At 39.2% G+C, this 72,089-nt stretch overlaps 1 long non-coding RNA gene and 1 other non-coding gene across 2 annotated transcripts; both read right to left on the reverse strand.

The window, feature by feature from the left end:
• Window positions 1–12,352: 12,352 nt before the first annotated feature.
• LOC126266921 (uncharacterized) lies at window positions 12,353–52,489 on the reverse strand. Its single transcript, XR_007548945.1, has 3 exons — window positions 52,364–52,489; window positions 24,298–24,491; window positions 12,353–12,476 (listed from the first exon to the last, which is right to left on the reverse strand). It is a non-coding gene; the product is annotated as an uncharacterized LOC126266921 (long non-coding RNA).
• Trnaa-cgc (transfer RNA alanine (anticodon CGC)) lies at window positions 43,587–43,659 on the reverse strand. The gene has a single exon. It is a non-coding gene; the product is annotated as a tRNA-Ala (tRNA).
• Window positions 52,490–72,089: the final 19,600 nt, after the last annotated feature.

Below are 72,089 nucleotides of genomic sequence, written 5' to 3' on the forward strand. Positions count from 1 at the left end.
CCGAATTGCTCAACACGTGGGGCGTGAGGTCTCCACAGTACATCGATGTTGTCGCCAGTGGTCGGCGGAAGGTGCACGTGCCCGTTGACCTGGGACCGGACCGCAGCGACGCACGGATGCACGCCAAGACCGTAGGATCCTACGCAGTGCCGTAGCGGACCGCACCGCCACTTCCCAGCAAATTAGGGACACTGTTGCTCCTGGGGTATCGGCGAGGACCATTCGCAACCGTCTCCACGAAGCTGGGCTACGGTCCCGCACACCGTTAGGCCGTCTTCCGCTCACGCCCCAAGTGGTGTCGCTACAGGCGCGAATGGAGGGACGAATGGAGACGTGTCGTCTTCAGCGATGAGAGTCGCTTCTGCCTTGGTGCCAATGATGATCGTATGCGTGTTTGGCGCCGTGCAGGTGAGCGCCACAATCAGGACTGCATACGACCGAGGCACACAGGACCAACACCCGGCATCATGGTGTGGGGAGCGATCTCCTACAGTGGCCGTACACCTCTGGTAATCGTCGAGGGGACACTGAATAGTGCACGGTACATCCAAACCGTCATCGAACCCATCGTTCTACCATTCCTAGACCGGCAAGGGAACTTGCTGTTCCAACAGGACAATGCACGTCCGCATGTATCCCGTGCCACCCAACGTGCTCTAGAAGGTGTAAGTCAACTACCCTGGCCAGCAAGATCTCCGGATCTGTCCCCCATTGAGCATGCTTGGGACTGGATGAAGCGTCGTCTCACGCGGTCTGCACGTCCAGCACGAACGCTGGTCCAACTGAGGCGCCAGGTGGAAATGGCATGGCAAGCCGTTCCACAGGACTACATCCAGCATCTCTACGATCGTTTCCATGGGAGAATAGCAGCCTGCATTGCTGCGAAAGGTGGATATACACTGTACTAGTGCCAACATTGTGCATGCTCTGTTGCCTGTGTCTATGTGCCTGTGGTTCTGTCAGTGTGATCATGTGATGTATCTGACCCCAGAAATGTGTCAATAAAGTTTCCCCTTCCTGGGACAATGAATTCAAGGTGTTCTTATTTCAATATCCAGGAGTGTAGATCAACATAAACATCATTTCCGCCCTTTGTACTGCTCATGAAAACCACACCTTGCATATTGTACCACCATACAGTGAGACTTTCAGAGATTGTCACCGAAATTGCTGTACGCACTGGTACCTCTAATACCTACTAGTACGTCCTCTTGCAATGATGCATGCCTGTATTCGTCGTGGCACATTATCCACAAGTTCATCAAGGCACTGTTGGTCCAGATTGTCCCACTCCTCAACGGCGATTCGGCGTAGATCCCTCAATCCCTCAGAGCGGTTGGTGGGTCACATCGTCCAGCCCTCCGAGCTGCTGAAAACGTCGTCGAACTGTTCGTGCAGATGGTTGTTGTCTTGCAAACGTCCCCATCTGTTGACTCAGGGATCGAGACGTGGCTGCACGATCCGTTACAGCCATGCGGATAAGATGAGTGTCATCTCGACTGCTAGTGATACGAAACCGTTGGGATCCAGCACGGCATTCTGTATTACCCTCCTGAACCCATCGATTCCATATTCTGCTAACTGTCATTCGATCTCGACCAACGCGAGCAGCAATGTCGCGTTACGATATACCGCAATCGCGATAGGCTGCAATCTGACCTTTATCAAAGTCGGAAACGTGACGGTACGCATTTCCCCTCCTTACACGAGGCGTCACAACCTCATTTCACCATGAAACGCCGGTTAACTGCTGTTTGTGTATGAGAAATCGGTTGGAAACTTTATTCATGTCAGCACGTTGTAGGTATCGCCAACCTTTTGTGAATGCTCTTAAAAGCTAACCATTTGCATATCCCAGCATCTTATTCCTGTCGGTTAAATTTCGCCTCTGTAGCACGTCATCTTCGTGGCGTAGCAATTTTAATGGCCAGTAGTGTATGTTCACTTTCATAACATCTTTCACAGACAACTTGTTTCCTAGTGTGCTGCTTACAAACAAAGTTGTTAATCTATAATGCTTAATTGATGACGTCCACAAAGGATACACGCCCAGCGTTTTTTCGCTGGAGACTCTGGGTGGCAACCTTCGGTTGTCGCTCCTTCTGCACGTAACTGCATAATAAATACGGTGAGATCGGTTGGCAATGATTTCAGCTGAGCTCTAAGAGTTGTTCTTTCGTAAGATCTCTTGCGGTAAATAAGTCATCGCAAAGTTATTTCTCGGTTTGTGAAGGAAAACAATATTTGTGAATTAATTCCAGCAATGTCAAAAAAAAGAGAAATGTTGCCAATGGCCATCACCTTGTAATTCTTGAAACTGTGTAGCAGGCATACATTTCATCTACGTCAGTCCCACCTTTTTTCACATTGTAGTCAGCTATGATTTCAGGTTCGTATGTTTCTTCAACTGTCGCTGTGTTATGCATAATACATCAAAGTATGACAGCACGGTTTTTACGAGGAACGTATGGTCTTACTACGCTAAAATCCAAACACCGCCCATCCAGTTTCTCTTGTCTTGTTTGGGAAAATTTCTGAAGGATTGTCATGTCTCTTCTTCCTTACTGTGCAAATGCAAGTCATTTCTTTCTGCAGAAAGTATTGAGAAGTATTGAGAAAGGAGGCAGCTTGTGTAACAATTGTCAGTTATGAAGTTCCTGATAGAGTTTTCTATAAGCACCACATGTCTCTTCACTATATCTTCAGAAGTATTAGATACCCGATATTAGCTATCTCTTCAAGATCATTACCCTTTTTCATCTTCATGTTCATATTCATAGCCTTAGTACTCATATTCAAATTAACTTCTCTGTCCTCCGGGTGTGAAAAGTCTGGCTAGACTTCATCGTCAGTCTCTTCAAGTAGTCTGCGAATTTTCTCGTTTGAAAACATCAAAATAAATTAAATGAATAAATAAATTCAGATGTCAGTATAACCAAATTACCGTTTAATGCACATCGGAATAAAATAAAAACAACGAATAAGTGCAGTTAACTTTCTATTACACTTACCTCTGCATACTGGCTGCTGGAACAAAGCTTGCAGCCGGCCGTGGTGGCCGAGCGGTTCTAGGCGCTACAGTCTGAAACTGCGCGACCGCTACCGTCGCAGGTTCGAATCCTGCCTCGGGCTTGGATGTATGTGATGTCCTTAGGTTAGCTAGGTTTAAGTAGTTCTAAGTTCTAGGGGACTGATGACCTCAGAAGTTAAGTCCCATAGTGCTCATAGCCATTTGAACCATTTGAACAAAGCTTGCAACTGTCACACCAGCAGGCGCGCGTTGTACTTTTTACAACATTCGGCAACTCGTTGCTTATAATTCAGAAAACAAACTGAGAAAGCTAATCAAAGAAACAGGAGCCGCGTTGAGAAAGCATCAGCAGTGGAATAAATGGATACGGTGGCGCAATAGCTCATCGATTAGGCACCGATTAGGCATAAAAACCGCTGCTGCTGTACTTTTTACAACAGCGCGCTCGCTCGAAGGCAGAATCACACTTGACGGAACGCTACCGTCACGTGAAAAGATTCTCCTTTGTAGTTCGAATTGTGGCATTCACACACGCCGTCAACGGAACGTCATCGACACGTCACGTAACGTCAGCGTCGCGTCAGGGTTTCTCGGAAAGAATGTTTCGACGGGCCGTATTGTAGTCTACTTGGAGAGAAACTGCTACATTAAGAACGCAGTGTGAAATAATTCGAAAGCAGTCCCCACCGAATGCTTAATGTGTACTGGAAGACAATACTGAGTGTTTTATTTTATACCCTGAAGAAACACATTGCAAAATAAATGGTACATAACGTGTCCAACATGCTTTACACACGATTTTTCCAGTGGAATACCGGAAAGAAAAACTGGGGGGAACGCTGATGCGATATCCAGACGTTTAAAGTACGATTTGTAATAAATTAACTACGAATAACAGGTAACAGAAATATATGTAAACATAGCTGAAATATACAGAGCGGCCCACCTAGAAGAGATACCATAGGCAAACTGTCTGCTGCTGTCGAGATGATACTGAACGCCTAAATCTTGAATTTCTCTTCGTAATTATTATTTGTATCTTGCTTAACAGGTAAAAACAAAACTGTTGTTTAGACATTCTGAAATATTTATAGAACGATGAATCCTCCTCTTCCAACTCCTTGTAAAGAGTGTGGAACTCTTCTTCGCTCTCGATTTTTTAAATTTTTTCTAACCCAGACTCTGCTCTCTGTTCCTCATCATCAAGTGCAACGGCAATCATTGCAAACTAAATTAAATTTCGGTATTTTATGACGATGTACCGTGAATTGAGAAATAGCGCCTCTGGTGAGTATTTCATGAACCAGCTGTAACGTCATGACGTTCTTTCGGCGTTGACATGTCGCGTAATGCGAATGCTCAGGAATTCCGACAAGTGTGAATCCACCTTCAATACGGCAGAGACGGGGCATGCGCGGTCTATGGTCAACACTCAAAGAAACTAGTACACCTGCCTATTATCGTGTAGGGTCCCCACGAGCACGCAGAGGTGCCACAACACGACGTGGGATGGCCGCTGAATGAGTTGACAACATGAATCCTACAGGGCTGTCCATAAATCCGTAAGAGTACCACGGGGTTGAGATCTCTTCTGTCAGCACGTTGTAAGGCATGTCTGTCAGCACGTTGTAAGGCATCCCAGATATGCTCAATAATGCTTATGTCTGGGGAGTTTGGTGGCCAGCGACAGTGTTTAAACTTAGAAGAGTGTTCCTGAAGCCATCTGTAGCAATTCTGCGGGGCATTGTTGCCGAGCGGTTCTAGGCCTTTCATCTGCAACCGCGCTGCTGCTACGGTCGCAGGTTCGAGTCCTGCCTCGGGCATGGGTGTGTGTGATATCCTTAGGTTAGTCAGGTTTAAGTAGTTCTAGGTCTAGGGGACTGATGACCTCAGATTTTAAGTCCCATAGTGTTTAGAGCCATTTGAACCATTTTTTGTAACAATTCTGGACGTGTGGGATGTCGCATTGTCCTGCTGGAATTGCCCAAGTCTGACGGAATGCACAATGGACGTGAATGGCGTAGGTGATTAGAAACGATGCTTACGTATGTGTCACCCGTCAGAGTCCATCAACGTATCAGGGGTCCCATATCACTCCAACTGCACACGCAGCGCACCATTACATAGCAACCATCAGCTTGAACAGTCTCCTGCAGACATGCAGGGTCCATGGATTCATGAGGTTTTCTCCGTACCTGTACATGCAGATCGGCTCGATACAGTTTGAAACGACAGTCGTCCAACCAGGCAACATGTTTCCAGTCGTCAACAGTCCAATGTCGGGTTTGACAGTCCCAGGCGAGGCTTTGTGTCGTGCACAAGGGTGAACCATCGTCTCCGAAAGCTCATATCGATGATGCGGTGATTTTTCTTTGAATTGTTTGTTCGCTGAAACTAGTTGATGGCCCAGTGTTGAAATCTACGGCAATTTGAGGAAGGGTTGCCCTTCTGTCACTCTGAACGATTTTCTTCAGTCGTCTTTGGCCCCGTTCTTGCAGCATCGTTTCCCTGTGGCAGCGATGTCGGTGATTTTATGTTTTACCGGATTCTCGACATGCGCGGTACATTCGTGAAATAGTCGTACGGAAAATCCCCACTTTATCGCTACCTCGGAGATGCTGTGTCCCATCGCTCGTGCATCGACTATGACACGACATTAGAACTCACTCAAATCTTGATAACCTGCCATTCTAGCAGCAGCAACCGATCTAACAACTGCGCCAGGCACTTGTCTTATACAAGCTTTGCCGATCGCAGCGCTGTATTCTGCCTATTTACGTATCTCCGTATTCGAGTACGTATGCCTAAAGCAGATTCTTTGGCGCTTCACTGTATATGGTCTACGTTTAAGAAGAAGGCAGTGAAGTATTTTATCAAAGTTTAACGACGCTAAGTTTATTATTACGTAATTTATGGGGACGTAATATTGAAGTTACAGTAAAAAATATTTTAGTAGACAATTATAAGCCAATATGCAAATGTTTAATTATGAAAGAAATCTGATTTCGTACAAAGGTCTGTATTTAAATTTATTAGCAGAGGTATCACTAATCAGAGAGTATAACTATTGATTTCCATCATGATTTCCATAGTAACAAATACATCTATGGCCTGAGACGTCAACTGCTTTATAAAAATAATTAAATGCAGAATGCTGTAATTAAGAATTGGGATTACTATCTGTGTAAAGAGTTAAGAGGTGTCAACGTTATGTGGAGAGTACAATTGTCAAGCATAATTTTCATTTATAGTAATTTGAACAGTACACTCGTTTGTGATGTGTTAATGATCTAATTATTTATGAGCTTAACTCAAAAAGATCCTTGGGCTCGTAATCATATTATAGTGTTGGAAAGCTTATTTACCAGTTCGATTAGGTACACGAGTGGTGACTTTTCAGAATTGCTCATACAGTGTTTGAAAGAACCTGTATCTTCTGACAGATTAGATTGAGATCTATTGCGTCTCTCCATGAATTATTAGCAATTTATTGCATCTGTTTTTTTTCTAGTTTTGCTCTTGTACTGGGTTGAGGTGACGCCAGAACGTTTTATCAGGGCTAGGTACTTGGACACTCGCAGGCAGCAACTCCGGCACAATGCAGTGTCTTCCACATGTAGCGAGCACTTACAATGCAACAATGCACACGTTAACCAACTTAAATCCATATGAAATTGAATTCGGAAGAAGGATGCATTCACCCTTGGTCTTTGCACGATCGACTTCTGGAATCAGCAGTGAACACGCAAAGGAATTAGCGCAAAAGCTAATTGAGACATGGAAGGGAACGAAACGGCGGAATCATCAATCTTTTCTGCAACAAGTGAAATAATACGAACGCCAAGCAAAGGCGCCACAATATTGAGTCGGAGATCTTGTCTTCCTGAACAACGTAATGTTAAAGAAGAGTCAGATCGAAAAGTTTTGGAAAGGACTGTATTCGATCTTGGAGGTGTTGTCGCCAATAACTCTTGACCTCCTACTGCCTTTTCGTTCGATTGTCGTTCATATCAATCGTACAAAGCCATTTCAGGGTAGCATCGCGAGACGACGACGAGGACAGACCGAGGGGGCCGACAAGCTGTTCATAAATCCAGGACACGAGTAGCGCGAGGTTGCAGTCCAGACTTAAAGACCGAGACGCCGCCAACACCGTGCGATCCAATCCCAGACACCCCTACATCTTCGTAGATCTGTCTACTGTCAGTGGGTGTAAAAAGTGTGTTTATTTCTCAGCCACGAGCATTTGTGAATGTGTTGTGCAATAGACTGCATCTATTACTAAAAGTGCGCAAGTGTAACTAAATCTTATTCCACAGGTTATCACAAGAGACGCATTTGTATTATATTCATTGTTTAACTCTAGTGTTTAGAACTAATTAACCATGTTTACTGTAATTCTAAGTTTTACTATGACAATGTGTTCGACTACCGGTAACGCTGTAGTAGTACAACAGACAACAGGTGTTTTGTTTGAACCACGATCGGACGTGGTAGTTTCAACAAATAATGCTATACTTGTACTTAAAATACAATTTAAGCGAGGTTCGACAACAGTTCAATTCTGTTAAAAAACAAATCGATTTGATTCGTTCTGTTAAACATAACGACACAGTTCTGGAAATGAGACTGTCTTGGTATAACAACTGGATTACCGCCAAAAAGCAGGTAGACTCCACATTTGCTAATTATGAAAAATTGTTTGTTATACATTTTTCCACGCAAAATCTTGATTAGGCGTAAACGTGCGTGGTTCGAATTTGGAGGAAGTGTGCTTCGTGCTGTATTTGGTACTTTAACAAGCCGAGATCTGTTGGACATTAAAGACCAAATTTTGGCCCTTGAGCAACAGTGTGGTGTGAATTCAGTTAACATATCTGATGAAATAATTGTATAAGGAAAATGTAGAGAACCATTACTAATCACACAGTTTTCATTGAACAAATGGTAAACCAATTTTTTACTGATTTCAACATGATTTGTCGTGATATGTATGAAACCATCCATCAGCTGTTTGCTGGATTAAATACTATGAGTGCTCACTTGAATTTAAACACTCTGCTTTTAAAAATTACTAACAGTCTATTGAATTCTAGAATTGATGCTCTTAATTTAACACCAGCTCTAGAAAGCAGTTAAAATGATTGCTTAAACAGTTTACTATTGCATCAAGACCAATTCTCACAGACGTTGCTATTAATTGAAAATAAGTTAGATGTAACATCTGCAATGATTTACCCTCTTAACTCATATAACTTTTATGCTTATTACAAGTTAACTACAACACTCCATTTAATGATTAAAGCTGAATTAACTGTCAGTTTTTATATCCATTGCTACATCAAAGCATAAATTTGAAATGTTTAAAATTTATGCTTATCCTGTCATGTTGCAACAAACACCTTCATGTCATCTATCAGCTAAGGGATTATTTGAAGGTATTTTCTATCTCTGAATGAGCAAGTATACATGTGAACATAGTCATAAAAATTGATTTTTCCAGAATTGGCAGTATAGTGGAGTGGATAACTACAAGAAAGAATTGTTTATGAATAATCCTTCGAGAGATGATTGCCCAAGAAAGTTAATGCATCTGTATCAGCCATTTCTTAAACTATGTTCTCAAGATAATTTACTCTTTCAATTGAGCTTTCGATGTTACATTTAAATGTACAGCTTCTAGTACACCAGATCAACCTTTCGCGCTCAAGTTAACTGTTAGTGCGTTGAATTTAAATGTTGCCACTGTGATTTATCATGTGGTCGGTTTGATATGCCTTTTGTTTTGCCAACTACTTTTCGTGGAGTTGGAAAGCTCCCATTAAAGAGAATGCTTTCAGTTTCTCATAACAAATCATACATACTAACATACGCAAACTGTCCCTGTCCAGTTTTCCCAAGGATAATTGTTTGATTACGGATATCCAATAAAATTTAAAGACTTAATAACAATGAGTTAAATTTCATTCCAACAGCAAATAGGATTAAGTCTTTTGAATCTATAAGCAATGTTAATCCATACTTAATTGTCAGTATTGTGTTGTTCTTACTTTTATTGTCTTGTGTCTACAGCATATGCCATGTACCAAGTTGTGATTTTAAAAGCCCACTCATCAGTATCAATCGTTACACTTTCTGCAAATGAGATAAATGTTGCAATGCCTTCTGATGCCACAACTGGCAAAACAGATTCATGATGCTCAGGTGGTCGTCTTCAGCCACATTTGGTAGCTCATCTTCTTCGGGGGTTGTATGTGATGTAAGGGTCACAGGCTTGGACGCAGCCACCACATGTGAGTATGAGTGCGAGCTGGCATTATAATGGAATGCTGATGAACTGCGGTGTTAGTATATGCCGCAGAGCACCTCCACGCATACAGAAGTAATGTCATTCTGCAGGCCACTTGCACGGGCAGAACTGTTTCCTAAATGTGGTTTTGACATGGAATTTATGTCTTTTTCAGCTCACATTGGAGTCTTGAGAAATCCTTATTTGTTCATGCTTGGACTTCAGTTATGATGGGTTGGTGTAGCAGGTACATTAATGAAACTGCCCTTATAAGGTCATGACCATTGATGACTTGTTTGTGTATTTCTGCACCTCATTGGGCCCATTGCCCACAATAGTCCTGACAAATACTGGGGGAGGCCCTCAGCTGAGGACACAAACCTCATAACTGTCATATACCTAACAGATTTAGTAGAAAAAAGAAAATTGGTAGGTTAATATTTCTATCGATACTTAATGAATAAGCACCTAGAGCTGTCTCAAAGAAAGCCTCAGTTCAAAAGTTTAATGTGTTTGGTCACGTTCATTCGACCACAAATTTCAAAGTTTTCAACCAACAGTTTTTCGTTATCTTGTACTTTTCATATAAACAGATTTTAAGGTTTTATGCAGTTGTATCTTATTTCACAACAAAATCAGTATACCATTTTTAGCTAATGATCCATGCTACAGTTGAATCAGCATTAAGTTCATTCCTGACTGTTGAAGTGGGTGTGGCAGCTTCATGGGCCTACCTCAACCAGTTTTGTAATGTGATTTTCTAACATCTCTACAGCAAACCATCAGTGTTGTCAAAGTTCAGTAGACAGCAACTTTCTTCGCCTGCAACTGTTAGTGCTTCACAGTTGAAAGCTGAAAACAGCACTGCAAGTTATCAGGGGATCTTCTGCCATCTGGGCTGTAACCACCATACCCCAATAGCTCCATACTTACTCAGTTTCTTCTTTTGATCAACTCAAAGTGACTAGACATATTTGTTGGTTCAACAGTTAATAGCATATTTACTGTCATCTATTCGCAGCCTGCTCTTTGCTGTTGACCTTAAAATTTTCTTACTTTGTGGCTTTTGCTGCTAATTCTTCAGTTTGTGTGCCCTTGTTGTGTGTGCTGCCTTTTACATTGTCATTTTGCATAGAATTCTTTTCCGAACATTAAAGGATTTTTTTGTACCATAGCTATTATTTGGTTTCATGACTCAAATTTAATGGTACCAAGAGTGATGAGTGAATGCTGTTTTTGTATTACATAATTTATTTACATTATTATTTATTTATATTACAATACATTATCTGCATATCCTTCAACAATTTTTCTCAGCTGCATTCTCTCACTTATTTTCACAATGAATTTTGTTAACATGTATACTGAGTTATATCCTGATTCTAATTCAGTTTCCAAGGTATAACAGGCTATACTTTACAAGCAGCAGGCCAGACACTGCACGTGTTAAATAATTAAATATTTGTTCTACAATCAAAATGAATACATCTCACTGGCTATACAAATATGCTGTTACATCAACTTCTGTGAGCACTTGACAGGCATTACTGACACTTATCAAGGTTGAAGTGCGGATGGGCCCTCGCAAGTCCTGGGAGCCCAGTTATTGCCATGTTCCCATATAATTTAAAGAAAAATGAGCACCTTTTTGTGCATCTTTCAAAAATTTCCTGACAGTCCCGTAAATGTATTTTAGTCTGTGCTATGAAACTCTGCTGAAGACTTTAAAGCAATTCATGAAGTACATGCTATGTTTCCATAAACCATATTGTCTTTATTGGTTTGTTCCTGGTGCTACCTCCATACCATGCTTGGTCTCTTGACAACTCTATTCTTGAATGAATTCAATTTATTCTTATTTATTTTTGTATTGTGCTGGTTTATGGACTTATCAAACCTTTCAAATATGAAATTACATAGGTATTAAACAGCTGGCGTATTGTGATGTATCAGTGCAAAGTGACTGGTGGAATGTTATGTTTACAACAAACAGAATTTTATGAGTGGTAATTCTGTAATAGGCTATATTGTCAAGAGCATCCTCTTAATGAAAAATGTAGGGAAATTGTGATGATGTGTACATCCCATTAATTTCTTGAGATATTACTCCAAGGACATTACTTAAGGCAGACCATCTACAGTGCCACATCATATTGTAAAATGAATTATTCAGCCAACATTTCTACAGTTTTGCAATGCTCCACTATAGGACAGTGAAGCAGTCTGGCACATTGTTGTACCCAGAACAACTTGATTGTAGGTGGCATACATGAGGGTGTGTGTTCTTAATATATTGTAGCTAATTCGCAGAGATCCTACTGTCCGCTGTAAGAGACTCACACAATTTCATTCCTGATACCGAGAGGAAGTTTGATCACTTCTATGATTTCATTTTATAATTTCTTCAACAGCAGGATATGTCTGCTATAGCAATTGATGCTAACAGTTAGAGCACAAGAATCAGTGTTTGTTGGTGCGGAATTACTCCTTCCGCTCAGTTTACATGATAAAGATAATTAATTATTTGGATACCAGATGTGGACTTAAATCTCCTCCCGAGGACCTGTACCAGCCATACAGTATATAGAAAAAGGATAGCCTACCTAGGATGGGCGTGCTGTATGCTGTAATCAGCAATAAAGCAAAATTGACAGGTCGAATTACTTTAACCTAGTGCATTAAAATTCAGTCTTCCTCTAATGACACCACTATAGATAAGATGTAAGCATGTAATCCTTCCTTTCTTCTTATTTTATTAAAGGTACCTGCAAAGACTTTGCCCATTGTGTCTTACTGACAACCCCAGTACATTGATAACATATGCAAACAGTTGCAGATTTTCATGTTAACAATGTAACTCTGTGAGAATCGGTAAAATTTATGTTGCCTTTTCTTACTACATTTTCAGATTGTTTTCTCAGATCACCCGTACAGTGAATATGAAAAATACTAAACTATTATTGACTATGATGTTTCTTCAACTAAGACAAGGTATTTGCAGGTGGTTTTAAAATTGGAAAATGAAACAGATATTAATGGGTAAGCAGTTTATTTTGATTTACAGGTGCATCTTGCTTTTCCGTATGTGCTGCTGCGAGATAATACAGCCACTGCCTGCTCCATAGAGAACATTCGTTGTGGTGCCACCAAATTTACCTGAAAAAAGATGAAAAATGCTATTTTGAGGAATTTCCCACAGTCAGTAGTGTGCCGGTATACTGTGTATTCACACATATGCCAGTTTTCAGATTTCTTGCCAGAGATTTCCTGCAAGACGTAATTAATGATATCATACATTTTTCAGGCTACCGGTAGAATGTGTGCAACAATACTATACAGGGTATCTCTCTGAAGAGTTGTCAGGCACTTTTTCTGTGGTGTTTCAGCAGTTATATGCAATTTTGTTTTTGTTATTTGTAGCTAGGGGCATCCAAAGTAACTACTGCTAATCACATCTTTCATGCAACTCCCAGTGTTGTCAGAAGTGTCAAGTTTGTTTCCTGTTACAAACAAAATTATTTTTAAAATGAAGTTTTATGTGTCCATTTGATAGAATGGTCCCAAATTAGCCTACCGTGTGATACTCGTTTATCAGTATGTGTTAAGAGGGACAGTAAACCATTAAGCATAACCAGTACTCCAGAGCAACAAAACCACTCTGACTTGTTGACTGCTACCACCATGCAGTTGCGGTGCTGCTGCCATGCTGCATACTCAGTTGCTGCTGGAGTAATGGTTATTCTTCCATGTTTTAGCGTCCCTGTTAATACAGATCAATAACAAGTATATCGCAGTAGACTAATTTGGAAATGCTCTATCGAATGTAAAATTCTGCTTTGAAAATAAGATTATTCCTAACGGGGAACAAACTGATGCTTTCTGTCCACATTGGGCGACACATGAAAGACATGATGATCAGTGTTTGTTTGGGCTAGCTAAGGATTGAAAAAACAAAATTGCAAACATCTGTCGAAACACCAGAGAAAATGCGCATGAAGACATGTAGGAGAGACACACTATTTAAATGTATAGTAAACTGATTTTTGATATGACAAGCTATTAAAACGGAATAACTATTGCACTTTAGTGTCTTTGAGAATGCTTAACTATTGTAGAAAAGATAAGTGAATTAGAATAGAAGTACTTTTCGAGGATTCGATATTTAAACTACATAAGCTACGGCATCTAATTTTTAATAGGTAGTTAATAATTATACAGATGCTAATAATCTCAGTGGCATAGGCTCTTAAGTTGTTCTCAAAACAGGGGGGTAATGCCTGTTGCAAAGCTGGTTCACTCATTTGACATGTTCCTCTGGATGTATCACAGAAGACCTTGTTAATAATAAATGCATTAAAAACTATTGGAGAAGGAACCACTGATAAATTTCATTCACACATGATAGACTGTAACAAATAGCTAGTATCAATAATTTTAGCTTTAACTGTAAGTTCTAGTATTATTTCCATCTCTTGGTGCTACAGCAAAAGGTTTTTCATTTCATTCCCATCATGTTTAGCAGAAATCTGCAATCTATCAACAAAGAAAAGAAACATTGTATTAGTTGAATGTGATGGTTTACTATGATGAGATATATGATACCAAATATAGAGAAATTTGTCGTACATGTATCTCTTTCACTAAGACTGATTTTTAGTAATATAGTCAATGGCCTTGTTGCAGTGGTAATACCAGTTCCCATCAAATCATTGATGTTGTGCATTGCTGGGCTGGCTAACACTTCAATGAGTGACAGTCTGGGTCTGCCTAGTGCAGTTGGCAAGCAGGGTGCACACAGCCTTTCTGAGGCCAATTGAGTAGCTACTCGATTGACAAGTAGCAGCTGTGGTCATGAAAGTGACTACAACCAGGAGACCAGTGTGATGACCACATGCCCCTTCATATCTGCATCCTGTGACTATAGGTGAAAGATGTTACGGCAGTTGATCGGTAACATTGGACCTTCTGAGGCCTGTTCAGATGGAGTTAGTTTTAGTAATATACACTGACAGAAAAAAATTGCAACACCAAGAAAGACTTGTGTTACATGAAAAAAGATTGGTAGGCATGTTTCTACATCTGAAATATTATGTCTATTGAAATTTTGCACCAATCACATGGAGAGTCATGCTAGTAGCGCCACTACAAGGATGCTAATCAGGTTTGCTTTAAATACATGCTGTAATGGTCATGAACATCAGTTATCTCTGAGACTGGTTGTGGTGAATTGAAGTTAGCCAAGAATGCCTGTAATGCAACAGACATGCCATTATCAACACCTCCACGAGTATGAATGAGGTCACATTATAGGGCTACAAGAAGGTGGCTTTTCCTTCTGCAATATTGCAGAAAGACTAACAACTGTGCACGATTGCTCGCAGTACTGATCATGGGAATATACAATCGCTAGAGACTGGGCTCTGGATGGCCATGAGGCACTACCAGGAGGGAAGAGTATCAGGTTCAGTGGTGCATTGTAATGCATATGCAGCAACAACCTGAGGAGCAGTTGGCACTACAGTGCCCCAACAAACTGTTACAAAACGGTTACTTGGAGGATAGCTCTGAGCCAGATGCTCTGTAGCGTGTGTCCCACTGGCCCCAAACCACTGGCATTTGCGACTTCATTGGTGTAAAGAGAGCCCATTGGAGGGCAAGGTGGATGACTGTTGTGATTGCTGATGAAAGCTGGTTCTGCCTTGGTGTGCCAGTGATGATTGTGTGTTGGTTAGGGGGAGGCCATATGGGGGCCTGCAACCAACCTCTCTGCATGCTAGACACACCAGACATACACCTGGAGTTGTGGTCTAGGGTGTGAGTTCATATGAGCCCTCTTGTGGTTACCACAAGCATCCTGACTGCAAAACTTTTGTGTGAGTCTGGTGATTCAACCTGTTATGTTATCATTCATGTACAGTGTTGCAGGGGGTGTTAGGCAACAGGATAACACTCACATACATACCGCTGTTGTAATCCAACATGCTCTGTGTGTTGGCCTGCTCGACCAGCAATTTGTCTCAAATTGAGCAATTATGCTACCTTGACAAATGTTTTCCCAAAATTTCATTACTCTTCATTAAGTATTTTTTGGTATTGTGATTTGTTCCCCATCAGTGTATATTTGGTTATCAAACTTTGACCATTACAGCAGCATTGTTAGAGACTCCTAATAAATTATGTTTTTAAAAACCTTTCCCTTTTCAGTATATAATTTCATATACTTCACTTAAGAGGGCACCACTGCTTCACTGTTTGATAAATGATGTTGATTAGGATTTAAAGTTAATTGTCATCTCCATAACATAAGATTGTACAAAAAGGAAAATTATATACTTAAAAACAGTGATAAAATTAGTACTTTGTGCCAGTGAAGATGGCAACAGCTGTACATTCCCTGTTACTAGTACCAGAACTGAGAGGTACTATTTGATAAAGTGGGTCATAACAAGTGAGAATTGGACAACTATAGGTAACACCATTGATTTAAAGAATGGAGGAATAGGGGCACTGAGTAATCTTTTGATGTAGTCTTACAGGCTTTCCCAACGATTCATTGTCATTTCATTGAAGTCCTGTGTTATACCAGTGGTCAGCGTATTCCCAACATCATGTTTCGACAGCATAACTTCATGTCTTCATCAGGTGTCCCCCAAGACTGGCTGCCTAGCTGAGTGGGTCCCACATTTGTGCCTGAGTGGTACCTTGAGTTCTGTCTGAGATCCATTCCAGACTGGGTGTTCCATCTTCAGTCTACCCTGCATGGTATGCTTCCACATTGCTGGAGGCGCTTCCCATTGTGTCCAAGCCCAGTGTGGCAGTCTCCTATGGCAGTCACCTCATCGTGGTGTTCCATATTCAGTCCACACCTGAGATATGTGATCCCTGCAATCTTGCACTGCTGCTGGAATTCCCTATTACATACATGTCCACTGCGGCAACCTCTTGCTGTTCCATATTAGATATGCTCCCATGAGGAGTGATTGGGTTGCTGATGTTGGTCCATATCTTGTCTGCGCTCGCTGTGGCCATCGATCAAGGTGGGGGTCACCTTGATGGATCCATCCATAAAGTTCGATCTCTGAGGTCTCAGGTTGTTGATGTTGGTTCATATCTTGTCCACATTTGCCATGGCTAACTCCTGTGATGGTGGCCACCACCTGGTTCTTCAAACATGGTCTGATCCTATCATTTAAGCCTGCAACTGTGCAAGGCTCATTACTGGATGCAGTGTGGAGTTGGCTTCCTGCTCCCCAGTTGATTAGGTTTTCCACCATCTTGAACTCAATTTATTCATTGATGACACTATCCCAGAATATGGGGGTCTGGGCCAGGATCCTGGTGCTATCACAATACACATGCATTCAAGCTCCAGGCAGTGTTGTGCCATTGCTGATTTTGTGATCTGCCCTAGCCTGCAACACGGTGATTATAAATAAAGTTAAACTTTCAAACTGCTGTAGAAATAACACCACTGGTCAGAATTACGTCAAATTGCAATGGAATATTATTGCAGAAGGGGGGGGGGGGGGGGAGGAACCGTATGGCAGAAGAAAAACAAGTAGTTACAAATAGTAGTAATAGATGGTGGCTGATAATTCTAGTGTTTCTGAAATGGCGCTTCAGCAGCTGCTTAATTGGATTTTCTATGTGCAGAGGTGTGCCATCTTGCAAAAAATGATCCCATTTACACATCCACACTGTTTGAGAGCTGGAATAACATGGTTGTGCAAAAGACACTCATCACACTTACCAGTGACAGTGCAGGTAACAGGACCAGAAGCACCTGTCTCTCCGAAAAAATATGGCCCTATGATAAATGATGCGATAAACCCGCACCACATAGTGACCTTTTCAGGATTTGCGTGTAGATTTTCCATGCCAATATTTGACAATTCTGTGTATTGACATATCCTGTCAGATGGAAGTGAGTGTCATCTGCCCACAAAATCTTCTACGGCAAATCGTTGTCCAGTCCCATGTGAGCAAGAAATTCTAAAGCAAAGATCTTTCTTGCTGGCAGGTCAACAGGAAAGAACTTGTGCACGTGGGTAATTTTGAATGAATAGCAAAGAAGGATGTTTTGTAGGATTTTACGCACTGTGCTCATGGGTATGTCCAATGTTCGGGCAATTATCTGTGCATTACACATTTGCACACCACCAATCATCCCCTCCTGCATTGCTGTGGCCATTGCCTCCACTTATGTCGAATCAATTTGTTTCCTCCCTTCACCAGGCTGCACAGCAGAAGAACCATCTTTTCAAATTTCCAAATAATTTTCTCCAGACCCATGGCAGTCATTGGACCAATGCCTTTTTTTCAAACCCTTCAGTGTGTGAAACTTCTGCAGAGTGACATGTGCACAGTACTCATCCTTGTAATACAGCTTTACAAGCAGAGCATCATGCTGCATTGAGATAGTCTTGGCGAACATCGCAGATGTGAAGGGAGGAAAAGTCGCGTACCCAGCATGTTTATACCAACTTCAATGGGCCGTGCACATGACAGGTGTTTTCATTTATGTATTCTTACACATACAGTGCCATCTATTGATCAATTTCCACACTATGTTTTTCTTTTGCAATGCATTTGCTCCCTGCTCCGATAATATTCCATTGCAATATGATGTCATTTTGACCAGTGGTGTTATTTCTACAGCGTTTTGAAAGGTTGATTTTAATTACAGTCACGATGTATGTCTTTGATATTTCTTACAGCTTATGTCTCAAATGTTCTGGTAGTTTGACTGATATTAAGACATACCGTATTCACGAGGTATGTGGTAAATACTGAGTTTTCTTAACCTCAGATCCTGACCGTTCCAAGATGAACTCTGATTTCACTGGGCAGGTAGAGCAAATTTTTGATTTCACTGTTCCTCAGGGTTTTGCTGATCTTGGCAGAGATAGTCCCTGTATACACTAGAAAAGCTACCATACTAGTCTCTTCTTGTTCCTCTTCTGGTGTACAGGTTATCTGGAAGATATAACACTTTGTCGATGTCTCTGGTCAATAAACACTCTGATTCTGTGCTGCATGATAGTAGCTGTTGGCCTGTAGATATAAGTCAGTGTGTGTTGGTTTTCAATACAGATTGTGGCCAAAGGTGGCATTGCCTTCCTCTTCACCAGGACATCCAGGAACATAAACTGATCACCTTTCTCTTTGTTCATGATGAACTTGTTGGGATGTCATAAGTCCAGTTTTTCCAGGCTGTGGGACCAGGTAATGAACGTGTCAAACACACATCTAAAGATGTACACATTGGTTGTAAGGGCCTCATCCTCAAACTTCTCCATTAACAGACTGGCCATTATTGGAGACGAGGGACTATGAATCACCACTCCTTCAGTCTGCTCACAGAACTGGTCTCTGAAAAGGAAGTCAATATTAAAATATGCTTGAAGAGATCCAGCAAAACTCCGCCAAACCTCTCACCAATCAAATCGAGTGTCTCCTGGAGTAGTACCCTTGTAAACAGGGACACCAAGCTAAAACTGGCCATGATGTCTGCATCTGATATATATATATATATATATATTTCTTATATGTTTCACGAAGTTTGATGAATTGCAGATGTGATGGACACATTTTTCCACATATGGTGCTAACTTCTTCTTAAGGAAAGTAGCTTTCAGGGAGGTGGCTGCACCCATATTGCTCATGATGGGGTATAGTGGTAACTTTCTTTGTAATGGGCATCACTGGATGTCCTGGCAAACATTGCTAAATAACATCTCTACATCTACATCCATACTCCGCAAGCCATCTGACGGTGTGTGGCGGAGGGTACTTTGAGTACCTCTATCAGTTCTCCCTTCTATTCCAGTTTTGTATTGTTTGTGAAAAGAAAGATAGTCAGTATGCCTCTGTGTGGGCTCTAATCTTCCTGATTTTATCCTCATGGTCTTTTTGCGAGATATACGTAGGAGGAAGCAATATAATGCTTGACTCCTCGGTGAAGGTATGTTCTCTAAAAACTAACATATACATGCATAGTAAAACAACTGATGATAGAAAGTATCCTATATCATATACAGTCACGGCAAAGAAACTTCTAAAGAAACAGAGACTACTGCATAACCATTGTAAAACAAAGCATGGGGCCATAAAGTGAGTTTGGCTGCCAAAGGGATATTTTGGCTGTCAAGAGGGCAATTCATGAAGACTCAATGACTACTCGTGTGCAATGTTATCAAAAGAGCTCCCACAAAACCAAAAGAAATTCTGGACATGTGTAAAGCCATTAGGGGTGTCAACCTTGGTGTACAGACTTTCATGGACAAGACAAAGTGATACAGAGGTTAGCAAAACTTAAGCAGAAATGCTGAACTAAGTTTTCAAATAATCCGTACAAAGGAAAATTCAGAAGCACTGCCCCAGTTTAATTCTTGCACCACTGCAAAGATGAATGATATGGACATTAGCATCAGTAGTGTTGAGAAAAGCTGAAATTGCCAAAACTGCACAAAGCTCCAGGCCCTGATGGAATCCATATCAGATTCTATACTGAACATTAAACAAAAAACTATGCCCAGTGGTTGGAAGAAATCATAGGTCATATCTGTCTACAAGAATGGTAGCAGAAGTCCTCCACAATATTACTATCCAATATGCTTGATATCACTTTGTCGTAGAGTCTTAACATATTCTGGGCCAAGTGTATCTCAAACAGAATGATCTCCTGCACACCAACCACCACGGATTCTGAAAATATCTACCATGTGAAATGCAACTCATTATGACATGACATTCTAGAAGCCATAGGCAAAGGCGGTCATAAAGATGCAGTGTTTCTTGATTTCTGAAACACTTTTGGCTCAGTATCAGACCAACGTATATTATTGAATGCACCGTCTGTTGCAGTATGAAGAAAAATTTGCTGACGGGCAGAGAATTTCTTGGCAGGGAACATTATGTTATCTTGGATGGAGTCATAGACAAATACAGAAGTAACTTCCGTGTGCCCCAGGGGAAATGTGTGGGGACTTTAGCTCCTCATGTTGTATATTAATGATCTTGCAGACAATACTAATAGTAATCTTAGACTTTTTGCTGTTTCATAAATGATTTATATTACATAATAATTTATAATGAAGTACTAATAGAAAAAGGGCACAAATATTGTTGCATTTGACAGAGCTACCAAAGTTGAGCAAAATTGGAAACGTGCTTTAAATATTCATAAATGTAAAATTGTGCACTTCACAAAATGAAAAATGTATCATCTTATGACTACAGTATCAATGAGTCACAAATACTTGAATGTTTGAAGGTATATGAAATGGAATGATCACAAAGGCCCAGTAATAGGTAAAGTTAAGTGCCAAACCTTGGCTCATTGGTCAAATAATAGGGAACTGCAATCAGTCAACAAATGTGACTGCTTGTATAACACTTGTGCAATGTATCCTAAAATATTGCTCAAGTATGTGTGTCCTATACCATATAGTACTAAGTGGGAATATTAAATGTATATGAGAAGGGCAGCAAGAGTGGTCACAAGTTTGTTTGATCCATGGGAGAGTCACAGTGATGCAGAAGATACTAAACTGGCAGATGCTTCAAGACAGATGTAAACTATCCAAGAAAACCTACTTACAAAGTTTCAAGAAACAGCTTTAAATGACAAACCTTGAAATGTACTGCAGCCCCCTTCCTATCACTCCTGTAGGAATTGCAAGAACAAGATTAGACCGCACGGAGGCGCCAAGACAGAGGCTGCAGCAAGGGGGTGAAGACTATATCGAGCCAGCATCAATAAGAGATCAATCAGACTCCAGGAACACCTGAAGATGGCAAGAAGTTACCTTGCCGAAATATCACACCTTTTGTACAGTGCCATCTCGCTGAATATCCAAGAAGATCAGACCAATTACAGCAGGAACAGAGTTGTTTTAACAATCACAGGTTCCATATGTCTGTTGTACATTACAAGCTATAATAAGTACATTTGGAACTACCCTCTGCAAAGCACTTCACAATGGTTTGTGGACCATGGACATAGCACAGATTAATGTTGGTTAATAGGTGGTACCTTTAGTACACTACTATCCTGCTCATTCTAATTTGTCTCAATACCTGAGATCATGGTAAAGTAGGATGGACAGCTCAAAAACTGAGACTTTGTTGCATTTGGTTAACAAGAAGAATAGATCAGTATGGGCGAGGACCTAAATGCACATCACAAAGAAGGAATTTTCCACTTCTAGCATTAACTTTCGAAAAATCATTATTTGGTTTCATGTCTATATGCCTGGGAATAGGGTCTCAACAATTAAAAAATAAAAGCCAACAAGAGGAATGTAGAAAAATTAAAAAAAAATCAGTACCTCCTCTGTAAAATTAGTCCACGGGGAATAGCACTACTAAATAACACTGGAACCTGTCTCAAATGGAAAATAGTAGAAAAAATTATGGAAGGACATATTGCTACTCACTATATAGCAGATGTTGAGCCACAGTCAGACACAACAAAAATAGTACTAAACACATAAGGACTCTTGGCCAGAAAGCCTTCTTCTGAAATACACACACACACACACACACACACACACACACACACACACACACACACACACACACACACACACACACACACACACACTATTTAGCAGCCTATGGATCCATGTTGCACAAGAGCATACAAAATGCCATTAAACAAGAAAATGCTCCAAAATGAAATTGATATCAAACAGGTAGCAGTTGCAAATGGTTTTTGATCTACACTCATAGAGAAAATATCTAAGAAAGGTAAGAAAGAATAGTCAGAAACATAAATAAGAACAACAAACAGACAGACACAATGACAGTATGCCTTACCTACTTAGTACTGTTTCACAAAAGAATTCCTAATGTATTAAGACCATACAATATAAGAGTTGCTTTCTCCACAAATAAAAAATTGGTTAATAGACTGCCACACAATACAAAAACCATTAGAGGTAAAATCTCCAACTCAGATGTACACAACATAAAATGCAATCAATGCTCTGTGCAATATATAGGTCGGACCCAACATAGCTTTAGAAACTAGATTCAAAGGGCATATTAATGTTTAGATACAACACAACCAATAAATCCACCATAGGTACACACATTCAGGACACAGGACATTTCTTTAATAGCAGAGGGGACACTAATACTCCACAAGATGAACAAAGACCACAAACTCAATGTTTATGGGAGAGTGGAAATTTTCATTCTCAACAGAAAACATGGACAGAACACATTAAATGAAAAAAGCTGAGACACTGGCAATGAACTTTAAAGAGATTTGCAGGTATACAAAATGACACATTACGACTCTTTCTACCCTCTGCTTCCTTAGTCTGTTATAAATCAACTATTTTTTTTTTTTTTTTTAAATCCAAGAGTACTGTAGAGAAATGGAATGTTCATGTAAGTCTGCAAATGTACATATTAATTATTTTATGTTATTGGCATATATTTTGCAATGCAATACTTTTAACAAGATGTAAAGGAAGAAATAATTTTATAATTGCTATATGTATATCTGACCCACAATATAAACCAGCTATAAATGATATCCGAGGCAAAGTACCATATATTTACATTTCTATAATCTTTTGATGTAAATAAAATAGAAAGAAACTTCCACATGGGAAAAATATATTTCTATAATCTTTGGTGCATTTATACTAGTGGTTTGCATTTCTGTGTGAAAACTTAAGTCAAAAATGCAGGGTTCTGTACACTGGAACAGATCGTAAGTATCTCCATCACCATTGAAAATGTATAATATTAGTGCCATTTGATGGTAACAGAGTTCACTCCTGTGCGATTCAGAAAAGCTGGTGCCAGTGGGAAGGAGCCAGATGGCATAGGCTGTGAAATGAAGAATGTTGTGTTGGGCATTGTGCTCAGCAAATAATTGCTTCACGACCTGTGGGATCTGGATCATTCCTACCAATACCATCTTTCCTGAACTGTGCAAGTGGAAACTCTCCCTGCAATATATCCTACATTCCCTTAAACCTCCTGGCCTCAACCTTCATTATCATAGTGCTTCACCCACCTGTCCCCTTTCCTGTTGCCACTACCCATCCTTCTATTCCACAAGCGCATCCACAGCCTATTTACTTCGCTCTTTCTTCACTCTCCCACCCTCCATCTAACTTCCAACTGCACGTAGCTACTATACCCTCTCTCCACATCAGCACTGCATGCTCCCACAAACAGTACATTACTGTCCCCACCCATATTCTGCTCTCTCCCCCCCCCCCATCCCTATCCCTGCCTCCTCCTTATCCACACCATTCAGACTGCTTCTCTCAACATGCGCAGCTGCTTGCAGTCTGGCATGGGCAGCCAGAGACAACAGTCATTTACGTGAAAGTGTATGTGTACACTGTCTAGTTCAGAGGAAGGCTTTCTGTGTTCAGTTGTCACTTTGTTGTGCCTGTCTGAGACTCAACATTACCACTGTATGGTGAGTAGCAATCTACCCTTTCCACAATATAGTTATTATACCATCCATGATTTTCCAATGTTGGAAAATAGAAGGGCACAGATGTTCATAATAATGATAATCTTAAGAATTAAAAGCAATCCCACAAAATGTATGAAGAGTTTCAAAATCAGGTAGAGGTCAGGAGCTCCTCAGGGAACACTGATGGGAGGCTCAACTCCTGCACTTTCCCATTACCGATCTCAGCTGGCGAGAGATGTGCATAAAACAATGGTCCTACAATACCCATCTAAATTCACAAAGGGGAAAATGAGGAAGAGATATTAGGAACACAGACAATGTTAAGAGTTAGTCAATTACAGGAGAGAGACAAAATTGGGCCAGCACATGGGCCCAAGTCTGAGAGAATCCTTTGAGCCTGCTCTGCAACAGGAGGAACTCATCACCCAACCCTAAAGCCCAACTCCCAAGCAGAAGACATAAGACATTTGTAAAATAGTAATCTAATAAATAATATCCTTTAAAACAGACAATGTAGAAACAAACCTAGCTAGCAGGGCTTTGGTGGGCAGCACGGATGACAGCAGGGGGAGCACGCGGGGCGGCAGTATGGCATACAGCATGGGTTGCATGGACCACAGCAGGGCCCACATCTTGGTTTGCAGCAGGGCCCACATGATGGTCCACAACACGGTCCACAGGATGGGGAGCAGCAAGGTCCGCAGGAAGGGGAGCAGCACCTGTAACAGTAGATAATATAGAAGTTAGTGGCTGAGGATGGGCACCAATGTTTTGTTGTTTTCGTTGTTGTTGTCATCCATGGGTGGGGGAGGGGGAAAGGGGCCACACACATGCCAGGGGTGGGAGGCACAGGTAGCAGCACAGATATGACACCACAGGTAACACATCCTGTAGACCATCTTGGTGAGCCCTTATTTGTGAATCAATAAAAAAATTCTGAATTTTGCAGCTTTGCCTAGCAAGCGCATTGTAAATTGGGTTTGTAGCATACTTATATACAAGCCTCCTAAGCAAGAGACTGTGGGTTGGAATCATTGAATGCTTCAATTTTTTTTTTAGTTTTTAAAATCTTTATCAAATAATTTTGATTGTGATTTTTATTCAGTTAATTGGTTAAAATGTAATTGTTTATTTATATTCCTTTATCACATTATCTTAAATACTGCATTGACTACAACTGCTCTCATTTTTTCATTCCAGAGCTCTTTGTCCACATTGAATCTTAGTGCATGTGAATTCAATTATTTTTATTTATCTGTTATAATACTTAAACTTTTGAAAATGTTGATTTATCAATTAAAAAACAAAAGATGAAATGATCTGTTTATTTTGACTGTGCAATTGTATCAAAAATGTAGTGTTCATTACAAGATGTACATTTTATTGGATGGCAACCTCCATCTAAACATTTAAAACAAATTTTATTGCACTGTGGATAAAATAACACTTATGAAGTTTTAAAAGAAAGGAGGGATTACAAGTAAAACAAAATTTAAGCAAAATGATGAATAGAAATAATGAATGCAGTAACATGGATGAAAATATAGGATGGTGAAATGGAAGAAATTAATTCAATGTCAATACATGAAAATAATTAAAATCACACCCACAAAGATTCAAACTGGAAAAAGAATTACAGGAAGAAAAAAGCAGAGTAATAGCAAAGTGATGTGACAAAGGAATAGAAATAAAAATATAGATTTAAGCCAATTAACTGAATAAAAATATTGATCAAAACCATTTTGATAAAGACTGAAAAATAATTTTAGAAATTTAAAGCAACTGATAAGATTTGAACCCACAACCTCCTGTGTATAAGGTATGTACTTAACCATTGCGATACAAATCCAATTTGAATAATTATCCTTTTTTATAACTGCGGAACATCATTTGAAATTCCATTTTTTTAGGACCTTAACCTACATCACCATATAGACAATTTCAAAAAGTAATCCTACTGCTGCGGACCTCTCCTTGTTAGCATAGACAGAATATGTAGGGAGGTAGACAAAACACTATACATGCTATTTCATATGCTCTGCAAATGGAAAAGGAAGGGAAGAAGCATGAGCAGGAAATAGAGAAGGGGAGTACAGGTAAGGCTGTGCTTGAACCTAGAGCAAGTCCCCATTCAAACACCTGAAAGCCATGCCCTCACATGAAAGCTGGCAGTAATGAGGAATTGAAAATGATAAGAGAAGGAACAGGGAAAGAGGGGAAGTATTAAAAATAAAGCATTGTTCAAACTATAATGCTATTTGCCGAACAAATATAGCAATCTACAATTAGTCTTGTGTGATATTCAGCTGATGTACTGGGTGGTGTCCCACTCAAAACTCCCTGGTTTATTGGACCCAGGAGAGAAAAACCACAGCACATATGACAACAAAAAATGCACCACACTGTAGAGCATATCAAAGAATTAATATTTCCACGTCAGAAGTGCCAAGTATCATTGCCAGAGAAGCAGCCTGGTCCCATGAAGTGAAAATGGCGACTCCACAGCAGTGTGCACAAGCAGTAGAGTGGTTTGCAGAAACAAAACGCTAATTACTGTGCAAAGAAATTCTCATCATGTCTATGAGTATGATCCACTGAGACAGTGGAGGACATCAGACAAACGTTTCTCAGAAGCCCGTGTAAGTCAATTTGTCAAGCACATAGGCAACTTTATGTAACTCAATCAACATTGCATCGCGTAAGTTCACCAGCGTCTTCATATGTGTGCTTACAAAGTGCAAATTCTGCAACATCTGATGCCGAACGACAAACCACGCCGATAACAATTTGTTGTGGATATGCTGCAGCGTATTGATATGGATGCCAGTTTCCTGGAAAGATGTTTATTCTCAGATGAGGCAACCTTTCATCTATCAGGAAGGGTTAATAGGCATAATGTTTAGATTTGGGGTTCACAAAATCCGCAGGTTATCATTGAACATGTTCATGATACCCCTAAACTAAACAACTGGTGCGGGCTAATGCACGACAGGATTGTTGGACTGTTCTTCTTTTGTAGAAGAAACATTGAATGGGTCAGTGTATCTGGACATGTTGGAGCAGTTTGTGTACCCTCAGATACAAGTCTTGCAACCCAACAATTTTTCAACAAGATGGAGCTCCACTTCATTGCTCAACGGCTGTTCACAAGTTCCTGGGTAGGAAATTTTCCAGTCGTTGGATCGGATTTGGAGGATCCATTGCCTGGCACCATGTGAACCCACCATTACGCCGTTTGATTTCCTCTTGTGGGGATTTGTGAAGGACCGTGTATATGCAACCAGTGTGGATGATATTTCAATGTTGTGACATTGTATCACTAATGTGATTGCAACAATAATACAGAAAATGTTACAAAGAACTTGGCAGGAAATTGAATATCGACTCGATATTCTTCATGCTACAAATGATTGACACGTAGAGCTGTATTGATGATAAATAAATTCTTTGAGATGCTCTACAATGTGGTGCATTTTTCATTGTCGTATCTACTGTGTTTTCTTTCTTTCTTTTTTTTCCTGGGTCTCTGATATCAGGGAGGTTTGAGTGGGACACCCTGTATATTTACTAACTTGTAACAAGATATGAAAAATAATTAGTGTTTCCAGCAGCTGCTGACTCAAAGTTAGACTTGAGCCATGATGTGCTATATTCACAGTCCCCATCAGACTAGTGTGCAGGAGGCTAGGAATACAGTGCAGAATTTATTTGACAGCAATACTCTGCTTCAAACACTAATATGTATTATCGTCAAATCAGTAAAGCTTGTAGCCCACTCTATTGAATGGGTACATGAAATTACTAAGTCAATAGCAATTTGTTTACAGAGAGAATGAAAATTATTTATCTACGGTTCCAACAGTTCTGAAACCTGTAACAGAAAATTGGACTAGAGACCAACATAAACATCATTCCGGCTGTGATTTGGCATAGAACCCTCAGAGTAGTTGGTGGGTCATGTCATCCATAAACAGCCCTTTCCAATCTGTCCCAGGCATGTTTGATATGGTTCACATTTGGAGAACATGCTGGTCACTCTAGTTGAGTGATGTCGTTATCCTGAAGGAAGTCATTCACAAGATGTGCACGATAGGGGCACGAATTGTCGTCCATGAAGACTAATACCTCGCCAATATGCTGCCAATACGGTTGCACTATTGGTTGGAGGGTGGCATTCACATATCGTACAGCCATTACGGCATCTTCCATGATCACCAGCTGCATATGTCGACCCCACACAATGCCAGCCCAAAACAGGCAGGGAACCTCCACCTTGCTGCACTCACTGGACAGTGTGTCTAAGGCGTTCAGTCTGACTGCATTGCCTCCAAACTCATCTCTCAAGATTGTTTGGTTGAAGGTATAAGTGACACTCATTGGTGAAGAGAATGTGATGCCAATCCTGAGCAGTCCATTTGGCAATGTGATGGGCCCATCTGTACTGCGCTACGTGGTGTTGTGGTTACAAAGATGGATCTTGCCATGGATGTCAGGACTGAAGTTGTGCATCATGCAGACTATTGCACACAGTTTGAATCGTAACATGACGTCCTGTGGCTGCACTAAAAGCATCATTCAACATGGTTGTATAGCTGTCAGGGTTCTTCTTGAGCCATAATCCGTAGTTAGCAGTCATCCACTGCAATAGTAGTGCTTGGGCAGCCTGAGCGAGGCATGTCATTGACAGTTCCTGTCTCTCTGTATCCCCTCCATGCCCGAACAACATCCCTTTGGTTCACTCCAAGATACTTGGACATTTCCCTTGTTGAGAGCCCTTCCTCATACAAAGTAACAATGCAGATGTGATCGAAGTGCATTATTGACTGTCTAGTCATGGTTGAACTACAGAAAAACGAGCCATGTACCTTCTTCGTGGTGGAATGATGAACTGATTGGCTGTCAGACCCCTCTCTGTCTAATAGGTGCTATTTATGCGTGGTAGTTTACATCTTTGGGTGGGTTTAGTGACATCTCTGAACAGTCAAGAGGGACTGTATCTGTGATACAATATCCAATCAATGTCTATCTTCAGGAGTTCTGGAACTGGAGCGATGCAAAACTTTTTTTGATTTGTATAGTTGACACAAAATGGTGAAAAACCCTAGCTGGGACTGCCTCCATCTTCACATCACAGAACACAATCTTCCCCATCTTCAGAAGGCAAAAACAAAATTGATTGTATCTTTAGAAACACCAGAGATGTCCCACCTGACAACTCTTTGGCTCCAATATCAGAAATTTTTGTTGAGAAAAATTTAGCAGTAGGACTGTTTTGTAGGTATTACATAAAATTGCAAGTAAAAATGTATTACAAACTGCAAGTTTTCTGAGGTTTTTTTGTCAAATTGAATGATACTTCACTTGGCGTGTTTGTTGACACTAGCATCAAACAAAATACACATTACTGAGATAACATAACTTGGTCAGATGTGAACGGCCCTTGGATGGTATGGAGTGCATCTGCATAAATCCAGTCTGTCATCAGACATGCAGAAATTCATTTACACTATGATCTCCACAGAAAAATAGCTTCTTTGCTAAAAACATGTTGACAGCACAGGTTTGACATCACTACCTTGCGTCTCATGATATAGAGATACATGGAAAGAGTAGTAAATCATGCAGAATACTAATTCAGCTGATAAAACCTTTTTCAGTATTCTAGCAGTTTGCCAGAAAAAATGCTTCCCCTGCCACAGCTGTACCTTTCATACCTGAATAAATGTTCCTGGGGCAAAATTTCCAGTCTCAAAGGGATCTGAAATGAAGATGGTTTTAGGGTGCTGAACAGCAAGGCCATTAGCACCCTTACTGATTATCAACAAACATCTCTCACAAACTGATCAATGTCTATTGCTGCCAAGTGAAACTGCTGTGATTATTCCTCAAATGTTTGGCTATACTGACACATAAATATATGGTTTTTATGTATTAAAATCTTCCAGTCATTTGGTAAAACACCTTAATTCCACACTGCCTGTTCTGTGGACAGCTGGCTAAAACTATACACGAAAGCAAAGCCATGCTTTCAGAAGTCATTGCTACCCTCTCCTTAATACTTTTGGTAGGAGACTTAACACTTTAATTTTGAAATTCTTGTTACACAGTTGCCTTTGTCAGCTAAGATGGGGAGATAGGTCTCAACTATGTGCAATAAAATTCCAGTGAAAATATACCTTACAGTTACAGCCATATTTACAATATAAGCACATAAAATATTTTATACAGATAGTGTTTTAATCTGAGTATGACAAGTCATCCTGTCCGGTCATAGTGTCAGTCAAAGTTAACTAGATCAAGATAGCAAACAGATGGCCTCTCACAGGTCAGTGAAGATGCCATCAGGTAGCAGTACAGTGTGATGGAGTGGAATATAATGTAATACAGTAATTCGATAGGGGGATACTGAAACAGTAATTTAAAAAAAAATAGTATAACCAATAGTTAGAACTATAATATCATTAAAATATGTGTAATAACTTTAACTGACACTGACTGGACAGGATGACTAATGTCATATCCAAACTACTGCAACAACGTTTGTACAATATGTTTTAGTTATCTAAATACAACTGTAAGGTGCATTTTCACAGGAATTTTGTTGTACTTTGTTTCATGCCGTTGGCTTTAGATCATGTTATTTTGTTCTGTGTTGCTCTATAGTTGACATTTCCTTAAGGCTGTTAACACTGCAATGACAGTGATTTAGACATGTCATATCTGTATCCTGGTATGTACTCCTAACAGGTTTTGTATAATTATTCTGTTAATAGGTTTTCAGAAATTACTGCAACCAGTCGCCTTTTATGTAGATGTATTTTATTTAACCATGACCGGTTTCGAGCTGCCTAGCAACTCATCATCAGATGGTATATACATTTAGTGCTTTTTTGTACCCATTGTGTGGGTGGTTGAGTATCTGTGGAGATAAATCTTTCTGCAGGTATATATATCTCTTTTAGGACGTATTTTTGAAACCATTGTGTCTTGTTTTTCACAATTTCACAAGTTAAAACTTTCACTAGATGTATATTACTTTTATGAGGCACTGTTGGAAACATATATCTTGTTTTTCGTAAACATCGCTGAACACACTTAGCCACAGATACGAATACAGTTCGTATCTGTGGCTAAGTGTGTTCAGCGATGTTTACGAAAAACAAGATATATGTTTCCAACAGTGCCTCATAAAAGTAATATACATCTAGTGAAAGTTTTAACTTGTGAAATTGTGAAAAACAAGACACAATGGTTTCAAAAATACGTCCTAAAAGAGATATATATACCTACAGAAAGATTTATCTCCACAGATACTCAACCACCCACACAATGGGTACAAAAAAGCACTAAATGTATATACCATCTGATGATGAGTTGCTAGGCAGCTCGAAACCGGTCATGGTTAAATAAAATACATCTACATAAAAGGCGACTGGTTGCAGTAATTTCTGAAAACCTTTTCACACCACAGTCGCAGTGTTCCACATCCACAATGGATAAAAGTCTTATTCTGTTAATGTTATTGTATTCTGAAATATTTCTGACTTGTGTCCTTTTAAAAAAAATTCCGGATATGAAGATGACCATTTAAGCACTTTAAACTAGTGATTACAGTTTTCTGGATTGCAATCTTTGTCAAATAAAGGTTCTAATAAAACCATTCACATACCAATCAGCTGCATGTGAAATAATCAACACATGTTATTGAGCTGATTATTTAATATAGGCAGTTGAATCTTACTTATTATACTGCCCAACATTTTTTGAACTCTTGTGCATAAACATGTTATTCTACATAAATCAATAGTAAGTAATATGAGTACATAACATGCCAGCCTCACCTATTATAACTTTAACAGCATTATTACATTGATATTCTTATTTGGTGCCTTCTTGCAGAACAAACAACATCTACTGTAACAACAGGACCACAACAGTTGAGAATCTTTAAATATAGATTCTCCTAGCGGAATGTAGTGGCAATAGATACTTAATTATAGACCTTCGAACTTACTTTTTAGAGCAGAATGGAAGGAAAGAGCATTTTGATGACATTCAATAGCTTCGCGTGGCCCTTGTCCCATGTGATAACCAATATTAATTTTTTTATAGAGCTCTCAACTTAGAAGGAAACAGCTTGACCCCATATTTTAAAGGAGAAGAAAGCACACTTGCTAGATATTAACCCCAGTAATCGATATTGTGTGAAAGTTTGGAATACAGTTTTGATAGTATGCAGTTATGGCCTCCTGAGAGTACAGCTTTTAAACTTTCATGTGCACCAGTTATTTGTCAGTGACTCAGCCTCAATGTTGCTGTCTATGCTGGAGGGCAAAGCACTGTACAGAGGAGCGACAAGCAGAGTTCTCCTATTCGATGAACGTTGGTGAGGGAAGATGAGGCAGGTGGTGGACACATCTGCCCAACGTGTTTTGAAATCTTATTGAAGAACAAGTCATTTTATGTGAACAATAGCAAGTAATATGAGTGTGTACTTCGTCAGCCTCACCCATTATTATTTTAACAACATTCTTGTAATGATATTCTGCAGCTGTATAGATGTCTCAAAATGAAAATCAATATACCTTAAGCAAGTGAAGAATTGATATTAAATGCAGTTGAGTTTTGATTTGCAATTTAATCATGCCAGCCATGTTGAAGAATAGAGCATCTCTTACAAATGTACTTCACTTTAACAGTGCTAGCTTTAAAATTAAAATAAAATGATACATAACAGTGATGTTAATAATTAAATGGTTCTACACTACTTCTTAAATAACACTAATTTATTTCATTCATTTAGACTGCATTTGTGAATCACAACATAACAATTTTTCAAAGCAAGGAGACCTATAGCACTTGCTACAGGGTAAGAAACAGTGCAATTTGACGCAGTGAAAGAACCATGTTTCCAATTCAAAGCAATTATTTCACAAACTCTTTATTCATTTCATTGCATAATGTATTGTGCTTGGACAATGGAGCAGAACAAATGACAAACATCTGGTACATGTGAAGTTTTAAAAGATGTAGACTACCTTCAGAAGGTCATACTTGTGTACTACCAGAATTATGGCTCAAATTTTCACTTGGGATCAATTGAAGGGCTTATTTCAATAGCGGTACAAGTCCATTTAAGTTCATTCTGAGATACAGAGTCCTAAAGTTAAATGAGCACTGAAAAATCTGCAGTTGAGATACCAGAAATATTCAAGTATATATACTTGATGTACTGATTTCTGATATTATGTGCATGTTTCTTGATTTTTAATAACCTTACTTAGTCATTTTTGTAGTGCACAACTACTGCAGGGTCTCTACTTGTTATTTCCAAAGGATACATTTCCCTTTTCCATTCAAAAGATACTTTAATCTCCTTAGTGATCCATGGTTTTTTAGATGGCTGTTTAATGTCTATTCTTAATAGCTTATGAGGAAAGCTGTTTTCAAATACTGATATGAATTTCTTATGGAATAGATTAACTTTTATATTGGCAATTGATTCTTTATAAATTTCATCCCAAGTTCTTTCTTGTAAACTACTCGTAAAAACATTTGCTCTGTAGTCTGGCTTGGAGGAACCCTGACAGGAAAGCCACCATGTTGAATAATGCTTTTCATGCAGCCCCAGGACGTTATGTTATGACTCAAACTATGTGCAATAGGCTCCATCATGTGAAACTTTACTTGTGAGGTCCACCTTTGCAACCACGACACCATGCAGCATGGTACAGATGCCAAATGGACTGCTCAGTACTGGCATCATATTCTATTCACCATTATCGCATATGTCTTCAACCAGACAATCGTCAGAGATGTGTTTGGAGGCAACCCGGTCAGGCTGAACGACCTCTACACACTGTCCTGGGAGTGCAGCAAGGTGGAGGTTCCCTGCTGTTTTGGGGTGCCATTAAGTGGGGCCGACGTATGCTGCTTGTGGTCATGGAAGATGCCGTTAACAGCTGTACGATATGTGAATGCCATCCTCCGGCCGATAGTGCAACCATATCGGCAGCATATTGGCGAGGCATTCGTCTTCATGGATGACAATTTGTGCCCCTATCGTACACATCTTGTGAATGACTTCCTTCAGGATAACGACATCGCTTGACTAGAGTGGCCAGCATGTTCTTCAGACATGAACCCTCTCAAACATGCCTGGGATATATTGAAAAGGGCTGTTTATGGATGATGTGACCCACCAACCACTCTGAGGGATCTACACCTTATCACCATTGAGTGGGGGGTCAATCTGGATCAACATTGTTTTGATGAACTTGTGAATAGTATGCCACGGTGAATACAGGCATGTAGCAATGCAAGAGGATGTGCTACTCGGTATTAAAGTTACCAGTGTGTACAGAAATCTGGACCACCAACTCTGAAGGTCTCACTGTATGGTGGTGCTCATGAGCAATAAAAAGGGTGGAAATGATATTTATAATGCTCTTTATTCCATTATTCTCTACAGGTTCCAGAACTCTCGGAACTGAGGTGATGAAAAACTTTCTTTGATGAGATGTATATTAAACATCTGTATCGTAAGTGTTAAGAAATAAAGTATTTTCATTTTATCTTAATTTTTATAAATTGCATACCTCTTTGAAAAATGTATATTTTGTAAATAACTCTTAAAACAGTAGAGAACAAAAAAAAATACAACTAATAAACAAAAGTACTGGTGACCTGGCAGATGTTTTGCATTAAAGCTCCGTCTCAGTGTGTTGAAATTTAGTTGACACCCGCACACTTATGGCCTTCCATTAACTTACAAATTTAAGACGAAAATACCAAATTTAAGTTACTTTTTCCACTTTTTTTTGTATTTTTGAAAGTCACAGAATGCTATCTTTTCTGTCCTATTATCAGATACTACTGATGTAATTATAAACAGTATCTCCTCTGATCCAGCCATCTGTATTATGTAAATATTTATTACTAAAAAAAGTAAAAAAATTTTTTGGAGTTGTTATGAATTATTTACCCGAAAACCCCCATACAAAAACTTTTGAGAATCCCACAAAATACAGGGTGTATCAAAAATAATCATCCAATTAAAAAAAAAATCATAAGTACTATGTTATTTGAGATATGTGTGTGAATAACATACTATTAGAAAGAGCAAACTCTCGAGTTTTACATGGTTCCCCCAAGGTAGCAGCAGTGTGTACCCACTTCAGTTCTAGTATAACTGGTGCTGGGACAACACAGGCATTTTGTGTTCTATGTTTTGTGCATAGCACGTCAGTAATAACTGTTCAGCATGACTTTCATACTAGGTATGGCGTGGATCCTCCTCTGAACTACTTGACAAGTGTAAGCAAATATAGTCATACAAAGTTATTGGAAGGCAAGAGAGAACCAAGAGAAGAGACTGCTCTCAAGGAGACAGGATCCAAGGAAAGTGGAAGAATACCATGACCAGATAGAACAAATTGAGTCCTTAATCGACAACTCAAAAGTAGAGGAGGCAGCACTTTGAACTGGAGAAACTTTTAAAACAAGCAACTACCCTCAGAAGAGCTAAACCATGGTTCGATCAAGAGTGTTATCAGCAAAGAAAAGAAGTACTCCAAGCTTTACACCGACTAAAAACGGACACAGATAATTACTCACTACTACAAACATATGCTGAGAAAAGAATATCCTACAAAACACTAACAAGGGAGAAGAGAATGGCACACAGGGAAGAAGAGGGAAGAAGACTAGCTGAAGAAGCCAGGAGAGACCCATTCATTGCAGTTCGACCCCGAAAGCAGGCACAGTCACACTATAAGCATGGAAGAATGGACGAGACATTTCAAAGACATTCTCAACAAAGATGGTAGAGAAGGAGCACAGGTAGCAAGTCAAGAGCTCACACCGCAAGAGATGGCAGCCTGGTCCCCACTCACTCCGAATGAGATCCGAAACAACATTGAATCAACAAAAAGGAAGAAAGCAGCGGGACCGGACATGCTTTACAACGAATACCTTAAAGACACAGCCCATCTGCTAGCACCAACCTGGACAAAACTTTATAACAAATGCATTAAAACAGCAAAAATCCCAGGCCAGTGGAGAAAATCAATAGGACACAAGGACATAAAAGGACACAAACAAATACAGAGGAATAGCCTTGGAAAACAACCCTTTTAAAGTGTTCACAAAACTAATCACAGGAAGAATAAGACACATTTTGGAAGACCAACTCCCAGAATCTCAATTCGGGTTCAGGGAAAAAAGAGCCACTATCACAGCAGTGGAGCTGCTTTTAAAAGAACATATGGGAAACCATCGATAAGAAGCAAAAATAATATGCTGTATTCATAGACTTCACAAAGGCCTTCGACCTCCTCGATCGATCATTAGTAAAAAGGATCCTCCACGAAATCCTGGGAAGAGACAGCGTGTGGACGAGGATTATAAACTCCATAAATGAATGGAATGAGATAAAGATCTGACAACCTCGACTTGTCTGAACCAATAAGGCAAACAAACGGAGTACTCCAAGGAGACCCACTAAGCCCGCTCCTGTTCATGCTGGCAGCAAAGGACATTATGGAAATCGCTCATGACGAAGATGTCTAAGCATATGCCTACGCGGACGACATTGTGATAGGCTCAAAAAACTTAGAGAAACTACAGGAGACTATAGAAGACGTGGAAAAATGGTGCACAAAACAAGTTTGTAATCAACACCGATAAAACGGAAATGATGGTATTCAGACCAGGCGGGCAAATCCCAAAAACGACAAGAATTGCACTACAAGGAAAGCAAATATCTGTAACAAAAGATTACAAATATCTAGGGATAACACTCCAGCCGTCCGCAAAGTGCTTCACCAAACACACAACAGAGAAAGCGACACAGGCCATCAGAGCGATAAACGAAATAAGTTCCATCAGAACACTAAACCTAGACACAGCTATAGCACTCTTCAAATCAAAAATAATATCGATACTGGCTTATGGGATAGAAATCATATGGATACACCTAAATGAAAAGAACTTTTAAACATTGGAAAGAGTAAAAGCAACCTATATCAAAAGAGCATTAGGGGTAGCAAAAACCACAAGATCAAGATTAGTCTACCTTCTCGTCCAAGAATCTTTCCTCATCGAGGATTTAAGGACAATGTTCTTACTTCCCAACACATCAGCATCGGAGAACCTACTAAGATCACTACTCAAGAAAAGAAAGTACCAACGGAATTCTATGGATCTGGGGCCATGGTCGACCGCACTCGGACAGCAGCAAATTTTTAGATGAGACACGTACTAACAAGACTCGCAAGTACACGGATTCCACCATGAAATTTGTGCAAATACAACATACCACGAACCGTCAAACCTTTGCAAGTGTACACTATGTGGACAGTCTTGTGAGATATACCATATAGAAATATGCAACAAGAGGACCAGATCAATTAGAGACCTTGCAATAAATAGTTCAAATGATAATTGTTATAGTACCTGCACTGAATGTAATCTACTAAGAGTTATACAGACACTCAATGCATCCTAGTAATTCACCCTCAAATGATTGTAATGCTATGTATAACTATAATGGCTATTTTGCTGCAATAAATCGTTTATAAAATATTCTGAACTATTCGACAATTGTGAGTATACAGTACGAAAACAAAGCAAAAAATGATCATCTCTGCAGATGATGAGGAGCCATTCGGTACAAGCTCTAAGCAGGAATTGTCAGATTTTAAGTAAATTAGAAATAACTGATGAATGTTATGCTACGTCATTTTTAACGAAATGTTTTCTTTTCACACCAGGTGAACGCTGTTCCCAGGAAATAATGATTAATTAACTATTTGTATGGAGTTAGGGACTTATTTTGACATTTTAAATCTAAAATAAATGGGAGAGTCATTCCGTAGTCACGGCAACTCTGGTATATCTTGCGATAACTTGCAACGTGATTTCCACGATATGCACTGAACCGGTACGACAGTGTGTAACTCAATGCCCACATAAACTATGGTTCTAGCACAGGAGGTCACTGTAAAGGTTGAAATGAGCAACACACATTGCAACTCTGTAAATTTGTTGTGTACACGTGCAAACGGAACAAAAATGAGTCAAAATCAACTACTGTGCTTCAAAATAGTCCCTAGTGCATACACACAGCATTGCCAACGAAGGGGCCACCTGTCGCCGAAATGCTGTGACGACATTCGCCCTCTTTGCAAAGCACCTCCCAGGCAATTGTTTTCTCGGTGGTGGAAAGAGGTCGAAGCCGCAAAGATTGAAGTCTTGTCAGTAGGGTGGAGGGGGGGGGGGGGGGATTCATTTGGTAGCAAGGCCAGCCTCACACTGAATGTTCCAGGCCCTGGTACCAAACTATCCTCCTATGCGTTCTCTGTCTGTCAGCTGACTTCGGCAATGTTTTCCGCGGCCTTTCGAATGTATAAGGCGCATTCAAATGAATCCCGGTCACTAGTGTAAAGTAACGGTAATGATTTTATTAACTCAAAAATGTAGTTATACACAGTACACATATTCAAAAATAGTCGCCAAAACTGTTGGCACGTTTATCCTATTGCGAGCACTAGCCGGTCGATTCCATCCTTGAAGAAGCTTGTAGGCTCTGTTGGATCCACGCCTGGACCCCGTAACATGTTTCATTACGAATCGATGTCAGCGAATAGCTTGTTTTAAAGGTCCAAACATATGAAAGTCACAAGATGAAATGTCGGTACGGTACGGTGGATGCTCCACCGTTACCCGCAGAAACTGCTGCAATGCCGTCTTCACCGCATTTTCTGTGTGTGGGCGGGCATTATCGTGCAAGAGGATAACGTCATTGAACAATATGCCTCAGCGTTTCGACTTCGATGGCCCGTCTAAGGTTCTGCAAAGTGGCTTGATAACGCTGGGCATTGACGATTGTTCCCCGCTCTAGGAACTCGGCGACCAGTGGATCCAGTGACTCGCGCCCCTCAATGAATCGTTTGCGCCATTCCACAGCACTTGAGCGACTCAGACTGTACTCACCGTGCACAGCCTTCATTCGTCGATACATTTCACAGCCGCCAATTCCCTCCGCCTTCAAAAATCGAATCACTCCTCATTCTCGCTTACTCGCTTGGATGTTCGGTAGTGGACGACAACTTGTGTGCCCACCTTCTCTTCCGCGTGAAACCACACTGGCGCTATGAAACATCACATGGTGCGCACGTCAGTCTCTCTAGCAATAGATAGCGCCACCATACTCGCAATTACATGGTGCCACCTTACGTGTAAGGCAAAGGTAAACGCACTGACCAGGTTTCATTTGAATGAACCTGAAATTTACGGCGATTACGGGGATGCCACAAGCTCGCGCGATATACCATAGTTGCCACGACTTATTAAATGACCGTTGTATTTTTTTTCTGAAATCCATAAATTAAACAATCGTTTTGGTGATGTAAGTGGTATTTGATTTTTTACATTAAATGGATAAAAATTATACTTGTTTTTAATGACATTGTACAAGAAAATTAAGACAATAAGCCACAAAGTCACCTGACTCTTAGCCGCACGGTTTGAGGCGCATTGTCACTGTCTGTGCGCCTCCCCCCGTCGGAGGTTCGAGTCCTCCCTCGGGCATGGGTGTGTGTGTTGTTCTTAGCGTAAGTTAGTTTAAGTTAGATTAAGTAGTGTGTAAGCTTAGGGACCGATGACCTCAGCAGTTTGGTCTCATAAGACCTTACCACAAATTTCCACTTAACTCTTAAATCCTCAAGGCATTATCTACCACACCCTAAGGATCACGACCCTTCTGTATATTATGTCCGTATTAAAAAAAAAGTAAGGTTACATAAAAGAAATCGTAATTACAAAACAGTTGAGAACAATCTTGCTTTTCGTGTTATATTCTTTTAATGTCAACGTTAAGTAGCTCTTGCGAGCCAAAGTAGATGAACTGTTATTAATTATATAGTCTGCCCTCAGGTAAAGCTTGCAAGTAAAATCATTTTTATGCTACAGTTCTTTTAGTTGACAATCGTCGCTATCGACATGGTAATAATTATGTCTATACTATGGCGTAGTTAGAAAAATGACATCAGCAGCCATTATGTAGAAAGAGGGTGTAACAAGAGACGACGTTGAATTTGATTCTGACCTTCATCACACAGTAAGTCATATCACAATTGCTTGAGAAATCAGTTATCACAAGACAGAAGATTACGGAGCGGGAAAGAAAAAATACTGTAGTAAGGTGTTTTCCATTCAAGAAAACTATTTAAAAGTCAACAAATAGTTCAAATGGCTCTGAGCACTATTGGGCTTAATTTCTAAGGTCATCAGTCCCCTAGAACTTTGACCTACTTAAACCTAACTAACCTAAGGACGCCGCTCACATCAATGCCCGAGGCAGGATTCGAACCTGCGACCGTAGCGGTCGCACGGTTCCAGACTGTAGCGCCTAGAACCGCTCGGACACCTCGGCCGGCTAAAAGTCAACATTATGCAGTCTTAACAGGATCGGAACGAACTTTTTATGGCTACTTACAAGTCCTCATTTGTCTTCCAAAATATTAAAAATACTCCGTATCCCCAGGTATAGGCCACCCCTAAAAACTATCATATGGGCGCCTTTGTTACTGAGTATAATATTAATGCTCGATATTAAAGTCAAATTTCAAAGAGTTAACGGGAGCAAGGACGCAAATAAAATATGAGAAAATGTAATATAATATATACCCCAAATGTTCAAACTTGGGAAGTTTATAAAGAAATGTTAGTTAGGCAATCGATAAAACCGTAGCGTGAGAGAAACTCAAAAATTATCCGAGGCAAGAGCTTCAGTAATTTTTTTAACTGTAATAACTAGAATGTAGGTAGGTAGAATGTCTTGTAGGGCGTCTTTTAGCATGGGTCTTTTAACTTATCGAGCATAGCAAAGTCAATATAGTGTGGTATTCGCCAAAATAGCTGAGTGGGGCGTCGACAGGTGAATATGCGGCAATGCCGATAGGGCGTCGATTTTCTCCATGCTCGTAACTTCATAAAAAAAGGGGTTTACATTTAAGTAAGATCTTGTCTTTAATTCTAGATGGCGGAAACAAGATAAAAGAAAACCAGAGAGGGCTAAATGGTCTGAAGAAACTGTAAAAAAAGGCAATCATTTTTTTGAAGTCGGGTAGATCACTGAACAACGTATCCAAGAATTACAGTTTACGCTCGACATTCAAACGGCCATAACAGACTAGTAGGGGAAACCGCATCTGATTGCATTCTTTTGCAGAAATTGTGTAATTTTAGGTGGGACATACTTGATTGTGAGGGGTTACAGTAAGACGAGAAAGAGTTGAAGTAGTCCACAAGTTGCTTGAAGAGGATAATAATCAAGTTCCAGAGGTTTCTAAAGACGAAGTGTACACAGATTGTGTGCCGAAGTTAAAGTTCGGCAGGAAGATTCAGAAACAGAGAAGGGCGACAATGAAGATGACGAGGAAATACTTATTTAGAACGTTTATTACTTTACCAGAAGGAACAGCGAGACAAGATGAAATAAAGTTCCATTATCACAAAGTACGTTTCTGGGCCAACAATATGATTCGAAAGTTAACTGGACCTGCAAGTGCAGCGAAAACGCCTTTGGAATTGCCTCATAGGTGAATTTTGCCCTTATAGTTCAGTTACAAATAAGTACCAGCGTGAGAGAACCGTGCCTTAGATTCGATCCTGTGATCAGTTATAAAAAGAGACAATTAGACAACAGCGATGCGGGAAATATATGTGTATTTGTACGGAACTGTCAGAAGTTATATGCTGTCGGAGAAAATTTGTATTAGATTAGCAACTGGCAGGATTCCGTAGAAGGTGTAATTATCGCCACTGTCTGCTCTGCAGACCAAACAAATGTAGCAGCTCCTGTAGATTCCCAGGTGTTTTATTTGTGTAGCTTGGAAATATAGGCTGTATTAAAACCAAGAAGGATTATACCACGTAAGCAACAAATCTTCGTATATTGTTCCGTGACTGTGTGAAACTGTTTATCAGTCAGGTCGATGTGTTACAGCAGACTACCAGTTTACCAGTACCGGCTTAATGGAAGAGTGAGGAAGAAAAATCTTTCTTTCGTGATGAAAGAAAAATAAGCATCGGTCCACAAATCACTTTTTGTCTTCAAGTAAGGTCGTACTGTAGTTTTCTATGTTACTAAAAAAAAGGGAAGTTTGTGATCCGGACATCAATCGTGCATGAAAATATTCCAGTACATGCTGACACAAGAGACAAATAGAAGCTATTTAGATTTTATAATGGCATCGAAGGTGTAGTCTACACTACGGAGTAGCTGACTGCTTCATACTATGTTCCAAGAAATGTGCGACGTTGGCCCATATTATCTTTTTGCAATGTATTTCGAAAAAAATAAAAACTGTATCCGAAGAAAATGGTTCCTGAAACAATTATATCACGCAGCAGTTTGGATACATCACTAATTCATATGAAGCTCAACACAGGCTGAAATGCTCATAGAACAATGACCGAAGAAGATGCGATAGAGGAAAGCAAACACAAATTAAAAAAAAAAATGGAATTGGGGTCGAGAGGTAAAGGAGTATTTTCTGTACATTAAAGAAAAGATTGACTCAATATTGTTGCAAAGGACGTTGCCGTACGTCCCGATTAATGGGGAATCATCCGGTATGTTAGCGGCAAGAAACAATCAATGGCTTCTCTGCGCGATAGCAATGGAGATACTATCGAAGACAGTGCTGCCAAAGCAGAGTTACTAAACACAGCCTTCCGAAATGCCTTCACAAAAGAAGACGAAGTAAATATTCCAGAACTCTAATCGAGAACAGCTGCCAACATGAGTAACGTACAAGTAAATATCCTCTGATTAGTGAAGCAACTTAAATCACTTAATAAAAGCAAGTCTTCTGGTCCAGACTGTATACCAATTAGGTTCCTTTCGGAGTATGCTGATGAAGTAGCCCCATACTTAACAATCATATACAACCGTTCGCTCGCCGAAAGATCCGTACACAAAGACAGGAAAGTTGCACAGGTCACACCAATAATCAAGAAAGGTAGTAGGAGAAATTCACTAAATTACAGGCCCATATTGTTAACGTCGTTATGCAGCAGGATTCTAGAACATGTGTGTTCGAACATTATGAATTACCTCGAAGAAAACGGTCTATTGACACACAGTCAACATGAGTTAAGAAGGCATCGTTCCTGTGAAACACAACTAGCTCTTTATTCACATGAAGTGTTGAGTGCTATTGACAAGGGATTCCAGATCGATTCGGTATTTCCGGATTTCCGGAAGGCTTTTGACACTGTACCACACAAGCTTGTAGTGAAATTGCGTGCTTATGGAGTATCGTCTCAGTTATGTGACTGGATTTGTTATTTCCTGTCAGAGAGGTCACAGTAATTGACGGAAAGTCATCGAGTAAAACAGAAGTGATTTGTCGCGTTCCCCAAGGTAGTGTTATAAGCCCTTTGCTGTTCCTTATCTATATAAACGATTTTGGAGACAATCTGAGCAGCCGTCTTCGGTTGTTTGCAGATGACGCTGTCGTTTATCGACTAATAAAATCACCAGGAGATCAAAACAAACTGCAAAACGATTTAGAAAATATATCTGACTGGTGCTAAAAGTGGCAATTTGCCCTAAATAACGACAAGTGTGAGGTGGTGGTGGTGGTTAGTGTTTAACGTCCCGTCGACAACGAGGTCATTAGAGACGGAGCGCAAGCTCGGGTTTGGGAAGGACTGGGAAGGAAATCGGCTGTGCCCTTTCAAAGGAACCATCCCGGCATTTGCCTGAAACGATTTAGGGAAATCACGGAAAACCTAAATCAGGATGGCTGGAGACGGGATTGAACCGTCGTCCTCCCGAATGCGAGTCCAGTGTGCTAACCACTGCACCACCTCGCTCGGTAAAAGTGGGAGGTCATTCACGTGAGTGCTAAAAGGAATTCGTTAAATTTTGGTTACACGACAAATCAGTCTAATCTGAAAGCCGCATATTCAACTAAATACCTAGGTATTACAATTATGAACAACTTAAATTGGAAGGAACAGACAGAAAATGTTGTGGGAAAGGCTAACCAAAGACTGCGTTTTATTGGCAGGACACTTAGAAAATGTAACACACCTACTAAGGAGACTGCCTACACTACGCTTGTCCGTCCTCTTTTAGAATACTGCTCCGCAGTGTGGGATCCTTACCAGGTAGGACTGATGGAGTACATCGAAAAAGTTCAAAGAAAGGCAGCACGTTTTGTATTATCGTGAAATATGAGAGAGAGTGTCACAGAAATGATACAGGATTTGGGCTGGGAATCATTAAAAGAAAGGCGTTTTTCGCTGCGACGGAATCTTTTCACGAAATTCCAATCACCAACCTTCTCCTCCGAATGAGAAAATATTTTGTTGACACCGACGTACATAGGGAGGAACGATCACCACGAAAAAACAAGGGAAATCAGATCTGGACTACCCATTATAAATAGAAATAGTCGGTAGTAGGTTGGGTATTTCCAATCGTTTATTAATAATCTATAGGGCCTAGTCACTTTTTTCGAGATCAACCTTAAACCTGCTTAAGCTAAAATAAATCAGCAAACAACCTTACACTGAGATGTACAGGGTGATTTTTTCCACCGTGTCTAAAGTCGAGGGATTAGCTATGAGAGAGTATGAACGAAAAAGGTTAATGAACTTATGTCCGGAAATGCACGGTTTCCATGCTAGAGACCATTTATTCAAACAATGGAAAATCCAGGATGGAATGTAACAATATTATGAAAAGTTGCTACTCACCATATAGCTGAGTCTCAGATAGGCACAACAAAAAGACTGTCACAAATAATGTTTCGGCTAACGAGGCCTTCGTCAACAATAGATGACAGATACACACACACAAACACACACACACACACACACACACACACACACACACACACACACACACACAATCACTGCAGTGTGTAAGTCTTTTTCTTGTGCCTATCTGCGACTCAGCATCTCCACTGTATGGTGAATAGCAACTTTCCTTTTGATAACATTAGGCCATTTATTCAGTCATACACTGTTACAGAGACTGCGATCTAATGCGTGCTATACCATGCAGCCACAGTTACAGTATGTGTTGAAAATGGTGTACATGTGCCACAACGCATGCGGATACGCGCCCGTAGCATATTTGCCTCACACGTTCACATCCTCCAGCCTGTATCCGGACAGTGTCAAAGGCAGCATGAATATGCTGCTCCAGTGTCTCCACATCTGGAATGGGCTCTGCATACACAATACATCTGAGACGGCCCCATAACCAGAAATCGCACGGGTTAAGGTCTGGTGAACGAGCAGGCCATATAACTGGACCCCCTCGTCCGATCCACCGATCAGGGACAACCCGATTGAGATGCCTCCGGACGCATGGGATGGGCTGGAGCACTTTCATTTAGCAGCCACATAACCCTTCGAATCATCAATGGCACTTCTTCCAGCAGGGGAGGCAAAGTCACTGACATGAAACGCCGATAGTTCCTGCCTGTTAGACGACGTGGAAGGAAGTCTGGACCCAAAATACGGTCGCCAATTATACCGGCCCACATATTCCGGCTGCTTCGACGCTGATGATGGGGGTTCTGTCCCCACAGGTAACTGTTATGAAAGTTGAAAATACCACTCCGCGTAATGGTGGCCTCATCTCTGATAGCATGGATGACACAAATCCCGGAATCGTGGTTGGCTGGAGAAGAAAGTAGTCACAAAACTGCTCCCGATGGTGAAAGTCTGTCGCTAGTAAGCCCTGCATAGCTGTAAGTGATAAAGGTAGTAACAATTATTATAAAGAATTTTCCACACGGTCGTTTGGCGTACCCTGTACTGGCAGGCTAACTGCCTGGTACTGACACTGTAGTTACCTTCCACAGTGTTAATCACATTTTTCTCTAAGTCTGGTGTTCGAACATTTCGGGTACGCCCTTCATGATTTTCTCATAGAAATGGCGAAACACTGTTGCAGACATTGATTGCTGTGGTTGTTTCCGGCGGGGATAGGTCTCCTGCCCTCTGCCCGTTGTCATTTGCCTTTCACAGCGGTTCTAGGCGCTACAGTCTGGACCGCGTGGCCACTACGGCCGCAGGTTCGAATCCTGCATTGGGCATGGATGTGTGTGATGTCCTTAGGTTAGTTAGGTTTAAGTAGTTCTAAGTTCTAGGGGACTGATGACCACAGCAGTTAAGTCCCATAGTGCTCAGAGCCATTTGAACCATTTGCCTTTCCGTAGATAAACACCATGTCAGTAAGCTCTCAATTCGAATACGGAACCATTGTGTACAACGCTGTATCGCATCCACTACAAGGTGAGTCAGCAAGAGAAGTGAATCGGACACAACATTACCAATTACTATGGCAGGAGAGGGCGCTAGGGCATGACGAATGAGGAACAATACCACTCTTTAGGAGGAAACCATGCATAATGTTAACTGTGGCTGCACCGAACGGCACGTATTAGACCGCAGTCTCTGGTTGAATAAATGGTCTCTAGCGTGGAATCCGTGCATTTCCGGACATAAGTTCATTAGACCTTTTTGTTTCGTATCCTCTCTTCGATCGGGCCCTAGACTTTGTGCACACTGGAAAAAATGACCCTGTGTATCATAGCAACTAAACGTTCAGTCTTTTTAAGTGCTGTCTTCTTCCTGAAATGATCTTACGTCTTAACAAAGCAAAAATTCTTCGTTAAACAAAATAAACGGTTATCTATTTCTCTGGATCGGAAAACGTAGAGATATTCAAAAACTTTCGTGATTTCAATTAGACTCAGAAAGGAACGACAATCTCTAGTATTAAATATTTCTGATCTGAACCCACTTTATCAACAAAGCTATTTTTCTTAGTAACCATTTTGCGGAGCATTACTTCACCGCTACAAAGCCCAACAAAAGCCTGACAGGTCGGACTCGCATATATTTGTCCGGGCAGTCCTATTTGCGGACCTGCATTTTAGAACTTTTTTTTTCTCAAATGGAATGTACTTTCACCCATGTCAGTTTTCGCCACTAACCCTTGCAATACCAGAGGGGAGAGGGAAGTACTTCATGCACAATCACTTAGTTTTTAAAATTTTGAAAAAAATTATTCTTTGTAATCAGTTTTTCTACCAGGTTCTATCAATGTTGCAATTTTTCAGTGAAACTTAACCCAGAAATGAAATGAGAGTTTATCGAAGGTGAATGTCTGCAGTTGTTAGGTAGTATGAGAAAAGCATATTTGTGCCTTCAGCTGTACAACTGTATGTTTAGTCTCTGCCGGTTTCGATTATTAACAGTCATCTTCACAGGAGCAAAACATACAATTTCGTCATATATGAACCAACCGAATATAGAACACTTATAACTGTCATAATAGTCCGTCTTAACACAGTCCATATAAACGTGCTGTGCCTTGGTACCATTACAGTAGTGCAGTTGTAGTTATCACCCAGTCTGAAGAGTCTGTTACGACAGTTATATGTTCTACATTTGGAGGCTCATCTACGACGAAAATGTATATTTGATACATCGTTTTATACGGTGTTTCTCCTTTGAAGATGACTGTAATAATCGAAACCTACAGAGAATAAATATACAGTTGTACAGCTGATGGCACAAATACGCCTTTTTTCAAGCGAAAAATATGTCTCAGGAGTAGGTAACACTTTCCGCAATATTTTCAGGTTCAAGACCTTACTTACAAATTACTGTCTCTTTAGAAATTACGCTGTAGACAATTTTCAACAACAGTTGACTAAACCTGCATTTTTAAAAAAAATTGTGTTTGTAATAAATTACCCGCTGCTTTGTTAATATAAACCAATAACAATTAACGAAATTGGTTTTTTTGTTTTTTTAACTTCTTTTAGAGTTGGCACCCCCCACCCCGCACCCCCGGCTTGGTAAGGCGCGTTATTAAAAATGCGTTCGTATAGCTAGGGTGATTATGACACATGAGGTCTTACTTCTGAGTCCTCTACAGACTTGGCGCCCAATGGCTAGCCACATCACGACTCACTTGTGATCCTTCGTTCCCTTTAGTGGTAAACCAAATAGAAATTTTACAACAGACGTCAATAAATCTCCAACAGTTCTCTTCATTCACTCATGAAATACATTTCTAACGTGAACAGACAAACAAATGCTATAGGTATTTATTGCTTTCTTGTACATTTTGCGGCGAATAACTTGTGACCGGCCAAAAACTATATAGAAAACTTTGAGTTACAGTTTCATTGTATATGAGATGGTCAGCTTACCAGGGCACCATACCTCCAAACTCCGCCCTGATGTCAGCTCTCCTGTAGGCTGCCGTCTGGCGTAGAGCCTCGTCGTGGAATTTTGACGGCATTTTGTTTGAAAACTGAGGTCATTTCACAAATAATTTAGATCATTTTGCCAAAATATTAAGAGCAACGATCGCGCTCGCAGTCGTTGGCTGTTTTGCCTGTTATTCAATTTTTTGCCCGTTATTCAATTTTTTCCTCACAGAGTAAATGATAATAGCAGCAGTATAATCATTGGAATCATATTGTTAAGAACATATTCAAAATACCGTTGCAGCTGTTCGTATAGGCAGAATTGTACTACCGATTAACTTTTCAGTATCCAAAACGAATATTGACCAACATACAGTTCATAGTCAACACTTGATGTTGACGATTCTATTAAAGATCTAAGTTAAGCCACAAGGGAGCGTCAGAGGCTACATTTTTATTCAGTTACTTAGAAGCTTTCGAGACAAGATAGATACGTAACTATTCATAAAACCAAACTGTTAAGTTATAAAGATTCTCAGTAAGCAGTGCAGTGCTGTGCTATTTTACTTCAGACCGTAAAGCATAAGGTAATTCCACTAATAAAACTGCCACTCACTGTCAGACTTAAATCTATAATAAAGGGCCCTTCATACGATCTGTCGCCTGGTCGAGCAATCTGTTCGCAGATCACAGTCATATTCATCGCAGCGATCGGTCGCTCGGAATTAGCAGACAGTGTATCCGGCCCTCTACCTGAACGGTCGCCGGCATCGTGTTCGGTCAAAGGGTTAGCTGCCCTGTTCGGTCAGAGGGTTAGCTGCCCTGTGTTAAAAAAAAAAAAAATAGTGAGAGGATCAACAATGAACATGGGCGGGCGTTCTGGAACGTCCGCCCGAACAAATGCGTCGAACAAAGACGAACAAAAAAATGAGATCATAAAAAAGTTAGTGCGTCTGACTGCCATGCAACGGGCCTGGGTTCGTTTCCCGGGCTGGTCGAAGATTTTCTCCACTCGGTGACAGAGTTGTGCTGTCCTCATCGTTTCATTATCATCGACTCGCAAAAACAATGTGGCGTAATTGAAAATACGTGTAGCTCGGCGTGCGAACTTCCCTGGATGGGGAATTCTGGCCATCAATGCCATACGTTTTTTTTTTTTTTTTTTTTTTTTTTTTTTTTTTGTCCACCGTGCAATCTCGAGAATCGTATGCGACTTGTGACACTATGGATACCTGGCTGTGATTCGTTAGTCTAGTTAGTAAACGTGTCTGTGAAGTTCTGTTTCTTTTCGCATTGCCAACGAAGAACTTCACAAAAGAATTTATAATTGTTCAGGGAGCACGAACCACTCTGAGAAGTGAAGTTGAGACCGGATTTGGCGTTTATATAAGGATTAAAAACCACTGACACTCTCAAAGTTGCAATGAGCAGCAAGCTGAAGCTTCTGGTGTGAACGTAGAATTCATGGGAAGTTCACACTAGTAATCACGGATACTGAGTAGGGATGGGAAAAACCGACAGGTTAAAAGCGATTGCGATTCCGGTATTTTAATTCTGAATAACCGGTATTTTTCGGTATTTGTTTGGGCTCTGTGATAACAGGTGTTTTTTTTCTTATTTGCTAATAACAGAGTAAAAAACCTAAGTATCAATTAGCCATGGGGCACTACTAAAATTTTTCGTTTTTAAATAATTTTTATGTGATAAAAGCTGCATTGGTTTGAAATATTGTGTTGTTATAGAAAATGGGAAAAGCTATGAGTGCTGCTTTAATAATAATGCTGACAGAAATGAGCCAAAAACACATGGCACTGAATTGGTACAGCATAGAAAATGGGAAAAGCTATCAGTGCTGCTTTAATAATAATGCTGACAGAAACGAGCCAAAAACACATGGCACTGAATTGGTACAGCATTGCTGAGACAATACGTAATGTTCCTGTTGCCACGTGTCGTGGCTTCAGGAACGCATGTAAGTGCAGGGTACAAGACCAGCCGACACGTGATCTATACGGGCAGTTTCTGGCTGTCGTTGGACATCGTTGTATTGCAGAACGGCATCAACTGTAGTCTGAAAATATTTTTACGAAGCAACTAAGCAATGAAATGCAGCGCTTCATTTGCTTTAAAATATTAAAGATTTGTTTGCAGTTTGTGCCCTTTTGTTAAGAAGAGAAGGAAATTGTGGCAACAGTAACAAATTAAAAACCTTATAAGTTATTCATGTATACAATAAAAATAGAAAATAGCTGATCTGCCGCCTGTGACTACATAATGTGCCTTTATCTGCTTGTAGCCTATGAAAACGGACAAATTAACACGAAAAATAGGATTCTTCAGCCTCTGTTCTCACCTTTTAGCACTGACTAGTCGTAATGCTCAAATAGTAGTGTTATCCTCGATTACAACATGATTTTTGAGCGGAGGTTCGAAAAATTAGACTCAGTAGGAAAACACTGGTGATTTTTTGTAACATTTAGCTAGTTAACACTTTTCGACAAAAGTAGCGAACGGTTGACGGACTAAGTTTTCTTTTATTTGCTTATTTAATTTAATATTTTGACTATGTATCTTGAAACTGCCTAAATTTTTCAATCTTTGTTCGATTTCTACGTTTATCACAGGAAACAATACGAATAAGAAACCGAAAATCGATTATTTCAGAAACCGGTTATTTTGAAGTGTTTTAAGAATCAGGTTAAAATGGCTTGGGAAAAATCCGATGCAGTTTGTTTAGCGATAACCGCCATCCCTACTACTGGGTCCATCCGGTGATTTTGAGTTACTTATGAAGCAGCAACACACATTATTTAAATTTTCAACTTCTAAACAGAATGACCTAGCATTAACATTAAGTGATCAGTTTAATTGAAGAGTTTAGTGCAAACCTATTATACAGCTGTATTGAAGTCCCCTGTAATTTCATATAGTCTTAATACAGCTATATTGAAATCCCTTGTTATTTCATATAGTCTTACTCTCCCTCAAGCAATCAGTACAATAAGTGACGGAAATCAGTGGCGCTGCCAATGATAACAATTTTGTATACACATCGGGAAACTATAAGACTGACGAATCAAAACGAGAAACTATAAGACCAATGAATGACAAGGAACTGAATACTAATGAATGAAACCTAGTTGTATTAGCATTCTAGAAAGAGTCACACAACTATCTTTGCTTCAATGAAAAAGTAGTGTATTCTGTAAATTAGGTTACACTTCCCAAGAAAAGCGTATGAACTAAAGTTTAATAAACTGCTATTTCTATTTCTTTATTGATTTTTTGAAAGTATTAATGGACGTACGGAGATAAACTGACACTCTGCCAAACATAGTTCAATTTCTATACCAGAACTTCCCGACACAGTGGCTTTCGCAGTGCTGGTTGGAATTGCTTTGTATATCCTTCGTGCGTGGCGGGCTCGGAGAGAGCGAACGTTTGCAGGCGTTATCGCTGGCGATATCCTAAGCCCTCGTGTGGAACCTTTTAGTCAGTATCGTCCTAACTTTATGAAAAGTGGCAACTTTAAGCAAGCGTCTCTTCGAGATAATGCGCGAACTAGTTTCGAATCGTCACAGATACGCCACCTATTTCGAAAAATATTTTGTGGAAAAAATGCAAAATCTGTAATTTGCAGTGTGACTTTAATTGGCGCATGGCGTACCGGTTATGTCGCGATTTGAGAGGCAATAGGTCGGCACCTAGCAGCACAGCTAAAACTGCTGTTGAGTAAAACCAGCAGCAATTACTTTCGCAAATCAAGATTTTCAAACACACAAAACGAACAGCAATGATTTCCTATCATCATTATCACACACTTTTGCTGCTTCTATCGGAATATGTTGAAACTTCCGAAGCGGTGGGTAGGTTAGTTTTTTTAATTTACTTACACAATCCGATGTATACGATGTTATTTTTGAATTTGCCGCCGAGGTAACGCCATGGTGACGTCTATAACGCAAAATTGGTTCTGCCGTGTTGTATAATACTACCGTTGCCAACCGCTATCCCGTATTTCGCATATTTTTCCCAAAAAATCATTTTTAGCCCACAATACAGCAAGTTCTATGAATTATGATTGTAGATAATAACTTGTCTACATTTCAGTATCATACATATCATGTCTTGTAATCGGTTGCGGACGTCTTCCGATCTTTTGACCGAAAACTTGAGGAGAGAGAGGGTAGAATGTCACTGCACTTCATATTAGTCACACATAAATGAACCTAGCCACTGAAAGCATGATTCGAATACAGATAAATTAATGGAGCTCAAATTAGCTAAACAACAAAAAATAAGCTACGGTACAGTTTGGTAAAATGTTTTCTTACCCGGGCATGTTTAACGGCTGTTAGTTCTGAGAAGGTCCAACAAAAAATTTAGATTAGCTTATCCGAAAAAGAGTGTAATGCAGCGTCGCTTGATGCAGACTGCTGATTCCATGTGCTATACAGAATTTAGATATCAAAGACAAAACGTATCGTGCTTACGCAACAAAGCACTTAGCCGTTGGTAAACTAAGCAGTGATGGCCTAATACACTAGATTTAGAGACAGACGCATTTAACTGATTGTGGGACAGGAGGGTATGCAGGATCTGAGTCGGTTACGAAAGCGTGGGGGGTTAGTTTCGCCGTGAAATGAGGTTTCACGAAAAAAGCATACTGAATTAAAATGTCTGCCTCGTTTTGACGAGGCAGTGTGCGAGTCTGTTTGCGATTATGTCCTAGGGTTGGGCGCGGGGGCCGGGTAACTTCGCCTGCCCTCGCTTTATACGCATTTTTGTGAAATTCTTCGAGATGTCTGAGGGAGTGTTCATCGCTTAATTTCTTGAAGCTAATCCAATATTGCTTCATTTATTACAGCCGAAGTATTCAAAACCTCTCACAGAATAAAATCTTAAAAACACAATCGTATTGTGAATGGTAATATCCAGATGATATCCCAGAATGCAGCCAATGCAAATACTGTAGTTTTGGTTGACTGTGAGAGTGCCTCCCAGTTCAATGGGGGACAGTAGCTTGTAGGCATCTCAGTTGGTGCCGAAGCTACAGCGTGAAACACGAACATTCAGATGCAGATCCATAATTGGTTACTGGGGGACTCGCAACATCTTTACTTCTTACTACCCCTTACTTTGCTGTGCTCATTACTTTTAACGTATTTATGTCATGGATTTTAGTAATAATAACAGTGAACTGCACTTACCAAAAAAAAAAAAAAAAAAAAAAAACACAAGCAGCCAGAGTGTAAGAGGAAACAAAATGAAACTTAACTTGTTGAGGTGATATACGACATTACCCCTCATTAAAAATCGAATCAAATTTACAAAGGATTTGACAGTATGAACCCATTTATCAGTATGACATTGCACCCACTCTAGCATAGATTCATGCACTGATAAAGTCCCTGTGCCATTTCCTGAGGCAAGGTGGCCCACAACTATTGTAAATGGTCCATGATACCTTCGATATTGGCTCTGGAACAGAGTTGACGTCTGAGCTAGTTCCACACATGTTCTATCCAGAACAGATCTGTGGATCTTGCTGGCCACAGTAGTAGTTCAACATCACACAGACAATTCGTAGAAACAGGTGGCATGTGTAGATGAGGACTGTCCCGTTGAAAAATGGCAGTGTGGTGCTGCCGCACGAGAAGTAACATCTGAGGATGTGGGATATCTGTGACTTTCCGCTGTGTCATCAGAATTCTCTCAAACACTACCAGTAGTGTCATTAAGTCATAGCTGACAGTTTCAACTTCACGACGCCTGGAGTCAATGCTTCTTCCTACTCCAAAAGCAGCTGTTTGGATTGTGGTGTCAAAGGCAGCCTACATGTGGGACAGTAATTGCCTAATCTGGCTGTTTTTAGTCTCTGAGCAATGATATGGGCTGACCTAGACTGTAGCAGCTACTCTTTTACTTGTTCTAGGATGACAGGTGCTAATGTGAAGTTATTATGATGTGTTTTGCCCAAAATACTGTGACTCTCTCTTGTGGTTGTCTGTTACTTGCTCTCAGGCATAGATGCTAATGTGAAGGGTTTTGTCCAAAATAATACGATTCTCTGTTGTGGTGGTCACATGTGATCAGTCATAACTTTGATGACAAATATGCCAGTTCTCACTTTCCCTTGTAGTCAATCATCGGACCACTGTTGTATAACCTGAATGCCCCACAAATGTTGCATGATTCAGCCAGCTGGCCAAGTGAAGAACCACAATGAGGCCCCAGTCCAAACCATTGTCAGGCACTGATAACACTTTCTCATATGAGTAAGTGGTGTTTCCAAGTCCTTCACAATCATCACGCAATGTATGGCTCTGTTCAAGCCTTTTACATACCATACCAGGCCTGGTAACAAGTCTAAACATGAACAATAATAACGCAATGAGGTGGCTGTTCCATCTGTTACCAATAGTTGTGCTCTGTTCATTTGTGAACCCACTGGTAAAGTATATGGATATGAAGCTGTGTTGATACCCAACCATATCTTCTGTGTGCTTCACCTTTTTTTAATCAGTAATTGTATCTATTATTTGGCAGACTACCCATGTTGTTGTTGTTGTTGTTGTTGTCTTCAATCCTGAGACTGGATTGATGCAGCTCTCCATGCTACTCTATCCTGTGCAAGCTTCTTCATCTCCCAGTACTTACTGCAACCTACATCCTTCTGAATCTGCTTAGTGTACTCATCCCTTGGTCTCCCTCTACGATTTTTACCCTCCACACTGCCCTCCAATGCCAAATTTGTGATCCCTTGATGCCTCAGAACATGTCCTACTAACCGATCCCTTCTTCTTGTCAAGTTGTGCCACAAACTCCTCTTCTCCCCAGTTCTATTCAATACCTCCTCATTAGTTACGTGATCTACCCATCTAATCTTCAGCATTCTTCTGTAGCACCACATTTCGAAAGCTTCTATTCTCTTCTTGTCCAAACTATTTATGGTCCATGTTTCACTTCCATACATGGCACACTCCATACAAATACTTTCAGGAACAACTTTCTGACACTTAAATCTATACTCAATGTTAACAAATTTGTCTTCTTCAGAAACGCTTTCCTTGCCATTGCCAGTCTACACTTTATATCCTCTCTACTTCGACCATCATCAGTTATTTTGCTCCCCAAATAGCTAAACTCCTTTACTACTTTAAGTGTCTCATATCCTAGTCTAATTCCCTCAGCATCACCCGACTTAATTCGACTACATTCCACTATCCTCGTTTTGCTTTTGTTGATGTTCATCTTATATCCTCCTTTCAAGACATTGTCCATTCCATTCAACTGCTCTTCCAAGTCCTTTGCTGTCTCTGACAGAATTACAATGTCATTGGCGAACCTCAACATTTTTATTTCTTCTCCATGGATTTTAATACCTACTCCAAATTTTTCTGTTGTTTCCTTTGCCGCTTGCTCAATATACAGATTGAATAACACCTGGGACAGGCTACAACCCTGTCTCACTCCCTTCCCAACCGCTGCTTCCCTTTCATGACCCTCGACTCTATAACTGCCATCTGGTTTCTGTACAAATTGTAAATAGCCTCTTGCTCCCTGTGTTTTACCCCTGCCACCTTTAGAATTTGAAAGAGAGTGTTCCAGTCAACATTGTCGAAAGCTTTCTCTAAGTCTACAAATGCTAGAAACGTACGTCTACCCCTAGCAGGAACAAACTTGGTCATGGGACTGGATACAATCCATAAAGTATGTAATATTCGTGCAAACTAAGTTGACACTCAGTTTGGTGGCTGATAGGAGGGCTGCAAATGGGAAATGCCTTTGCAGTTGCTCCCATCAGCCAGTGTGCACATATAGTAGTGCATGTTGTTACTTTGCAGTACAAGCATAGAAGGTGATCAAGAAAAATTTCTTCACAGGCAGATGCAACAGCTTTCAGTTAACACGATTAAATTTGCTGATAATTGGAAAGAGAAGAGATGTTGTAAGATTATGATGATGATAATACTAATACTACTATCACTAATAATAATAATAATAATAATAATAATAATAATAATAATAGTAATAATAATAATGATAATGACAATATTAATGCTGTGGTGTAATATGCAAGAAACTACTAATCAGAAAAATATATCATTTTAAAAGCGCCTGTGAAAATTTGAGAAGTTCATTTGTCATACAACTGTTTTAAGATCTATAATAGAAATGAACTCTGACAACTTCAGCTATATCATTATTTCATATGACATAAACTTGAAGCATCAACTCATCATTATCGGTACCATCATTTCACTTAGCAATGCGATTGTGATCATGGGTCTGCACACACTGCTGATTGTTAATGAGAAAATGGTGTGGGTATATGCTCTTTTCTCAGGCATTCCACTACAGTCTGTTCGAGAAACTCTTTCTGCTTTTCTATTTATTTTGGGCGTTCTTTCCCATTCTGTTTTATTTTACTCTGCTTCCTATGTTTTTCTGGTTCCACTGCCTGTGCAAATCAGGTTGATATTAAGCACAGTGAGAGAAATCATAAAGGCATATCCCATTTATGGTCGCTACCATCAGCCACCACGCTGAATGCCAACTTGGTTTGTGTACACAGTACCTGCGGGTGTATGAAGTGTGCCGGATTCGTTGTTGGCAGCAGGTATAGTTAATCTATGACTGGCTGCCTTTTGCAGGATGTAAGCACATTTATGTGGGGTAGCCCTCAGACTAGGAACTGAAAAGTATTCTGCATTAAACCTATCTTACAATGTTCTAGAATTCCTTGAAGTTGTCCAGACTCTCAGTTTTTCTGGATTTTAATTGAGAAATTTGGAAAAATGTAAACTCTTTTAGTAATACATTATGCAGAAGGGGGGTGAGTGTTATTGACTGCCCCCCCCCCCCTTTTTCTCCCTGCTACAATGCCATCTCTTGGGACCACATCCGCAAACATTGGCACACCTAACATGAATAAGACAACTGATGTTAGCACGTGTGCACAGGACACTCACTTCTCTTTCATGGTACTCCTCACAACTCTTATGGCAGACTTTTCATAGTGTAATCATTATAGTAGTGTACACATCATCAGCTTAACATCTATGTCATAACAAATATTGGTATAGTGAGTACAAAAATAATATTTCAGTGGTTTAGTGTCAGACTCGCTACTCGTAACAAAAACTTTGCAAGCATGCCATAGTAATTCATTTTTGCACTTATCATTTACGTAAGGCTTCAGAAATACAGTCACTATTTGAAATAATGCATGATAGCTTATCTCACTGATCTGACCACTCAGATCCAGAGAGAAATTTCACTATGCTGAAATTCACTAACAACACTAGTCTCAGACTGTTCTGTAATGTTAATTCTCCAAAGGGCATTGTGGTTATTGGAATCCAGGTATTTGACTCACAGTTAAGGTCTCCATGCTATTTGTCGAATATTTCTTGATCGCTATCAGATGAGAGTATGGAGTGTGGTTGAAACCAGATGCTACCCCAAAAACAGCTTGTAAAGGATTTGTGTGTGGGGGAAAAAACTGGTTTTTCTCACACAATGGTGGTGCTTCACAATTGTCTTATGTGTGTGTCCAGCTTTAAAGTAACACAAGGATGTAATGACTGTTTAAAGGTTTTGTGAAGAAGGTAGCACCTGTGATATTCGTAGAATTGTTTTATCACTCATTTCAAAACAAATGAATGGATAGTAAACAATACATTCACTGCATGTTAGTGACATCATTGTGACTGACAATTTTGTTACAGTTAGTCTATTAGGGTAGCAAAGGTCAAACACAAAACACAAGTAGCCTCATGTCTTCCAACTTCTGTTGATTCAGATCTAGGGAGCACAGTGGTCAGAAACAGTTCATCAAGAGCACAGCAATAAGATGATTCAGAGATAGAAACCAGATCTTCCTACTGAAATGTGGAAGCTAACGATAGCTCAAGGTCCTTTAACTCTCTTTTCTGAAACAATGAATAATGTTACTTCACAATAATGTCTCCATCACTCATCAGGACTCTTGCAAAATTCATGTAATTTCTTTCTCTACTTTGTTGTTCTTGGTGTTCCTTTCTCATATTTGGTCTACCAATATGCACAGGGAAATTGACAAAATCTCTAGGTGATCTAACATTTCATGGGTGATCCTGGAGGTGAGTCCAAAGCTACTATCCCTTTCACTCAACTTCCCAGGTAACTGCAGTGTTTGATCTCATGGAAAGTGTGCTCCCTCCTAGAGTGTCACCTTCTGATGCTTGAGTCCACACAATTTTCAGCATTCTGCTGTAGCATCATATCTCAGTCTCTTTGATTCTCTTCTTCTTTAATATACCACTCCCACTCGACTTTGTCTCTCCATGATTCGCTCCCATACAGTGCTGTGCTCCAGCCGTACATTCTCAGAAATTTTCTCATCAAATTAATGCCACTGTTGCAGCAGACTTCTTTTGGCCAGGAATACCTTCTTTGCCTGTACTCCTTGCTTCATCCATCATATATTATTTTGCTTCTAAGTAACAGAATTCCTCCACTTCGTCTAATTTGTGGTCTCCAATCTTTATGTTGATATTATCAGTAATCTCATTATGTTCATTTATCTTTGATTTACTCTCAATCCATATGATGTGCTCAGTAGACTGTTAATACCATTTATATCCTGTAATTCATCCTCATTTTCACCAAGGATTACGATATCGTCAGATCTCTCACTGATATTCTTTCACTCTGAATCCTGGATCCTATTTTGTGGTAAATTTTCACATTGTATCTGATGGTGTGTTATTGACTGGATTTATCAGCTAATCTTGCATGTTCATTCAGTCATTCATTTATTGGTCCATTTGATTCATTATATATTTAAACAGTACATTGAATATAGGACAAGTCGAAATTGCGAAAGAAGCGGAAACACACACACACACACACACACACACACACACACACACACACAGAGAGAGAGAGAGAGAGAGAGAGAGAGAGAGAGAGAGAGAGAGAGAGAGAGAGAGAGAGAGAGAGCATGACAAAATTAGTTACAGATAGCAATCATAAATTACAAGTGACAAATATAGCAATTTGAGTTTAACCATTATTACATAATCATTGTTTACAAGGCTATTTTTTGTAATTTAAAAATTCTTTTACAGAGTAAAAACATTTTTCCACTAGAAATGACTTAAGATTATGTTTAAAAATAATTTTATGTTGCTGCGATTTTAAATCGCTGGGTAGGCTGTTATATCGCTGAACTGTTATCTGTGATACACTTTTTTGGTACAGTGCTGTTCTACACTGTGGCATGTGGATATAATTTGTGTTTCTTGTGTTGTGACTGTGTATATGCTTATTTTGTTGAAAATGTCCAGTTTGGTTTAAAAAATACTCATTTGCGAACAGGATACACTCATATACGTAAAGGCTCGGTAGGCTCATTATTTTCATCTGGAGATGTGGTCTACATGTCTCCAGTTTTCTTAGGTTGCAGATAGCCCTGATTGCTCTTTTCTGCATCCTAAAGATCTTTATGCTGGTGGCTGAATTTCCCCAGAAGATTAGCCCATATCAAAGTAGTGCATGGAAGTATGCATAATACTCCTGAATAACAGTTGACTTCTTTGCACTTTTATTTAACACACGCACAGCATAACAAGCTTTTGAAAGTTTTTTCAAGTTCTTTTATATGACAGTCCCATTTTAAATTATCTTGTACCCATAGGCCTAGAACCTTAGTGTCAGTAACCGAGTTCAGTAATGTGTTTTCAAGGTATGGTACTGTAACAAAGTTTTGCACATGTGGAGAAGAGGGGAAATTCATAAACACAGTTTTTTCTTTATTTATTATTATTTTATTTTTTTGAAACCAGCTAGTAATCTGGGACATTATAGTATCTATTGCTACTTCCAATGAGATTTTGTCAGCAGCTGTTATTAATATGCTGGTGTCATCAGCCAGTAAGATTAGTTTTCCCAATTTAATAAACAGAACCTTGTGGCACTCCAAACTTTATTGTTGATTTACTGGAGACATGTGTTGTTGTGATAATATTTCCTTGTAGCCAAATGTCATCATGCCTTAAAACCACCACTTGCTGCCTGTTTTCTAGGTAAGATCTTATCCACTGATTTGGGATTCCTCGGACACCTTTTTGATCTAATTTGTGAATGAGGAAGTCATGGTCAATTATGTAAAAAGCTTTTGAAATGTCCAGAAAGATACACAGTAGAATCTTTTCTGTCATCAAGTGCTTTAAGCACAGCTTCTCTGTACTCATACATTGCTGTTGTTGTAGACTTTGATTTACTGAAACCATGTTGATTTACTGAGAGTAATGAATTTTTTGTAATGTAGCTTAATAGTCTATTGTAGAAAAATTTCTCAAATATTTTGGAGAAAACACTGAGTTGGGATACTGGATGATAATTATTTACATTTTCAGAGTCCCCTTTTTTGAACAGTGGATTTACTTTAGCTGTTTTTAGGCTATTGGGAAAGTTGATTAAGAGTGGGAACAAGATACCTGTCCACTGACTGCGGACAATTACTCCAGTAGAAGGTGTAATAATATGCATTTTTAAGGAGCTGACTTGAACATAAATGTGCCTTACAAAGTGTGGTTATGTCAGATATGGTATATAGCTTTTTCCTCCAATCTCACATATTGTTTTATGTGAACACCTGTAGTAGGACACACTGTTCACTGTGAAACACAAATAATGGCACAGATTGTTTTAGCCATATAAACAAAGCATTTGGTCAGGTGTAAGCCAAAGTAATTTCTAGAACAAAGTACTCTAGAACTGACCAGGTATCAAATTGTGAACATTGACAATCCTCACGTGAGTTCTGTAAAGTATTCATCTGACATAGAAGCCCGCTTAAGTAAGTGGATGGTGCGGTTTTTTTGTGCATAACAGAACAGACTACCAACAAAGCAATAATAGCCCTGCATGTTGCTGTACTTTGTAAAGTGCTAGAACCTGTGATCACAGTTCCCAAGTAGATATAAACATAGTGGTCAATGAATAGGCTGTAAGATGTACTAAGGCATCACGAGTAGCAGGGTGGTGCATTGTCTTGAGAAAGCCACAGGGTGAAATGAACAAAGGAATGGTTAGCTCAGTTATACCTCAGTGTTGATGCAACATTAAAGCTTAATCTTCCTTCCTTTCTATCCTTATTTTTTCACCAAAAGTCACTCTGAGTATTCTCAACAAAGAAATAACTTAGGATTTTTACACCTACCATTCTCTACGTATTGCAATTTGCACTTCCTTTACAGATGTTATGTGCGCTCATTAGGGTATACATTCTGAGTGGATTGTTTAGCCCTGTGTTCTCCTTTTCACAATGTTTGTTATATGAAATATCAAGTTTGGTCTTTTTTTTAGCTTATCACTGTAGTTCTCAGAGGAGAGACATGAGTACCGTTAGAGTAATATGTCCTCTCATTATCTTATCATTGTAGTTCTCATATGAAGGACACACATATTTATTTATTTAGCGCCTGTTTTACCGCATCATGATAATGGATTTGTCAAAGTACAAAACAATATAAAATGTTACATATCTGCATCATGTACAAAATCTTTTAATTCGTATCAACAAATCTTTATAGCACAAACATTATTCTGCTTAATTAGATTATAAAATTATATACATACAGATAAAATAAAATCTAACAAAGCACCTTGCTTGATTCTACAAGGCTATTAAATACCAGTACTTTAGTTAAATAGGCATAGTAACATATGGCACAAAAGTTAGGTGCATAATTAGATACATACATGGATAAATGAAGTTTAGTTTTATCTAGAAATGGTTTGCTAATTATGAATTTTTGTTTAGAGAGTTATGGAGCAGGCCTACAGATTAGAGCAGAATTCCAAGTACTCCTTAATGCTGTAGATACAATTAAAGTACTTTTTATGATGAACATATGCTCTGACAGTTAAAATGTTTATTGATATCTGTATTAAACAAACTTAAAATATTTGTAGCTAATCTATTTTAGGAATTAAAACAGCAGACTGTAATTAATTATACTTAAATTCAGGATGTTACTTATTAAAAAATTAGGAGTAAGTAAGTAAGTAAACAAAATAAGGAAAGACTACCATCCATATGCAGCTGATTGCTACATGATGCATAGAAGCATGTAATAGCACAGAAAGATGACTAGTTTCTGACCAGTCACCCTAGTATAAGTACATAGTCTAACACCCATCCATATAGACACTCAAATGTCCCACCCATCACACCTTCAGTGAACTGATATCACATGATCAAGTGAAAAGTAGTGTACAGAGTTTAAAGAGGGTTGAACAAACATCCATGGAGAAAAGAAGTCCAAAAGAATATTGATTGTGATGAATGCTTTTGTGGACCAATGTAAACAGCTGAGTCATGGCTCTGAGCACTATGGGACTTAACATCTATGGTCATCAGTCCCCTAGACCTTAGAACTATTTAAAACTAACTAACCTAAGGACATCACACAACACCCAGTCATAGCTGAGTCATGAAAACTGCTATTCAGCTGTATGCAAACAACATGAAATATTTTGTAGAAGTTGGCAGGTCTGTGTTTTATGAGACAATAATCAGCCAATCGATTTTCTGAAAATTCTCTGCACTCAGTAAATGCTGAAAACATGAACTAGTGAGCCCAAAAGTTGTCACATTTAGTCTGCTTAGGATTTTTCTACTTGTCTCTGGTAGAAAGGTGTAAGTCCTTCATCTCTAAAATGACAGAAAATAAAAATAGGTGTTCCATTGCATATGGGAGTTGAAAAGAATGTGTTGGCCAACTTGATGAGTGCAGGTCAGTCCATAAATGCCAGTAGATACTGTAAGACTCTCACGAAGGTTTGTAAGGTAATTAAAAACAAAATGAGATGACAGTAGCTGATAGGGTTGTGTTTGTTGCCTGATAATGGTCCAACCCCCATGACACATAAAATGCTTGAACTCCTTATAAGTTTTCATTTGGATATGCTGATACATTCTGCCTGTAGTCCAATTCTACTACCATGAGCCTTCTAGGAAGGGGTGCATGGGTGGAAAATTATTTTTAACAGTGTAGGAATGAGGGATGCTATGTAATGGTCAGTGAAGCTGATGGCAAGGATGTGTGCTGTTTGGAACACAATGACTGTTACATGGAAAATGACAACCCTGCATAATATGCAGTGTTTGTTTCCTGAAAAAGATGCATTTATGTGTGTCACTTTCTGAACATGCCTTATGATTATAATTGAAACAGAAGGTGGAATACTGAAGCTTAAATAAAGCTGTAAAGTTACATTTGCAATCAGTCAATGACTCAATTAATGGTTTTTGAATAATTGTATGTGTAATGGTAACACTCATATATAAAAATGGAGACAGGAAATCACCTCCAATTACTGAACTATTTCAGTCTTTCCATTCTGGAATAAAACTGCAACAAGAAATGGCTTTACTATTAAACATTTTTTTCTAACTTTGATTTATTAAGTATTTCTCAGTTTACCTTTCATAAAGTATTATCTATTTAGCAATCGAATAAATATCCCATCTATTATTCACTATTTTCAACGTGGGCTTGTCTTTTTTCCTTGTTTTTCCTCTGCTGACTTCACTATTTCAACTGTCAAAGTTACCTACTCATGTGCTAATGGATTCTTTTCCCTTGTTTAAGTTGGTTGTTACCTAATATCCTTTTAAACTCTCAACAGTTTTTGGTTGAGCCAACTTATCCAGCTCCAAACTCATTAATTTCCCATATTTCCACAACTGCTTCAGATTTTCTCTTCATTTCATAAATAATAAATTATCATCAAGGTTCACATGTGATACTGTAAATGTGTAAATGTATTTCAGTTTAACAACCTTGTTCCTAAACCTCTGGCTTATCATTACATAATCTATCTGAAAGCCGCCAGTGTCTCAAAGTGCAACATTTCTTTAACTAGTCCCTGACTTGAAATCAAAATGGGGGACTGTTTTAGACCGGGAATATTTTATTCGAGAGGATGTCATTGTCATCAAATTATGTTGTAGTTTCTCAAGAAATAAAATGGCTGTGGTTTCCCCTTATGTCAGCCATGTTGCAGGGTCATCACAGCACAACTATGCCACCTAATTTTACAAGGCCAGATCTGTAAAATATGCAGACTATTAGCCTAACAATTGAAAAGGTTGTAGGCCCTCTTCAAGAAACATATGTTAGTCTAGCTTCTGCACAGATTCCATACCAATGTGGTTGCACTTTTGTTTCAATTATCTATTACACTGAGGCATGTAATCCTCCCTGTTGCAGGAATATCCATTATTTGTTATTGACAAAAGAATAGAATGAGTGGCAGAAACCATCCTGTAGAAAGAACAGTTTCATTTCAGGAGAAATTTAGGAACACTCAAAGCAATACTAATCATTCAACTTAGCTTGGAATGTATGGTGAAAGGAGGTAAGCCCACATTTATACCATTCATAGATATAAAAAAGGATCTTGACACTGTTAACCAAAATATATTCTTTGTAATTTTGAAGTTACATAGGATGAAATACAGGAAAGAAACAATATCTGTAACTTGTGAAGAAACAAGACTGCAGTTATACAAGTCAAAGGACATGAAATAGAGCCAATCATTGAGAAAGGAGTATAAGGTTATAGCCTACCTCTATTTTATTCAGTTTATATACAGAGCAAGCATTAAAGGAAACTAACAAGAAATTTAGAGGAAGAAAGTTCAGAGAGAAATAATAAAAACTTTAAGGCTTGTGGGTGATATTCTATCACAGACAAAATGAACTTGGAAGATCATTTGAACAGGTTGGATGTTGTCTTTAAAAGATGTTATAGTTTGTGCATCATTAAAATAATCAAGGGTGATGGACTGCAGCTGAATAAGTCTGGCAATTCCAAGAAATTGGATTAAGAAATGAGATGCTAAAATTAATAGTTATGTTTTGCTGTTTGGGAAGCAAATGAACGGAAGATATAAAATACACACTCATGTTAGCAAGAAACGTTTCTCTGAAAGAGACATGTTAACATCAAATATAAAATTAAATGTTAGGAAATCTTTTCTGAAAGTATTTGTCTGGAATGTAGCTTAATATGGAAATGAGATGATCGTAAGCATTACAAACAAGAAGAGAGCAGAAGTTTTTGAAATGTGGCATTACATAGGAATGTCAAAGATTAAATGATTAGATAAGCTAACCACCTATGAGATACAGAATAAAGTTGAGAAGAAAAGTGCTTATGGCACTGAAAGAGGGGTTTGCTTGAGAGGACACATCCTAAGGTCATGGAATAGTTGATTTATTAATGGTGGAATGTGCAGTTGTAAAAAATGTGAAATATGACCAAGGCTGAAATATAACAAGCTGTTTCAAATTGTGTTGGCTACAGTAGTTAAGCAAAGATCGAGAGACTCTTGTCAGGTGCAGGTCCAAGGGATGGGGTCAGTAGGGGGGTGGGAGTGGGGAGGGGGGAATTATGGAGGGTCATGAACACCCACAAACAACTTTTTACTAAAATGATTTGTATTATTTTTTTAATCCTTCTGGGCATGCAGCATTATAGATGTCTTGTAAGGACATTATGTATATGGTAAGCCAAAACACTGCTGTTCAAAGACTTTTTATTAAGATTTTATTTTCTAGTGTCTTAAGCTTGTATGTCTTCATGGCCATTATCAAACTATCTACAAACATATGGAGTTGTTTGTGTGTATCTATATCTGTATGTAACTAATAACAGTTCTGTGTATGTCTGTCATAGTATCTATTTCCATAACACATCATTAACACTGTCACTGTCTTATACCTTGTATAGCTCTGTGTCACAGGTGTAGCACAGATGAAACTTTTCTTCTCTAGATATGTAATGTTTCAGCAGTGGAATTATATGCTGAGCAATTTTTGCTTGAACTTATTTAATGTTAGTCATAAATTTGACAGCTCACTTGACAACTAAGTCAATGGTGTTACATCATTACATTGTTGGCTTATTCATCTATGGAGTTTTATCTGGTGGTAGTCAATTCTTTGCTAATATTCACAGCTGTTGTCTTTTTCTGTAAATTTGTTTTATTCATTATTGTATTCTGTAATTTCAATAAAGTTGTCAATAAATGTTGTTTTAAGTTAGTTTGTTGTATACACATTTGCGTGTGTTTACTTACATTTCAAAATCAGATACCAAGAACATACCAGAAATGATGAATACACACACACACACACACACACACACATCCAGACAAAATTATTAATGAACAAACCACCTTAAACATAAAAATTATATTGAAAAATTTATTGAAATTTTAAAGCATGATAATGGATAAAACAAATTTTCAGGCAAAGACAACAGCTGTGAATATTAGCAAAGAATTTACTTCTCTCACACAATGCAGTGATATAACATAATTGACTAAGCTGTCAATTGAACTGTCAAACATCTGACTAACATTGAATAGGTCCTACCAAATATTGCTCAGCAACAAATTCCACTGCTAAGACATTACATATCTACTGAAGAACAATTCTGTCTGTGCTACATCTATGATAAGCAGCTATACAAGGTATTAGACAGTGACAGCATTAACAATGTGTTATGGAAGTAGGTACTATGACAGAACTATTATTAGTTACAAATAGACATAGATATATGCACTAACAACTCCATATGTTTGTAGACAGCTTGATAATGGACAGGGAGCTGAAATAGGCTTATAGCACCAGAAAAGGAAAGTTTAATAAAAAGTAGCACTAGAAAAGGAAAGCTCAAAAAAAGTATTTGAGCAGCAGCACTTTGGCTTACTATACATACAATGAATTTATATTACACATGTCCATTTCTAAATATTCCAGACAACTTTCAGAAAATAAAGTAGAATCAAAATTTTGGGTCTCTAAATTGGCAGTGATTCTATGGAATTACAAGCTGAATTGGACACATGATATTGTTCAGTTACTAGCTCAAATGGATGCTCTTGTGACCTGAAGGACAGCAGAGAATATTCTAGCAAAATAAAGATGCCCATCCACAAGTTTACCACATGGGCTGCATATAAAAAAATTCCACGCACTTCATGAGCACACAGAGCAAAACCATCAAATGGCAGAAAGCTGAGTGAGCCAAGACAGAAGGGGAAAACATGTCCACAAAAAATGAATAACAGAAACAGTAACTTTGCTAAATGTAGGCAATAGAATTCTCCCATTTACACACTCACATAGGCATAGTCTTCAAATTGTATTCACGGTCAGGGTGGTAAATGAATACTGGTAACTGCCAGTGTCCACTTCAGTTTTTTTGTCATGTAAATTATTGTTGAAGTAGTGAGAATTTCTTGCTTCTCTGGTTCTTAAAGCAGCTGTATGAGAGATGTACTTCTCAAAAGTTTGTACAAATGCATTTCGAATTATGTATTTCTCTGAACAGTAATTTGGTAATTTGTAGGAGCTTCATCTATATCTACATCTACAGAACTACTCTGCAGTTCACGCTCAGGTGCCTGGCAGAGGTTTCATTGAACCACTTTCAAATTACAGGGTGATTATAATTAAAGTTAAACTTTCAAACTGCTGTAGAAATAACACCACTGGTCAGAATGATGCCAAATCGCAATGGAATATTATTGGAGGAGGGGAAAACGTATGGCAGAAGAAAAATAAATAGCTACAAAATGTAGCAATAGATGGCACTGTAAGCATCATAATTTAATAGTGGTTGACTACAAATGATGAATGAATCATACAACATTGCCTAAGGGGTACGTCTGATATTAAGCAAACGCTACTACTCATTGTGCATGGGTATACAGGTGTTTTACTGTTAGTTATGTAAGCCCATCCACCACGGCAAGGTCATATCAGATCAGATAGGAAAAATCAGTTTTTATTTATCTTGAGGCCAAAAACTGAATAGAAAGCATCAATCAAAATCTGGGGCAAAACATGTTCAATATGCTGTCCACCATTTTCTGCAACAAGTTGAAATCGAAAAACAGTAAGTTCCACAACTGATCAAAGTGTTGTGCAATGCGTGCCTTCAATGCACCTATGTTTGCAATTGGAACACTGAACACAACACCTTTCAGATAACCCCACAGCCAGAAGTCACGCAGATTAAAATTAGGTGATCGGGATGGCCAGGCTATAGGGAAATGCTTAACTGGATTTGCAATGTGAAGAGGTGTGCCATCTTGCATACAAATGATCCCATCCATACATCCACACTGTTGGAGAGTTGGAATGATGTGGTTGTGCAGAAGACATTCATAGCGCTTACCAGCGGCGGCACAGGTAACAGGACCGGAACCATCTTTCTCTTTGAAAAAATATGGCCCTATGGTAAATGATGCCATAAACCTGCACTACACAGTGACCTCTTCAGAATGGAGTGGTACTGGTTGATTTGTGTGTGGGTTTTCCATTGCCCATATCTGACAACTCTATGTCTTGACATATCCTGTCAGGTGAAAGTGGGCTTCATGTGTCCACAAAATCTTCGATGGCAAATCATTGTCCATTTCCATGTGAGCAAGAAATTCTAAAGCAAATGTCTCTCTTGCTGGCAGGTCAACAGGAAGCAACTCATGGGTAATTTAGAATGGATGGCAAAGAAGGAGGTTTCATAGGATTTTATGACTGTACTCATGGGTATGTCCAATGTTCGGGCAATTTTCCATGTACTACATATATGCACACCACCACTCATCTCCTCCTGCATTACTGTAGCCACTGCTTCCACTGACATTGAATCAATTCATTTCCTCCCTCTACCAGGTTTCACACCAAAAGAACAGTCTTTTCAAATTTCTGAATCATTTTCTCCAGGCCCACGCCACCATTGGACCAACACCTTTTTTCAAACCCATCAGTGTCCAGAACTTCTGCCAAGCAACATGTGCACAGTCATGATTCTTGTAATACAACTTTACAAGCAGAGTGTGATCCTGCATGGAGACTGTCATTGTGAATGTTGAAAATGCAAAAGGAGGAAAAGCCTTGTACCTGGAATGTTTATACCAACTTCAGTGGGTTGTGTGCATGACACACACAGCACCCTCTATTGATTAATTTTCACACAATTTTTTTTTCTTCTGCCGTATGTTTTCCCCCTTTGATAATATTCCATTGCAGTTTGACATCATCTCTAACGTTCACTCTGGTGCAGCACATGGGAAAAACAAACACTTAAATCTTTCTGTGCAAGCTCTGATTTCTCTTATTTTATTAGACTGGTCATTTCTCCCTATGTATGTGGATGTCAACAAAATATTTTCACATTCAAAATTTCAAGAAATGATATCATCACAATGAAAAAACGTCTTTGTTTTAATGACAGCCACCCCAACTCATGTACCATATCCGCGGAACTCTCTCCTCTATTTCACATGAATACAAAATGAGCTACTCTTCTCTGAGTTTCTTCGGTGTCCTCCACCAATCTTAATCTGGTACGGATCCCATACTGCACACCAGTACTAGAGAATAGGATCAACAAGTGTATTATAGAAAGTCTCTTTATCGGACCTCTCATATCTTCTAAGAGTTTTGCCAATAAAATGCACTCTTTTTTTGCCTTACCCACAATATTATTTATGTGATCGTTCCAATTTAAATTATTCCTAATTGTAAATCCTAGTTATTTATTTGTATTGATAGCCTTTAGATATGTGTGATTTACCATTTAATGGAAATGTAACAGATTTGTTTTAGTGCTTGTGTGGATAACCTCACAGTTTTCATTGTTTAGAGTCAATTTACCACTTTCCACACTATGCAGATATGTCTGAATCATTTTGCAATTGGTTTTGAGCTTATGATGACTTCACTGGACTGTAAATGACAATATTATCTGCAAACAATCTAAGGGAGCTGCTCAGACTGTTTTCTAACTCATTTATATAGATTAGGAATAACAGAGGGCCTATAACCTGTCCTCGGGGAAAACTAGATATCAGTCCTGTTTTACTTTACGACTTTCCATCAGTTACTGCACACTGTGACCTTCTGATAGGAAACCATGAATCCAGACGCAAATCTGAGATGATTCCCCATAGGCATGCATTTTGATTAGAAGTCACTTGTGTGGAATGGTGTCAAAAGCCTTTTGGAAATCTAGAAGTATGGTATCACTTTGAGATTCCTTGTCAACAGCACTCATTACTTCACATGAATAAAGAGCTAGTTGTGTTTCACAGGAATAGTCTTTTCTGAATCTATGCAAACTCAGTGTCAATAGATCATTTTCTCTGAGGTAGCTGATAGTGTTTGAACACAGTGCAAGATCCAAAATCCTACTACAAATTGATGTAAGTGATGAGGATCATTCACTGGATTATTCCTGTTTCCTTTCTTGAGTATGAGTGTGAGCTGTACAACGTTCCAGTCTTTAGGTATTGGTACTGAGTATTTCAGAGTCCACAGTCTACTGAATAATAATCAACTTGACTTTCAAACAGGTAGAAGTACAGAAACAGTGGTAACAGATTACACAAATGAAATAGTTAGAAACTTGGATAAAAACAGTGGTGTCGCTGGAGTTAGTTTAGATATTCCTAAAGCTTTTGACATTGTTGGAAGCAATGGAATTGAAAACAAATGATTGCAATCATATTTGCATGATAGATCGCACGTTGTGTAAATTGCATAAGCTCATTGTAATCATAAATTCAAATTAGAATCTGTTGCAATGAAAATCAAAATAGGTGTACTGCAGGTAGTGTGTTAGGCCCCTAACTGTTCCTTATTTATATAAATGACATACCCAGGTGAGAAAATACAGTTAAGATTATTTGTTTGCAGATGGCACAAGTGCAAATGTTAAGGTATCTTTTATCCACAACAACTCATCAAGTCCTCAAGTCCTTGCATTCATAGTTTGACAACAGTCTGACCCTTAAGGCAAAGAAAACAAATTATATTCAATTTTGAAAGATGACTAAAAACAAAGCTCTCCAGCTGGTACTGCCCAGAAATGAGTTGCAAATAGTATGATGCACAAAAGGTTAGGAATGTATCTTGATAAGGCTTAAACTGAAAAGACCATCTAACTAAATTCTCCCAGAGATTTAGTTCTGAATGTTTTGTTCTGAGAATTATTCCTAAAGTGTGCTCCTCATATGGTGCTAGAATGACTTACTTTGGTTATTTCCAGTTGATAATACAGTCTATAAATTTCTACGAGGTGAACTAAAACCAGTGATTTATATTCTGTTGGACAAATACAGTCTCACCTCAATTAATGGAAAACTCAGGGTCGCATTGACAAGCAACACTACATAAATTAAACTACAGTTATAATGATTGTACTTAAAATATTGTGTTCCACAGGATTTGTGGCACACATATAGAAACTAAAATTGTAAAATAAGTATATCCAGTATTTCTCGGTGAAACAAGTTGTCATTTCTGAAAAATTACTATGTGTGCATGAGAGACTTGTTACTTTCTCTTCTGAATACTTTTCATTTTTTTTTAATTTCCTGAATTACTCATTCTTAATATATTTTGCAAGCTGTGCAAGTTTCATTAGAAATTGCACATTTCTGCTTATCCTGACCATTTTGTAAAGATTGCTCTTCCTATGACATGGTATTCAAAGGCCTTTTGTATGTAAGGGTAATTTCATAGATCATTTGTGCTGTATTTCTTAATTTAACTGGGAAATTTGTGTTATAAGTGGCGTAAGTTTTTTTTATAAAGGAACGAAATTTAACATCCACTTTTCCTCCCTGATATACCTCTCTTTTCAGCTGATACTCTGAAACTCCTCCTAATACTGTCTCCTGTGATATAATTAACTATTTTGTTTGCCTGATTCACATGTTACTTTGAGTGGTAATGTTATGTATTATGGTTAATTCATGATGATGGGCTTAGAGTATATTTGCAAATGTTGAAATGTTAACACAATTGACTATTCACATCAAAATTTAACTACTAATGTACTTTTGTTGATTTCTGTTGGAAAAGCCAACAACTAAAGTTGCAAGCGTTAAGCATTATATCTTTTTTTCATCAGCCTTCTTCACAGAAATCAATAATGAAATACGGATTTTTTTATTTGCCTTCTTCTTTTGACAGTTTT

The sequence above is a fragment of the Schistocerca gregaria genome, chromosome 4, assembly GCF_023897955.1.
Source record: "Schistocerca gregaria isolate iqSchGreg1 chromosome 4, iqSchGreg1.2, whole genome shotgun sequence".
Taxonomy (NCBI): Eukaryota; Metazoa; Arthropoda; class Insecta; order Orthoptera; family Acrididae; genus Schistocerca; species Schistocerca gregaria.